Source organism: Chaetodon auriga, chromosome 9 (assembly GCF_051107435.1).
Source record: "Chaetodon auriga isolate fChaAug3 chromosome 9, fChaAug3.hap1, whole genome shotgun sequence".
Classification (NCBI taxonomy): Eukaryota; Metazoa; Chordata; class Actinopteri; order Chaetodontiformes; family Chaetodontidae; genus Chaetodon; species Chaetodon auriga.
The window spans coordinates 23,401,836-23,465,120 of NC_135082.1; the positions used below are offsets into that span (position 1 = coordinate 23,401,836).

Sequence of the window (63,285 nt, forward strand, 5' to 3'; positions counted from 1 at the left end):
TGTTTCGTGGTTGAAATAATTACAAAGCGACGCACTCACTGGTGAAGTTGAAAGCAAAGTCAGGACCTCACAAGCTATTTAAGACACTGCGGGCTATGCCTGCTCAAGCTAAACTCTCCATGAGCCAAGCACTAAGGAGCCAATAAAAACAGGCTCATTTAAGCTGCAGTTAGTTGGCACACTGTGCTTTTCGGATGAAAACAGCCTCTACGCCCTGTCAGCTTCATGTAGTGCTGTGCATGTACAGTGTGCAAGCTGGGCAAAAATCATGGTTAGACGTGAAGTGAAGTCAGTACTTGTTCTTTGAACAGTCATTAAAGAAGGCCAAGACTCCGTTTAAAGGATCTGACAACGCCAAAGTACAATTTTTACCACAATTATGAATCTATTTAACAGCTATGTCAGTGGAAAAATGAAATGTTGAGTCCTATGCTGCTAAAAAATCTATTTTTTTATTTGTCATGCCGTTACCCAGAGCTTGACGACAATGCTGATCCCGTGTTGAATGTTTTTATGGACTGCAGGATGGCTCAGCACATAGAAAATGTGGTGTTGCTACAGAAACAACCGCTTACTTTATTTGTACTTGAACAGATTGGCTGTTTGTTTTTGTGGCATTCATTAACCTCAAGCTCTTCAAACTTGTTGAATAATTGCACTGCCATTACTGACAAACTCTTTCCGCTCATGAGAACTTTACTTGTTGGGGTTACGTGACTTTTGTCAGGCGGCAGCGGGCCATCACCGATGCACAAGTCCCATCACGCTACTGTAACCTATTCAAGCCAATACCTGAGGGAGTCAGAAGGCTTTGATGCCATTTCAGACAAAGAGCGGATGGATACTTTTTCTTTTTTTATGTTCTGTATTTAATAATTCTGTAACAGTTTTATATTGGAATGTTTGATCTTATCTGAGTCACACTTCAAAGACATTTTTATTAAGAAACTTCAGCGCTTGATACAGTATAAAAAACCGTGAAGTGAAGCGCTGAATGCCAGATAGTCTCAAGAGAAAGGGAAGTGGAAAACCAGAGCAAACCTTTAGATTGAGCGGTGTGTTGTGTCATTCTGACATCAAACGTTAGTCTCTTACAACACGCTGCACATTGAAATGCTGATTGCAAATCTCCCGACAGGTCGTGACAAATGTCTTCATTGGAAAACAGAAGATCACCTGCAACATGGGATTAGCATGGGTCTGCTGAAATGATGGTCTCTACTGGATAACTGCCACCGCTCCACCACATTAAGGACAAAACATGATGCAATTGTTTCATTAGTTGCAACATGAATTGCAGCAGCTGCAGACACAGTTTTCCATTTCTTTTATATTTCAGCGTTTTAAAAAAGTTTCCAGAGAAACGTGAGATGGCAAGAAGAAATTCTTAGTTAATATTTAAAATATCTACTTTAAGCAGCTTGACCTACAGCATACATCAAATCAAATCATAGCATCTTGATCTTGAGATTGTGGTAATCAATACCAATTTAATTTAGTTTGTGTATCGCAGCCTTAATATTCACAGTATGTCCAGAGATCAGGGGAGAAATTTGGCCACAGAACTTGGTGGATTTTCAACACTCACTATCAGGGAGTGTTTGCAGACATAACAGAACATTAGCAAACACTCTCAGAAGTCTCAATTGCATTTGGTGGAAAGAGCGCTCACTTAAACAATAGCTGAGTCCCACTGCAGGGACTGGACCCGCCAAAGTGCGTTTCCAGGCTGAAGACATCATAACAGCTCGATCAGGCCTGTCCTGCATCGAGGCAGCCCTCTTCCGCCTCAGTTTGGAGCGAACAGACGTGACTGCATCGGCCCTTTAAAATCTAAAGTCATCATCAGTCACCGGTAAATGTTTTACTGGAGGGTGTAAATCAAATGGGTGTATTCTCAATTAACCTGCTTCTCTGCCAGTGGGCCTGCTGTGACTGAAAGGACGTAACTGACCACAGAATTTTATAATCATCTGTGTTTAATGTAGATAGGATGCATCATGGCCAACACCCTATTCAGCAAATAACGTCAGTTTGTGGTCAGACCACCTCTCCTTGGGCAGAGGTGCAGGTTCAGCCTGGCCTTTCAGTTTCACTTATTAGCATGCAACCGATGACATCTTCTTCATTTGCACTGACATCATTTCAGAGGGTCCACACACTGATCCTGGCATGATTTTTAAGTTTGATACGATAAATAAGGACAACTCCCAGCATGTCCTCTGCTCAGCAACAGACACAAAGGATAAACCAGTAGAAGATACCTTCTACACACATTTTCTGACATGAGATTAGTCAAAGCTCCCCAAAAGTGAATCTTTTTGCATTACAGGAACATGAATGAGGCAAATGAGTGTACACATTACTCCTCACAGCCTTCAGATAATCACAGCTGAAGTTATGCACCAACACCTGCAATATCTGCAAACTCGTCTCCCCCCTGACAACTGCTGAAGGGAACACAGCTGGTGATCAAAGTCAAGCGCCCCCCCCGAGCGCCCCAGCCGGGCATTTGTGGCTCAAAACGCTACCACAGACATAAAGTGAATAGATAAAAATGTAAGCAAGCAAGAAAAATAAAACATGCGCTGCTAGTTTTGAGTTTAAAAAAGTAAAAACCAGAAAGAGGTTAGTTTAAGAGACTGGCAGGAGAGAAAAACATTTGGCATCTACTGTTGTCTTTGGTCTCCCTTCAAAGTACATGTTGCCCACCATTATGTTTGAGAAATGGTGGTATGCTCAAACATTGTTCTTTCTTCCTTAAAAGGAGACCGGACGGTCTATGTTTACAAGGTTATGTGATGGGAGAGTTTATTTTAGCTTCACTCGGGACTTAATTTGAAATACTTGTCCACATTGTTGAGCGAGAGAGAGGAGACACAGTGAAGGCTGACTTATCCGGAGCTCGGCTTTGGTGTGAGTATTATGAAATGAAATGTAATATTTAAGGGCTGCCTTTAAGTTGTAGTTCATGCAGTGTGCTCGACTGATTTAAGCAAAGACAAACATTTGCTTCAGATTAGTGCCGTGCTGATGCTATCAGCGCTGAATGCGCTGATGCTGGGTGTACCTCGGATAATTATGAGTGATGCTGTGTTGAGATTTTCCAGAAGCTGAATGACTGGAAAGTCTGCAGGAAAGAAGACGCCCCATGTCATCAAGCAAGGCTGGTTTCCTAAATTTGTACACCTTCGCTACTTGAGCGTAAACTGACCCCGTCTGTTGTGTTTTGTTTTTTTTGTTTTTTTTTTCCCCGGCGACCACATCAGTCGAGTAGATTTTTAAGAACTGGCTCAGCAGAGCCTCGACATGAATGGCACATTTAGAGGACTGCTGACTGGGGCCTGTGTTGGGCCTCTCATGCGGTCTGTGCCCCTCATTTCAAACTGTGTCAAAAAAAAGAAAACAGGATGCGTAAACCATTTGACTCGGCCCATTTGTGCGTGTGACTAAAAGTGAGGCAATGGGGCAAGTCCAGGCTTGTAGAAAAGAAAATAATTCACTGGTCCGAGTCTCCTGTGCCTGCTGCGCCCGAGCCATGATCTGACGCTCTGCTCTTGAAATGCAAAGCAAACTTTACACCAAATGCTTCCACACAGTCCTGTGTCGTATTTCCTTAACCCCTCCAAACCAGAATCTTATTATTACAGAAACCAGACAAAGATGAACATATTCAACTAAAGATTCCAGCTTTGTTTCAACGCCACAATTTCACAAGGAGACGCTGCAATTAGAAGCAGTTCCTCTTGATGTAACTCTGAGTGTCATCCTTTTGTCTGGTAATTTTTCATGGCAAAATTTTAACTTTAGGGCATTTGTAGAGAACTTTGTAGATAACAGCAAAGATTAGTTCTACTAATCTCTTTAAGAAACTCATGCTTGGATAAAAGTAAAAAAAAATATTCTGGCATTGTGCTTATTTTGCTTGATTTTGTCTTTTTCCATCTTCATCTAAAAACTCATCCATGTCTGCATGGGAAATGCAGCTTAAGACACTCTGCATGCATCTCTGAAATAACTGGAAAAGTCGTGTAATAAGTCACCTTTTCACCCTCAGAAAGAAACATAAAGTGACACGAGAAACCTTCAGTCTCTGTCTGTGTTTGGTTAATACTCTGATGTAAAAGTTGACGTGGAGCAGCAGTGGGCTCTCTCAAAACTGCCTCAACAAAACTGGAGTCAATTTAAAAAGCAAACAACACACAAAACAGCGACGCCTGATGAGTTATTGTCATGACTTTTATGAACATTAATCTGCATTTCAGCAAAAAAACCTGCCCTCCTCATTCCCACTTCCTCCTAAAATTACCTCATTTTATGGTTGTTGGTAAATGTAAATATGTTTGTTATTAGCTCCACACACACGCACACGCACACGCACACACACACACACACACACACACACACAGAGAGACAAAAACCCCAAAACCAAACATTATTTTTTTAAATAATGGCACATTTTACCACATTTGAGCCATTTAGAGAAGGTTTGGAGAAGTCTGACACACAAACAGATGACTAGGTGCACTGCTGACTTATTGCCCTGTAAAACTTCAATTTATCAACCTGAAATTCGGTACACTAATTAAGAAAAAGTGTGGTGCCAGAAAATGTAAGATTTAAAGGGTTTCATGATTTAATTTGTAGGTTCACTGCAGCATTATAAAAACAATCTGTGTATTATTCTTTATTATGTATTTTTTTAAATGCTATTCCATTTCTTATATTATATTATGTTATACTTTCATCTAGATGAATACATTCAGTAATTCATGCTGAAACATTTAATAGTACATGTGTCTTCTTGAATTTAAGCCATTAACCATGGCTCTGTGATTTTTACATGAGAAATCATTAGGCATGAAATAGATGCATGAAAAATCCAGTGGAAATAGGTCCAAAACTGCTCCTGCAGAAAGGGTTCAACAGGGACAGTGATGCAAAAGTTAAACTAAAAGTTGATCAAAACAGCTTCAGTCATTCATCTCTAAAACCTCTGTTCCCTTTTCATTGTTTATAATAAAGCCACATAATTGGACATTACTGTTCATATTTCAGCATTATTGACACCAACGCAGAGGAACTGTGTGCTTTACCATTTGAGCCACATCAGTGTGGTTAATTTAACAGCAAAATACAATATAATCTATAACTCAAACACATATTAAATGTCCGACATGTAGAACAAAAAATATATATTACTTTTTAAATAGGATGACACGAATCAGCTCCATTTACATCCTGCAGTGTCAGGTCGAGTCTGTGTGGATGTCTGTCAGTGTCGAGTGGTGGGATCTCGTCCTCTGGCAGCCACAGGGGGCTCACAGTGAAAGATTACCCACAGAGCCCTGGGAGTTGATGTGACCTTTACCACAGGGTCATGCATGCATCACCTGTGTGCCCAAAACAGATCAGTCACCCGCTATAGCAGCTCCATCTTTATATGCACATATTTCTGGTCCAGTCTGCAGTCCCCAATTCTGAAGAAGCAATAAGTGAGGAACAGTTATCTGATATAACTTCTCTCTGTGGCCCCAGAAATCCAGGCTGTATAAAAACTGTGCATTTCAATATTTAACAAAATCAGCACAACTTTACTGGATGGCTAGGATTTAGTGGATTGCTGTTTTAGCTTGTTTTCACACAAGGCACTTTGACTCATCACACGTCCAATGATTAACCTTAATGATGCCTCCGTTCTCGGAGAATCATCTTATTAATGACACCTGTGCGTTTTCAGCTATGATGTTTCAAATGCCTGCTGTGGCTTATGCATAGTTCATCCTGACAATTCCACCTTAAGTACCATGAGTGAAAGCTTACACCTTAATTTCAGTGATTCATACTAAACCCTGATCAAACCCATTTCCATTACCTAACCTCAAAATATATTCTTTTTCTTATAATATAGCCATAAGCTAACCCTTTCATGTGGCGAACATGTACAGTGGTATATATAATTCATGCTATTGTCACGTACTTCTGAGGACTCAATGGTGTCCTTGGTGTGTCGCCTTTGTCTGAGAATTTGTGTTCATTCTAATAAATTCTGTTTGACTGTTCTGGCTTGGAGCCAAAGCATCTTTAGAAACATCTCTTTCATTCCATGAAATTCTATCTAATACTTTTATTTTTGCCCTTCAAAATATTAAAAAGGCATCGCAGAGAAAGAGCTGCCTTCCCCTTAGTTTGAATTCAACATGAGAGACTCTCAAAGTGTTCCTGCAGGGTTAGAAAAACACACTGCCAATTAACTGGATGACACAAGAATCAGTGACTTTTGACCTTGCTCCCTATTAAGGATGCATTTCCCTTCCAGCCGTGGGCAACACTGAATGTTTGTGAGAAATAGCGTCAGCTGTGAGAGGCTTGTCAGTGCACATCAGTCCCGGACCCTCGGCGTATGCCACCATGTTGTGTGTGTGTGTGTGTGTTTTGTGGGAGATTTGCTATGACACGAATGTGGCTCACACGCTATCACTGGCCCAGATGTGCTCGGGGATAAAGTAAGCCGCTCGGTCTGATTGAATTTGCTAAGTGATTTGAAAGTGACACACTGGAGGCAGTGGAGGTGACAACTTCCTGGACCCAAACACAGTTTACACCTGATGGATTTGATGTTGATGTTTGCTATAGAGTCTCAATGTTGAACTTTCTAGTAGTTTCAGTACGTTCAGGTACAGTCCTCCTCTGAGCCTGAGTGGTTTCTCAGTTTGGTAAAACTGTGGTATATACTGCATACTGAGGTATTTGATTTATGGCAGGATGTTTGATGCATAGTGTATTATAGAGTCCAGAGCAAATGTAAAAAGCTTTCATCTTGGTGTGGTAACGTGGAGCGGTTAAACATTAGGCATAATGAGGAGATGAAGGCTGAAATGGGAGACATCTGTCAAATGACTCAACCTATAGTATATTTAACGTGGAGCTCTGCTCTGCTCTGCTGTGCTGTTTTGTAAATGATTTCCTGACCCATGATTAATACTGCACTAAAGTCGAGGACCTTACATTCCCAGCAACAACAGCCGTTCCTCTGAAAACCGCCACTGCAGCACCCTATAATTATCAAAACATAACATGCACCCGTCAATTTGGCCTTTCCATCCATATACCGTGAACCAATTAGGGATGCTGGAGATGTCATCTGGATGGGGCTGCCATATTTTCCCCATCAGTCAGTGCTCAAAGACCCAGCGCGGATATAAACGACCTCAAGTTGCGATCGATTCTCAGGCTGCATGTTGAAATTTATAGTCAGTTGCCAGTTACAGGAGATGGATGGTTGCAAATGTGAGTGCACTGCAAAAGCTGTAGTGAATCTTCCAAGGCTTCCTCTTGTAGATGGTAAAATAGGACAAGACTGTAACACTCCCTTTTCTGGATCACATCTTCTTTTCTTCTGCAGCAGAGATGATGAAGTTTTAGCCTGAATATGTTTTTCTGAGTTTGTTTGCAGGATTACTTTGACATTTTCCAATGTAGTTGCTTATTTTTTCACCAGACATCTGTCACAAGTTTCTATATCTGTATCTCTATTGTTCCTAAAATGGCTTGTTGGCATCATTGTATTTTACCTTTTTTTAACCAGGGAAGGTCATTTGAAAGAGAACAACACAATGCATCTGAAAATTACAATACATATAAAACAATAACAACTAAATTACAATACTTATAGAACAATAGAGGTACACAAAAGATACAGAAAATTAGCGTTTAGCTATATCTGGTGCAATACATGTATTGTGCACATTCCCATTAGCATTATTCCATTGCACTGTCCCACTATCATTAGCATTCTACATACAGGCACAGCTAACTATGCCCTTGCAGCAAGGTGTGACCCAGGCTTTTATTGGGGGCATGCTAACAGAACTTGAAAGCCACCTCAGGGAAACCACTTGGAGAACAGATACAACAACATAAAAATGTCACAATATCCCATGATTGTTGGGTGAGCTGGAATTAAAATGTCAGTTTTCCTTCGAAGGTGAGCTGAGATTCACATATTTGAAGGTTGTGCATTGGACTTAGCAACAGTATAGTCTAGGAATAGTTTGGAGACATGGGAAAGGACAGAGATAGGGAGAAACTTGAAGACCACGGCTGATGCTGCCATCGGCTAAAGTGCTAGTGGTTGAGATTTGAGACATGGCCAGAGGCTTTGTAAACCCTTGGGAACGGATGAGTGAGGCAGATGGATTATTCTCAGTATTCTGCAAAACCAGCAGAAAGAAAGTGAGCGAGCAAGCATCCAAATTTAAATCTGAAGGGGCGATGTCCATTTGCCAGTTGTAGACAAAATGTAGACAGAATGAATGGAGGACTTACGGGAACAGCTTGAACACACATATTCATTTTCTTGCTTAGATAATAAGATTCCACTCCTCTGATGACTTCGCTCAACATAAAGACTGGAAACAGGACTCCAAGGATGACAAAACCCACCTATTATCATGCACCAATTAACATGCCATTTCTCAATCATTTAATCTGTACAAAATGTTTAAAAATGACAACTTTGTGGTTTTTATGAGAGGTTATTTTTAGGACTGTTTCTTATCCTTCCACAGTGACTTCCTGGAATCTTATTCTTATCTTCACTGTTAGGTTTCTGGAAAACCAGCAGAGACTTGAAGACGTTAATGAGTTGTTCATTAGTGAGCTTTAGAGGTGCTGGTAAGCAAATTTTGTTACCTTGGGACAGAGCTAGGCTAGCTGTTTCCTTCTGTTTTAGGCTAACTGCTGCTGTTATTCTTGTTTAAACCAGACAGATATGAGGTGGTATCGATCTTTTGATCTCACTTTCTGCAAGAAAGTGAAGAAGCTTATTCCCCAAATGTCAAAAGATTTCTTTAAAGAGCATAAGAAAGTAACAAACTTTACTGAAGATCATCAGGATCTCCCAATACTGTGTAATAAAGCAGACTGTGGGAGCAGCAGAACCCATTATCATTTGGGGCCCTGTTTGAGCACTTTTTCCTGACCTTGAAATATTCTTTACCCGTCTGTTTGGTGTTTTGGTGCTCAGCACAGAGCACACGGTGCACAGGTGGGAGGAGAGGAGCAAACACGTGGGAGGTTCGTTCAAATGAGGCAGTGCAAAACAAGATTGCTGGTATACTGGTGGAAATTTATCAAATAACTTAATACAAGTGATTCTAAAAGCACAGCTGCTTTATGCTGAATGAGAAACTGTAGATTTACACACATTGACAGTACATGCAGCCGGCCACTGTGTTTAAATCACATGCAAATGACACCGGGCCACTGCAGATTAAACACACACCTCACCACTCTGCAGTGACTTGGTATTCTGCCTGTTGAAGTATGTGGGAGATGCCGGATTACCGGGCTTCATTAATCCTGTGTGTGCAGATGTGTGGTGCCGTGCGTTCACATTGTGCTGCTCGGCACCATCCACACACGCTGAGCTGTTGCTGCCATGCCTCCACGTGATTGGCGCAGCTGTTTCAGAGCAGTGAGACCAGCGATGTGAGTGGCTGACAGCGTGTCTGTTAATCACCACACCTGATTTATATTCACCTTCAGCAAGCTCTTTTGCACTTTCCACCGCTGCACAAAAAGTACCAAAGTAGCTGGTGCATTTGGAGACACCCACACAGCCTGTGGCCTCAGGACCCACTGCTTTGCACTTTTGCTGCACCTGAATGACTGAAGTAGCGCCCCATGTCTTAATGTTGTTCACAAAGCTGTTATTCATTCCCATATACATACAGAAATGTTATATTCAGTTAAAATCGTGTATTTTATCATGACTCATGAATTCAAAAGGATTTGTATGAGACAGACGACAAAAAATGATGCAGCCTCCACACTTTCCATTGAGAGAAAAGTCAGGGACAAATCTTCCATCTGTGAGTTTGGATTCATTATTTTATCAAATTTTCTGTTTAGATGTGTAGGAGGCTCCATCTTTGCAGCTATTCGGACATGAAGAGGAAAGGTCAATGCTGTAAATTACTGAAGGTTAGTCCGGCGATTTCATTAAACGAGCCTTTGTAGGAGCGGAGTGTGTTTGTGCACGTTGTGGAGATGACTCACGTGTAGGGGAGGCAGAGAGGGACCGTCATTGTGCCTCAGCCTTTGATCAGAGCCAGTGTCAAACTCAAAAGCATGAAAAGACTTCACTGACTGAGATTCTGTGCATTTTGCTATTTGGTGACATCTGTGGTGCTTAGCAACCGCTGGAGAAGTGTCTGCACTACCTTGTGAAACGTACTTCAGAGTGAGTCTCTATTCACACGGCACTTCTCTTTGTCTGTTCAGCCCACGGTGGCTGTTCGCGGTCATGCTAATTACTCATTTTTTCCAAACAAAACATGTAAGTTGGTGCAAGGTTAAGAGTTTGTTTTTTCTCAGGGACAAAATGAACTGAAATGTTGCTTCTTAAACTGTGGTCGAGCCTCACTGAGGCTTTGGTTTCACAGCGAAGGAGGCAACGAGCAGAGGGGCATGTGGGTGAAGGGAGGCAGTGTCAAGTGCTGGATTCTTGTTACACACATCCACACGCGCACACACACTCATATGCAAACACACTAAGAGCCAGACCAGCTGCCCATGCTGTGTCGCGTCGTGTGCCAGTGCAGCGAGGTTTCCTCTGCAAAGAAACACTGCACCGACTATGGAAGGCAGTCTGCTTAATATTATAAAAACCACACTGGGAGTCGGCGGGTTTATGCAGTAGCATCTGGCGTCACCGCAGATGCCTGCTAGGGCGCACATTAGATCAGAATAATTGGCCAGGACAGCAGCGTGAGATGGACAAATGAGAACCTCCTCCTGGGTGACCTGATGGCCGAGGGGCAGAATGAACAACACTGCTCAGTGTCTGATAAGGAGCCTGTGAAATAAAGAAAAAAATAGTTAGGGCTTAAGGGAAAAGTGCTTAGTATCTACGCTTTAAGCTAATACTTGCAATATGTGGGGAAAAAAGTACAGTAACTCATGAGTACAAAATCCTAAAATCCTCATGGTTAAAAACACGACATGTGATGTTCATTCTCTATCTCACATACCTAAACTCACTATAATCTATAAACTCACTCATTCATGCACAAAGCCGACTGATAATTCAGAGCTGAGATTCAACTTCAGATTCAACATGAGCTAAGTTTAAAGGAAATCGATGATACTTTCATGTCACTTTGATTCCACTTGGATTGGTTCTATACATTTATTGTGTTAAGATCCCTTTAAGTCTTAGCAGTGGATTTTCTGTAAACTGCATTTAGAGGAGTGCTGCCAAGGGAAAATTACTAGCTGTTATGAAATCCTGTTTTGTGTTGAAAGAAAATCTAATTAATAATTTAAGGCAACTTATCACAAGCATCCCCCCACCGCCACTCGTTCATTCAAACCTAATGACTTCACTGTATTTTGCTGGTTTTGCTGAGAGAAAATACGTCATATCATTTCCAAATAAGACCATCAACCCTGCCGGTGACGTCTCTGAACACACGTCTTTGCTTTCGGATCCTGCTTACGATCGTCTTCTCTGTTGAGTTTGTTCACTGTTCACCAGTCCACATTACAGTACCTCCACTTAGAAATGGAAGAATTTATTTTTGATGTTCAGTACAATGAAATACACAAACAATTACTGCAAAAGTAGAGATAAATAACTTTGGCATACAGAAAATGAAAAACATCCAAGAGACAATGGCAAAGTACATTTACTAACAATGAAAACTGCTGGCTAATGCTACTGTACAGTGACACGTGTAGCAAAAAAAAGACGTTTTGGACCTAAATTTCCCTTTCATTAATCAAATAAATATTTAATATGAACAATCTCAAATGCATCAAGAATTTTCTTTAAGCTAGGCATTTCTGAAGAAAGCAGATTTGACATTGCTGAAATGGGTCAAATGATGAGCTGTAATGAAGAAGACACAACTGATTCCACATGTGCAACTTTTATCCTCTCCTTGAGAATCTTTGGTAGAAAAGGCTTAATAGTACAGGACATGACATATTTACACATAATACAGTCTTATTAGCAAAGCATTTCAGCGATGCTGCAGCTGTGTTTCACCACAGATTTAATCTGTGGAGGAACAGGATGGGAGGAAAGGAAAACTGCTCTTAAAAAAAGCACCTTTCTTTGCCTTGATGGTAATAATAGAGGGGCAGGGGGAGGAAGGCAGCTGGAGCCGGCTCACTTATAGACATAAAAAGTACTTGAACAAAGAAGCTCCCATTTGCAATGACAGTATCGGCCCACGCTGGCTGAACTTTAAAAAAATACCTCAAGCAGAAGAAGAAGCAAAAATGCCTCAATGTTCTTATCTCTGAGGAGCAGAAGAATATAGTCTTCAGAGCACATAGGTAATAGTCCAGATCTGCTCCAGTGTCTTTTTGTCTCTCTAAAATGCACTCAGAGCACACTATTGGTATTCCACAGCAGTCAAATCCATTCAGGAGATTTATTAGATTCCAGTCTGTTCTGCTTAATCCAATTAGCGAAAGGACAACAGGATAAAGGGAGAATCTTGTTAGCTTCCAGTGGAAGTGGATGAGATAGAGAGCGTTGCAGCGGCAGCAGAGGTTCATTTCTAACATCCTGTGTGATTCTCATTGGCAGCTGTTACACATGTTGGAGGTCAGTCCCAGTCATCTTTGCACACACAGGCACACTCCTCGTGGTGCTCCAAAAGCACATCAGTCATGGACTTCTGCAGGCCGCGGCCACCGGTCCGGTGCTTCAACAGTAGAACCTGTAAAAGAGGAGGACGCTTCAGTTAAAACTGGACATCAAACGCTTCCTGGACTGATACTCCTCACTTATGTTTTAGAATCTACTCTGGACACACGCTTCCATTTCTGGCTTTCAAATCTCCATTTCAAGACATGAAACTGGCACGAATTTCTTACAAAATATGCAACTGACAAGGAAATAAAATGACCATAGTATTTTGCACTGTAATGTCAGGACTGGGCTCTCCGTGCTTTGCTGCTGTGCTTGTCAGGGTTTAGCAGGATTCCTCCTTGCCTACCGTGCTGTGTTTGTCTCTCTCTGTTGGTGTGTATGGGTGTGTCCGTTTCATGCAGGACATGGTGACCTAGTTTCCTCCCCCTGCCTTCTCACCTGCACACCTGCTGCCAAACCACTCATCAACTACATCTGTACCCTTCAGTCTGTCTTCGCCAGATCGTCCCATGTGTCATAGTAGTGCTACGTTTGCCGACTCCTGGTTCTCTCCTCGCTGTCTTTGAACCTGCCTAATCCTGTTTTACCTCTGTTTTAGGTCCATTGTCTGCTGCCTTCCTGATTTTCCTGCTACGCCCTGATCCTCGTCGGTCTGCAGTGTTCTTCCTGCCTCTGATTCACAATACACCACCCGGCCCAGCTCCTGATTTCCACCACTAACTAATCTTACAATAAATGGCTCTTTGTTAGAAATGTTACATGGTCTCATCAAATTTAAGTATGAAGTGCAGCAAATTTTCAGTCTGTTACATGAAGCTGCAACATGAGCATTTTGGTTAAAGGGGGGCACGAGGAAAGGCCACAGGATCGCAGGATCTGCACAACACATTCAATGTTTCCTCTATACAGATTATCATCAGTATTGGTCTAAGAGTAAATATTAAATCATACAGAAAGATCAGTCAGAGTCTTTCCATATTCCTGTGATATTTTCTTAAAGTGTGATGTGATTTTACTACCTTGAGTTTCACAAGATCTGTTTCCAATGTTTAGCTAATGCTATAGTATGATGTTTCTTAATTGTGTTTTCTGCTATTGGTTTTCTCGTTGGGTTTCTGTGGTGGATCACTGTCCTTGCTGAGAGCTGGTCATGCTATAGCAATTACCACGTTTCTTATTATTCCAAAAAACAAAAAAATGCTGTTAATACTACTGCATGAATGCTTCTTCAATCAAAGTTAACATAACCTGTTCCATGTTCCTTGTATTTCAGGATCAAGCTGACATGTACCTCATGGTATTTCTTCGTGACCCTGGCGGGAACACACTGGCAGTCGTAGCAGCGGTGAGAGCAGCAGGCGCAGTTTCCACCACAGCGCTTCACCAGGAGGCAGCTGGGCCAGAAAATGGCATCCGTCCTCTTCAGCTCCTCACGCAAGGACACGGAGAAGTTGCGCGGAGTGCAGCTGTAGAGTCGAACTTCCTCTCGCAAGAGATTGAGATCAGCTCCTCCTCAAAAACACAGAGGAAACATGATCAGAATCACGTCCTGGCGAAACAAACTTTGCAAGTCTCACATTTGTATAACACAAGTAGTTTGAATTATATTCAATGACTCATATCTACTGCAACTATCTTATTGCATTCTTAACTTTTGCATTTAATGTAACTGTAATGTCCTTGTTAAAAATGTCCTACCTCTAGCTTTCTTATTGTGGATGAAGGATTTCCCCAGCACGTGCCATGTAGGTTTGTACAACTCCTCCATATCCACCTGCCATCGCTCCGGCTCCAGGTACTTCATGACCTCCTCCACGGTGCTCAGCCCCGCCACAGCCTCTGACAGCTCCTCTATACCCTGCAGGGCTGGAGGGAGAACCGCAGGGACCTCTGGTTCTGATACACTCTGCAGGAAAAGCAGCATAACGAGACAGAGAAGAAAGGTCATTAATTCAGTAAATATAGTTTCTATACAGTTACAACAGGAGAACGCATTAGAGTCCTACTTCTTGACTTTTGAAGGACGTATACACTGGAAAAGTTTTTCTCCTGTCAGAGCAGTCTAATGCTTGTGTTATGGACACATACTGCAGCTTCCACATCCAAAAGTGCCACATTGCACCAGCCGCCTCAGGACACTTACAGACCAGCCACTCTCTGTGACACTTCCAGAGCTCGTGAGCTTGCTCGAGGGTTAAGAATACTGAAACAAGAAAGTTGCACAGGAGGAACAACTTTGTCAGCAGTGACAAGATGTGTTTTATTTCTACAATGTGAGACACTGTTAAGGTACAAAAAGAAGGGGAGTCTGACTCTGCTATGGTACATTTTATGTCATAGTAAGAGACTGAGTTTAAATTGGGTTCAGGCTCATTAAATGCTACAGTGGTTTGGACTTGAGTTAAGCAGAAATGATGGTCCAGACCAGCTGGGGCCCAATTTAACTGTGTGTATTAGACCTGGTAATGTGTGGAAGAGTTGAGACTGAAGCTCCTGATGATTACAGACATTACAGACTGATATGTCACTCAGCATTTCCACACTGGCCAACGCACTAGATTAACACTTTAAAACCTGATAAGAAATTATTCACGGTGTCTTGAAAATGAAAATGTAAAAAATCCACTTAAATCTTTTAGATTTGCAACATTAAACAAAGACAATAAGAAAAAACAAATCAATCTGTGGGAAATTAATTCACATATGTTCGATCATTCATGCAGCCCTGTTCTGATCTTCCCATTGTGAGTCATGTATAATGTGCATTTTTTTCCCACTTTTCTTCCAACTGTGCTCCTGTAGTTCCAAGTTATGTGTCAGATTTTCCATTAAGAAGATCTCTTCAGCGATTATTAGACACTGTTTCTTTGTTGGTGGCGTTGCCTTTCCCCAGTTCCTCTTAAAAGCTTTTTTTTATTTGCTATTAACAGTATTTTAACTAGCTGGTGCTTCCCACTACACGTTATTCAGGGGAAAAGTACCACACAAATTGTAAGGACCTTTTTATCCTACTATCTGTTGTAGAAGCTGACATACCATTTCCCAAAAGGCAGTTATTTTCTGACATTTTGAAAAAAAAAAATGCATGAGCGATCTCCAACAAATGGTCCACACTCACTTTGGGGGGATAAAGAAACAAAACCATTTGTGTTTCCAGGAGACTTCCCTCCATGTCTGTGAACTGGTGGATGTATGATGGTCTTTTACATGTTTGGCCAATCATTATCTGAAATTTAAACATTAAGCTTCTCTTCCCAATGATTTACATTATGGGGACCTGCATTTTGTCCCAATAAGGAAGGTGAGTCCCCACAATGTGACTGTGTACACAGATTTATGTCCCCACAACCTAAGGAATACATGGCCACACACGTACAGGACCTATAGTGACGGGCTGCCACATAGTCGGAGCTCCAAGCAGTTACGGGTTCGGTGCCTTGACACCTCAGCAGTGCCCAGAAGGTGAACCAGAACCTCTCCAGCTACCAGCCACACTCCATACTGTGGTCTATGCTGGGCCTGATCCGGCCAGCCTCTGGTTCTCAGGTCAAGTCTGTGCAGACTGAGCTACCGCCGCCAGTTTTTAACTGCTGCCAACACTGTGGGAATGTTGGGTGGGTACCTGCTTCGGCTTAAGTCTGTTATCTTGCATATAAGAGCAGGACTCCACTTATAATAACTGGTTGAAAGAAACAGCAAGGTCATCATCAGAATCACCAGCAGCAGTGAGGCGCATACCGATATTCACTGTATCTGAAATCGTTCCATGGACTGAAGTTAAGAGGCAAATAAGAATGAATGGCACCATTTTTTAAGTTGTCAAATGTGATCACATCTCTGTCACCTCCCCTGCCCACTTCGCATAACAGCATTTGTCCCTTTAGCTCCTGTAGGCAGCAGTATTATTTGTTCCAAACTCCCAGCCCTTCAGGCTACAGCGTGCAGTCACAGAGAAGATTGATACCTGGGGTGTCGGTCTTCCCACGAGAGAAGAGGCTAATCTGTTAAACCTTTCAGTCCTGTGACGCTGCGTTTGTCCAACATGTCAGCTCGCCGGTCTCTCTAATCTTATGTGACTGACAGGTAGAAGGCAACATTGTGACACTTACAAAAAAAAAAAGAAAAAAAAATGCAGCTTGTGGAGCGTTGAAAACATCGGCTGCTGGCAGCTGGGTCTTTAAGCTTTTGGAGAGGCAGAAATGTTTGAAAAGAAAAAAAATGATTCCAGGAATCCTCCTTTTGATGACTTATAGGGGTGAATTAGAAAGGAATCCAGTGAGAAATGGGCGTTGGAAGAGGAAAAGTTTTCCTTTAGTCAGAGGCCATGGCACTGACATTGCTAGGATTTATGGTTTGATTCTTATTTACTGCTTGTACTAAAAATGATAGTATTCATGGTGCTGCAAAACCTCTTCGACAAAAGTTATCCATCAAGGGGCTAATATAATTTTATTTCAAAGTGGTCATTTCACACGAGTACAGATATCAACAGCCAGTAGAGCCAACAGAGATATTTAAGATGGATACAGCCATTTTTTCAGCTTGACTGCACACAAGGGAAAAGCCATTAATTAGTAAAACAGAACAGCATGTGTATGGCGTTTCACACTGAAAAATAGGTGTAACATAGGAAATACCCACAAGATTAAGTGACTGCACAAGTTGATGCAATACACTCCAAGTCCCTTTTGGTGCTTTAAAATGAGATGCCAGTGGTTTGACATGGCTGCACCACAGGCTACAAAAACACAGCTGATGCGCAGCTGTGCTCATGCCACAGATTTGACTCATTCTAATGAAGCTGCCTTCATAACCACTGAACGTATCTTTGGCTTATGTGGCACCTCCTGAGATAAACAGCCTCAAATGTAAGAGGAATATGTGTGGAGAAAGGACCGGTCATATATTGTCATAGAAATTGAAGTAAGAGTAAACTGAATAGTCCCGTATTTGCAGACAACAGAGGAAAGCTGTGAGTCTTATTAGCTGAGCCTTGGCAGTGGTGAACAGCGTGGACTGGAAGTCATTAACAGCTTGTGAATGTCGACGGTGCAACACTCCCCAATTAGCGGCGCTCTGCAAGCTCAGCGTCAGATAGCGAAGCCAAGTGATTCTTCAGAGACATCTCAAAACGGTGTGAATAAAGCCATAAGTAGCAGATGAGAGCTCGCATTTAAAGAAAATAAAATCACCAACAAATGATTTAAATGGACCACCAACTTGAAGCCGGCGTGAATTCAGAGCGGCGTCCGTGTGTCAAGTGTCACACAGAAAGACTTCATGCATGAACACATACAGCGGTTGATGTATTGGGCTCAGTAAAGTCACAAAGTCACAGTCTCTAAATGATTTTTAGCTAATAAACAGACAGAAGCTGATCATTTGTTGCCCTTTGTGTGTTAATAAGAGTTTAAAGAGCAGAGTGAGTGTAATGACATTTTAAAACAGCCTGAGAATAGACAGGATGCTGATTGGACGTCGGCCACCGAGACACCAGGTCAGCCCAGGTCCTGGTGCAGATATTTTCTTTGTGTCTCGGTGTCTGACAGGTATTTACCGAAGTCATGAGCATGTGCAACACGGCTGGTTTCCTAAAAGCTGACCCTGACAAGACAGGTACACGGTGAAAAGAATGTCCTGGATCCAACAGTCCCACAAATAAATAAGGGCTGTGACAGAACAACACGAAGCTGTGTATGATTAAAGATCCTCATTTTAGGAAAAACAGGATTCTGATGATCTCTAAACGAGTACATTTTCTGGCATAGTTCTGTGCACAAAAGGCTGAAATGAGCTGTTATGTGAGGTATTATTATACTCCTTAGTTTCCTGTTAGTTGCAGTTTATGTCCATTTTATTATGAAAAAAAAAAACACCTGAAAGCAGAAATGAGAGACTCAGTGGAGGTCATAAGCTTGACACAATGATCCAAAATATGTGCATCACCATATCAGCAGATATGTAATATGCGCAGGCAGCTGGAGGATGTTTAACAAGACTGCAATGTACAGCTGTGTTTTGAAAAGGGCATCGCGCTTTAAACGGAAAAAGGCCAAATGTGCTTTTATTTTTCTAGGTGACCTTAGACAGAATCAAAGTGCGAAAACCTGTAACGGACCCCTTATCATTGCCAAACTCTCTGAACCCCCTGCCCCTCAAGAAATAACCTTGTTTCCAAGCTGTGATTACCTCATTTCCAGCTCTCTTTGCTCTTACACAGCACAACCACACGGTCTTATTTCTGGTAACTAAAATGGCAGGTTCAGCTAACTATGTTGAGATGAAAATTCTGAAATAGCATCTTGGGAGAGCTCTGGAAAACAATATCTTCTCTTTTACATGGACTTGCAAACCACTTCCTTGCACAAGAGAGCTTTGAGTAAGCAACAAGGGCCGTTGTGCGTGAATAAAGTGCTTTTTTCTCTCACTATACGCCACACACTGCAATTGAGGTTGGTGTAAAAACAGACCTCAATTTCATCATGCCAACGGTAAAGCCTCCTGCATGGCTTTGCCCGTCATTACCATCTGCTTTAACAAGGATCCCATCTACCTCTACTCGAGTCTGAGTGTGTAAAACTCTCTTCAATCCGTTAAAATAAACAGAGCTAGTAGAAAGATCTTCACGCCTCGGGAGCGGTGAGGTTTAATTCTGGGCCGGGACCTCACAGAGACAATGATGTATGTTTTGTTTGCTCCTTTAACCCACCACTCAACACCCCTCACGCTCCATTCAACAGACTCCTTCTCCTCTATGTTTTAACAACCTCTTTCCCTCGGCCCTTTCGCTTTTCCTAAAATCTCTTCCTGTGAATTACAGACCGAGTCTTATTTTTTTCCCCCCTTCCATTCCATGGAAGTGGTGGAGAGGAATTATTGCTTGTTTAAATATAAACTAAAGTGCTGGCCCCTGCGTGGCACGAGGTTCCAGTAGCTGCTGGTTGACCACAGAGGAAACAGAGTGCTGCTGTTCTAGCGTGCTCCTCCTCTGTCAGAGGAAAAGTTCAAAGCGACGCCAGGCCAAACGTGCGGAGGCCAAAGCTTCCTTTACCCCCCCTCACGGTTTCCGCACCTTCTGCAGTTGGAATATGAAAGACAAACCCGGCCTCTTGTTCCATCACATAGTTAGTGGTAGACATCTGAACGCCACAGCGGTCACAGTACTTTCATTCTACTGCAGAATGATTAAATTTGACTTTGAAATTCCAAAACATCCACAGTTTCATGTGGTGTTTTCCTTTTCAAATCTTTCCGAAGGTGTAATGTAAAGAAAACAATTATATAACATTATATAAGCTGGAGAAACGGGATGGATATCAAACCTCCATACTTTCCAGAACGGATCGAAGTTTTGTTTATTTATTATTTGATCACATTATTTCTGATTTAGGTCCTGATTTTGTCAGTTTTCTTAAGTTTTTACAGGGCTGCTTGTTTCACATGTTTAACTTGGACGTCTTGAATTGTTTCTTAGAGAAATAAATTTATCAGAGAAGCCTTGTTTTGGTATCATTTAGCACCTGGAAGCTGGTTCCTGGATACGCATTCTTCATATATATTTTCTACTGTGCAATACTACAAAAACACTGCTTTTAGCATCCATACCTGGATAATAAAACTGACCGATCATCCTCAAGGCAATACTATTTTTATACTCTTTTTGTATATGATGTACATATATATAGTTGTTTTTATTCTTTACCCCTTTTTTTATTGTCTATTTGTTCTTTTTCTGTCTCCTTTTCATTCTTGCTGTACAAACAAAATTTCCCTGGCGTCTGATCAATAAAGTTTCATCTTATCTTATCTTATCTTTCCTTATCTTAAAAGGGTTCTTTATCGGGAAGTTTTCATTATCCTGGGTCAATGGATAGACAGTCTGTTATACTGCACAAATTATAAAGCCCTTTGAGACAAATTAGTAATTTCTGATTGTTCTGGAATAAAACTCGATCCATCCCTCGTGAAAAAGCAGATCAATGTGTAAAATGTCCACAAAACCATATCAAGGACTGTAGTACCCTTTGAACATTTTACTATAGCAGACTGCTGCTCAAATAAAGTAAAAACTAATCATTAGATGACACTTCGCTCCACTTCAGGGATTTCGGAATTGAGTCACTCCTTGTAATAGCATTTTATTGGATTAATCCATCTCCATTAGATAAAGAAAGGCCTTGCTTGTGGCTCAACATCACAAACTGCTGCAGTCTATTGATGGTAAATATACGGTATATTGCTGGAGATTGATTGAACAGCCTTCATTGCAATAACTTGCAAGAATTCAACAAAATGTATCCTGCTGATTGAACCACCAGGAGTTCGTACATCCAATGACTGACTTTTCACTTTGAACAGATCTGTATTTTGAGAAACGCTGCCTCGACACAGCATGTCAGGTGGTGCTGCTATCGATGTTGTTTTGGCTTTTAGGGGTGAAGGAAGAATGCAATAATAATGTGAACCAGGAATAAAAGAACAAAAAGCCTTTTGAAGCAGAAAAAAAACAGCTAGAGAGAGAATACAAAGCGCCATCAGTGACCTCTGTTGCCTATTTGTGCCTGAAAGAGTTCAGTGCTGCAGGCCGATAGGGATTAATGAGGAGTAGAGCTGTTTACTTAAAGCAAGTGAACAGAACTAAAACATGACAGGTTAAAACACGGCAGTTGTCTCTTCAGTTTATCTCCGGGCTTTTGTCAGTGAAGGGATCAGGGAGGAAGGGATTCTCTGTGTGTGTGTGTGGTCTTAAGGCCAGAAAAAAGCAAGTTAAAAAGAAGGAATGGGAAGAAGGAGCAGGACAAAGATGGCTACAGGTACCTGGGCACAGGCACATTAGTCTTTCTAACGTTTTTCACTATAACTATGCAGGCATTGAGAGCTGTGGCTGTTCTTGTCAGCTCATGGACAGCGAGCTGAGTTTTTCTCATCAGCAAGAGGGGGAAATGGTGGCGAGACAGCTTGGCCTATATTTGATGTCGGGACATTTTCCAGCCCTTTTTGTGGCAACAAAATCAGGTATTTTAAGACAAAATGCGATCTTTTCCTAACCCTTGTCAAGTGTTTCTTGTACCAGACCTAAACCACAGTGTTTCACAACATAAAGCTGAAAATTGAAACATGAAAAAATGTAAAATTGGAATGTAAATAATGTAAAGACATGCAACCTTTCAACATATCTGTGGTCTGCATGAATGTACAATGCCAACATTTATTCTGGTGATTGGGTTGCTGGATCACTGCCCACATTTTCAGATTGTTCAGCAATTCAACTTGGTCTTGCTCATAGATTTTTTGCCTTGGTTGTGAACACAACTGACCAATAATAGCTTTGTAAGCAGGAATAAGCATGGGGGCGTCCTACTGCTGCAGACTTAGAGCAGCTATATCACACTTAGCCACAGACTGGCCACAAATATGGCAATAAGTGTAAACTGACTTACAGAAATAACAGCTTTTGAAATGGCACACTGTATTTGTATTATTTAAAGCTAACTGCTTTTAGAAACTGCTACTGCAGATCAACTAACGATACGTCACTCACAGCTGATTGGCATCGTGGCAAAACAGCACAAAATTCCTCCAAACAAGGAAAAAAAAACAAGCTAATCTCTGACTGATGTGGGAGAGGTCATGAGACATGATGTAACAGCATGCCAAAATATTGGTGCTCTCCAACCATTAATATTTAGCTCATATCATTTGTTTTATCATACATGATAATCACACTTGTGACACAAACCTGCTGCTATGTTGCTTTAGCCTTGTGCTCTTCACTGGTCTTTAGCAAAGCTGCTGATGCACTGAATGAGTTAAAGCTTATGCTGTGCACACACTCTAAATTTTATTGGATGAAGCATCTGCCAGAAGTCTAAAAGGTGAACGGAAACAAAGATTAGCGAGGGATGGAAGTAGTGATTATAGTCTATGTTACACGCAAAGACAAGGGAAAGGGAGAAATAACAGGAAAGAGCAGAAAAAAGATTGGCTGTGTTTTGTTGCCAGAAATATATTTCAGGGCTGAGTGTGGAGTAAAATGACATGGCTTTCTCTGGGAAGTGTGGTACTGTAAAAACACATAAAAGGGGATGTTACTCTTGAACTACTGTATGTGATGATAAAACACGGGCAGAAAATGAAACAGACAGACAATTTTCCACACAAAAAGCACTTCTAGCTCTTAATTCCTACCTTCATTTCAAGGGCTTGAATGAGTCCCTGCGAGGGTCAGAGGACTTTTTGTGAATGTGAAACCACTTATTGTCTCCATCTCAGTCTCAAGCACTCAATCAGTGACACTGAGACACTTCGTCTGTCATCTGACTGGAGCTATAGATACTGTACAGGTTCAGAGGGTAGATGGTTTAATATAGAAGACTAATACAGAACATAACAGTTTGATTATTTATAAATGGAAACACCATCAGCTCCAGAAAATGAGAAAATTACAGTTTGAGACCATTTTAAGTGGATATACCTTGATTTGTTGTGTGCGGTATAACGTTATAGAACTATTCCAGGGTCCATTACAGAATCATTGAAGGTGTCGCAGTGGTTTTGCTGACTGAACCTTCGCATTGGCACCTCGGTCTGGCTCACCATTATCCCTGCAGAGCCTGTGAGCTTCTTGTTTTGTTTGTGTATAAGTGCATGGGCTGTTCTGGTTTGTGTGTATCTCCATAAGTATAATAAATGATAGTGCAGGTGCCAGATGTTCCAAAGTGCTTCAACATAATTTCTCCCCAATGATGCTTAAAACCTCGGGTACACATATAATAAATGGATGATTGCAAATTAAGCCACCATGTTATGCAACGAACAAATTATTTTAATTGTGCTTGCATGGAGAGGCATTGCTTACTGCCATGTGGACTCCCTGAAGCTGGAGAGAGAGGCAGAGAAATGCTAAGCGCTCAATGACTTCCAATGCACACTTTTCACCTCCTGACCACGATAATGTACGCACCTCAGGAAGAAGGGAGTAGCGGATGCAGAATCCCGGCTCAGAGGGGAAGTACTCATCAGAGATGAAGCGGATCCTGATCTGACTGCCTTTGGAGGTGTGACTGGCTGGTGCCGACTGTGACCCGCACCAGCGACCCAGGATGGTCTTCTCCGTGAGATCCTCTATCTCCACAAAGTCGTACCTGGAAGAGCGAGACAGGGAAAGGAAGTTTTTGAGCCGCTCCAAACTGTCTTTGTCCAAGTTCTACCACGACATATTGTAGATCCAGACTTCCACACATGCACATTAGTGCACTTCAGTTGTATTTTTGCTTGTTGAAGGCTTGTCAGCATCTTTAATGTGGTGTCATGGTGCTGTCCTCTCAGCTCTGTCTTGCCCTTCTGAAGGTGAGATTGTTAAAGCTGCCCAGGGAAATAAAGGTTTAACCTCATTAAAAAAAAAAAGAAAAAAGAAAAGAAATATCTGTAACAGCAGGTTCAGTATCTCAGCAGTGACAGGTGAGATATCTCTGTTATTTACTGCCTGAATTAAATGAATTAAAATGAACTGGATATTGCCAGTGTGTTGAGGACAAACCTCAGGCTGGTTGACACTGCAGCATAAGCAGCTGTTCTTACTATTTAGTGGTTATGGCTGCTGATGCAGCCTTTTGACATGCCCATTACAGTGACGCTACATGTTGCTATATTGAAATATGGCTTTTAATTAAACCTTGAGCTCCTTGCGCTGTACTGTAGTGTACGTTGACTGGGGCCAAGCAGCAGGCCTCTTAACTTGGACTCCAAGTTCTCAGTTGTTTGAAAAATCACTAAATTTCCGTGTCTGCTGTTTTGGGCTGTATAGGTTTGGATATCAATGTGAGCAAAAAATAAAGTATGAATAGCTCTATGAAGGTATTTTGCTAAATTATTCTGCAATGAGGCACTTTTACCTCTTAACCTTTATTATATAGCGGGTTCAGAATCGTGTTTCCTTTTCCACTGTCAGCAACTTCTCTTTGATACCCACAGAAATAACCGTGTAATTGGACTGCAACAGAGTTCAAATTACAGTGTTTCTCTGGCTATAAACATCACAATCACCGAAACCTGCAGAAGCTGTTGGTGGCTGAAAATCAAATCACTGTATCTGAAAAAAAAAAAAAAAAATCCCATCCATTTCTGGAATAATATTTGGTTTTAACATGATGGGTTTAACAGATTTCGGGGATTTGGTGTCACGACTTTTACAAAACAAAATGATGGTATAAATTTCAGTTGAGAAAAGTATAAATAAAAGCATCATTTTGCTTGTTGTGGGGATCAAACATTGCGACTCTGTAATTACATGACAGTCTCTCTCTCTGTTGGCCACCCTGCCAACCCATAATACCAGTAAACATTATGAAGTGGAGAGGCATATGGCCTTGCTCCAGACTCATTTGGTGTGCCAAGGCTAACATCAACCAACCTCAGCACTTAAGACGCGCAGTTCAGGAGTTCAGCCTTTATTATTTATACCTGAGTGTGTAACCAGTGGCTGCACTGCATTCAATACAGCCTTGTTTCACTGACTCTTCACAGTCTGGAATTAATCACTTTGCCATTTGCGTCAACAGGCACGCTAACCTTTCATTCAGTACTGCCAATTCGGATATTTGGATTTCAAGGACATTGTTTACATTTTGCACTGGCTTGACAGATTCAGTTCGAGCTGGTTTCAATAAGACAACATGGAGGGACATGAGCAAGACTAAAAATGGATTTTCTGTTAAATAAACTGAAGGGGAGGGGTTCGATAAATTTACTGACTCTGCTGCCTTTGATTTGGAAAGTCAAACAGGAAGTTTGTAATCTGCACAAACAAAAACGTATCGGGAAAGGTGGAGCTGAAACCGATCTTTTGCAAAGCCGTACGTTCACAGTTTAAATGTTAGACAGCTGCATGATCTATAAAAAATGTATTAATGTGAGTGCAAACCAGACGGGCGTGAAATGGTTCTGAAAAAGGATAAAATATCAGTTTAGCTTCTTTCTGCCTTCTCGATGGAGGTCAGTGAGGAGAGAAGCTTTCCTCTTGAAAAATCAGCCCTCAGACAGCTCCAGAGCTTTGACAGATGGCTCATCAATAATGCAGCACGCCCTGATCATTACACATCGCCATGTGTTCAGAATCACCATGTCTAACAGCGGTTTCTCAGATTTACAAATGCACTGACATACATACCGAACTGTACGTACAGTCACAGCGAACAGGATCAGAACAACAAAGGAATCCTATATACAGCGCTAACAGATAGGATTACCTTCCTGCACATGGCAAAGAAACTGTGCTTAATATTTGCAAAGCTTTCTCCTACATAGCTTTTTTGCCTTGTACATTATTAATAGATGCAGCATCTACCGCTTGAAATGATGCAGATTAGCAACAGGAACGCAGTTTTTTTTTTTTTTTTTTAGTCCTCTCCTTTCACACTACAGACAGAGAGCATAAATGCCTTTCTGAGAACAGTCCTGTCTGTGAGCTGCCAAGCACGACTCTGCTGCCATGCCAACCAGCAGCAAGACCAATCCCTCTCCAATATGCCTCTCCTCCAGTGGATTTGGTAAGAATGCTTTTCATCGTGCCACAGACAAACAGAATAGCAGATGAGCATCTCCACTGCACAGCCTCCCTCTCATCTTCGTGAAGACTTCTCGCTCCAGGCTTGCTACCAGAGCCGAACACGTCTCCCACTGTTGTTTGTTTTATCCCCTGCCATTGCTGTGAATCACCGGACAGGAGATTACATTCTTGTTTATTTGCATCACATTGTGCAGTGACACAGGGGTAAGAGTATCAATAACATTGTACATGTTCTTTTTTTTTTTTTGCTGTGCAGGAGAATGAAAGTCTAAGGGCAGATTTTGTGAATAAATTTGTGAACACACATGAGAGATAAAGTAGATTATTCAGACTAGGCCAGAGGCTTGTTAATGTGTGTGTGTGTGTGTGTTTGAGAGAAAAAGGAGAGAGGATGAGGGAAAAGACATGTAGATAGACTTGTGAATGTGTGGCTGTTGCTGCTTGTGATTGCATGCTGCATTCATCTGTCTGCCAACCCTGCCAAGTGTGTTTCTTGGGATCTGATCAAAACCTGTTGGGCCTGGGGGGCGTGGGGAGTGAAAAATGTGAGAGCTGCAGCGGTAGACGTGGCGTTGACTTGCATGACCCTGGAAAAGGATGTTGTTATTGTCTCTCGCCCCTCTCCCCGAGGACGCTGACGAGTGCGGTCTTGTAAAAGGAGAACGGCACAAAAGTTGTCAATCTGCACCCTGCCCAGCGGTGGAACTTTCCCTCATGGGGTTTCAACAGCAACACTAACCTCATTCGTCAACCTGCACCCGGCCCACCACGGAGGGCTGCTGGGGGGGGCTTGAGTTACCTGCACTCACATTCTTTCCTTTTTTGCAGCTTTTTGTCAGCCAACAACACACGATACAGGAAGTAATGTGGAACAGAGGCATGAATCCCAGATGGAAACGCATTAGCAGCTGCACACCCATCTTTAACCAGACTGCAGAAAATCTGAGACAGAGTACAAACACCTTATTGATCAGTGAAGCTGATTGTCACTGGAACAAATCATACTGATTCAAGGCAACATCTTCTTTTAATTTCCTGATCAATAATCTCTCTAAATAAATACATCAAGTGCTGCCATGTCCAACATCTAATCCTAGTCAGCTCTGTAGAGGACTGTCATTCACCTTGTCATCCATTAGGGGGCTCTCTAGGAATGACGAGCGAGGTCACCCTCCCCCAGCTTCTCTCCACCTTCCAGTGATTGGGTTCCTGCATGCTAACCAGTCACTTGTGATATATTGACAGCAGGGCACTGAGCATAATGCACACAGGGTAAATCGATCGTCAGGGCCCGGGATCCCCTTTTAAATTGAATGGCGACAGAGGCAAGTCCAGGCAGTAATTGAAAGTGGGCTCCTCAATAAAGCAGAGGATGCACTGTATGTATATGTGTGTGTGTGTTTGTGTTTATGTGTTGCCAGTCAGAGGGTGAGGCGCGTGTCTTTCAAACAATCACGTGAGCAGCTAAAAATATCGACTGCATCAAGTAAAATACAGCATCATCATGGAGTCTTGGGCGAAACAAATCACTCTCCTGCTGGGTTTTCAATATTCACGAGCTGCCACGGCAGACCAAAGGCAATTTCACAAATGGCCACACACTCAGACTCTAAATCTTTAAAGATGGACAAGAACACAGGCAGGACAGATCTTTGCCCCAATGCATATCTGGCATGCCAGCTGGGGAAGCCCCTATTTGATGAGAGCTGGTCAAGCAAGCAGAGGAAAGTCTTAATACAAAACTGTGCACTGCTACGGCTAACTGCTGAAGAAGGTTATCCTTTCCCACCAGACAATGCATACAAATAGGACTTGTTCTTATCTTTCAAAATTAAACGTATAAACCAAGAATACACTGATAATCTGAGGACACTGATAGGAAAACAATGCATGTGTCCCAGTATTTCTGGTGCATTCTAGCCCTGCAGCAAACATTACACAGGCCCTGCAAGCCAGTTGAGCTGGAGGACAGGAAGAAATAAATTAGCTTACAAAATAATCTAATACAAGATAAAAATGAAAAACACTGACAAGTCTACAGCTATTAATCAGGATGATAGCAGAGTCAGAAAGCATTGAGCAACACTGATAAGATGACCAGCAGACTAGTGTCCCCCAAAATGAAAAGTGTTCTTCCTATAAGTGTGTTCTTACTTGCATATGCCATCTTCGGGGTCCTCCAGACCAAACTTCTCATCAAAGGTGAGCTGGATCCTCATGTCACTGGTCGCCACTAGTCTCCAGACCAACTCGGTACTCCTGGGATAAGTGTGTGGGAAGTCTGGGCTCTGGACCAGTCCCTCTCCAGACACTGTTATGATCTTCTCCTGATGGGAATCCTGCACTCCTGAAATAAAAAACAGAATACCTTATGGTTTGTGATTTGCATATACTGCAGCAGTTTGATTGGTTCAGATTAAATAGGTTAGCCATGGGGGAACCTATATATATTTCACTGACGAGGGCTTGGTTTGGAGAAGACGTCAGGATATGAACATGTCAAGCACCTTGCAAAGAGGTGCGATGCTGTATGAAATATTGACCAAGTGTCCAATATAAAGGTGAGACTTAAAAGACGGGACACAAGATTGACGCTCCCTTAATGTTTTATTCACACTTGGACAGTCTGTCTGGAAAACCCTGACACATCCTGCTCAAACATGTTACCAATACCTCCCTGCTACATTAAACACATGATTACAGGGAAAATTCTCAGGTTATTAGCTACCTTTATTTATTTTACCTTTATTTTAACCTTATGGTTTGTTACTGACCTTTAGATTAGACCTTTAGACAAACTACGGGTCTTTGTTGTTACTGGTGTAATTTCAATATTTATTGATTGCATGATAGAAGTCGCTGAGGAGACAAACACAGTCTTAAACCTCATCATGGCTCATGAAAAGAAGCCCGGACCTTCAGCCGAGGACTGAAACGACAGCTTAAAGAAGGGTGACAGTCTGACAGCAATGAATCAAACTGGGTAAGGTGAACAGTGAGAATGCCTTAAAATCAGCTGAGGGCGTGGGAAATGTGTATCTTACAGAACAAACTGAACAACTCCGCAATCATAAACCTATATATTGGCACCTTATCTGTATGTATGTGGCTTTGTGTTTAAGTGTTGTCACCATAACTCAACAGATCTAAAGCACTGGCAGAAATGCAGAGCACTTGAAGGGGAACACTGCCTGATGGGTTTCACCAAGCTCCTCTCACAAAGCCATTACGGGCCACTGGGACCAGTGGCTGCAGGGTTGAATCGCAGTGACAAAGCTTGTCACTCAGTCCCCCGGGGCTCCATCAGGCTCCGTCACCTTCAGGAGAAAAACTGCCAGGATAGTTCCACCTGAGCCTCACAAGCTTTGCACTGACAACACCCTGCAGCCATGCTCATTACAGGACTGTTTGCAGTTCACCAAGTTAAAAATAATAGATCCAATGTAAGTAGGCGGATCTGACCATTTTCATGTTTTAACTAATCCAAATCAATACAAAATATCTCTTGTGATATGAAAGATCACCTTCATCACCACTGCAGCAGTCTGAAGTACTACAAAGACATATAACGCAAATACTCCTTTTCAGCACCAATGTTTATGTAGCTTAGCACAGAATGTAGGAGGAAACAGCCAGTCTTCACAACATTTACATCATTTTACTCTGTTTGGTGCCAGACTTTGGTGCCAGTTCTATTGAAGCCTATGGGAGATGAGAAGCACACTGAAACCCGGCATACCATCGCATGACCTTTGATGAGGACATGCCTCCTAAATGAAAGAACACACTGATTTTTTTCAAATGTGTACATTACTTTATTTCCTGTTGGTCTCCAAGGTTCAATATTGTTTGCAATATCTGTAACAGGGCTAATTATTGCTAATGTTATTGGAATATCACATATTAAATGGAACATTTATAAAACCTAAGGTTAGCTAACAGACCCGGGCTTCGTTTAGTCAGGGTATTATCACAGTTTGGCTAACTTACTAACATTAGTTTGACAGTAACCTCAATCATGTATGCATGAGAAGCCCCAGTTCGTTATAAATCTAGTCTATCATTTTCATCATTTGCATGAAAAAAATATTGAATTAACATACAAATCAAACAAAATGTGCCTTGAGAAGATGAAACATTAGCTAAATAACAACACACGCAACTCAGCCAGATAGATAAGCTGTGAAACTAAAACTCAGCTTGCCCCTGCTTCCAATCTTTGTGCTAAGCTAGGCTAAGTCCACCATGGAGCTTTTGATTGGATGCACGGCTGAAATTAAGGATCTCCTCATGTGAGTCATGAGACATGAAAATAAGTGTTCACAAATTGTTTTAACTACATGAAAGATCGCTGTGCTCCAAAGCAGTACGACAAGAAATGACATGAAATGCAGCACAGAGGCCGACATCTGAGGCGACAAGAGGCTGACATTGTTTATTTTATATATGATAACAGGAGGTGTTAAAATTCCTCATGTAGCACTTGTCAACACTCCCGTAGAGTTTGTTACGCATAACAACAATATACCTCAACACTGGCTCCGTATCCTGTTGTCAGTATCAACATGCAGCGCTGAAATGTTGATGACTCTTTCTCAGAGATTAGCGTGATAAATTTATCCCATCCCCAGCCTATCCTCAATTTGTTTAAGCAGTATTTATTTTTGTACGGCTGATGATCATTCAGTATTCATAAACCAATCCAATACGCCGAGCCGTCAGAGGAACCAGCAGGGGTTTAATGTGCTCAGGAGAACGAGTGTGCTGCTGGAAGTTTGTCAGTGTATTAAACGGATGAGTAACCATTTCCCCCAGTGCAACTTGTATGGACTAATTTATATTTGGAGCACATTTTGAGCTTGATTATTCTCTATTTCGCCATAAATTTGATTTAAGGATGTGATTCATACCCAGCAGGGTGATTCATTCTGAGGTTATTTGCTTGCAACAGAAACAAAAACACAGACAGGTTAAGTTTGCGCCATGCGCTCGCCCTGTTTAATGTCAAATAACAGTTCCAAAGCAACTCCGAGTTTCTCAGGATGGTTCCAAGGAAAACAGCCCTGTCTGAAGGAGTGGTCACTGAAAATAAGTGAGAGTGAAGCGAAACCAACTTCTGCAGGGTGCTGTCTGTTTTTCAGCATTTTCTGATCATTTAAAGTCACGAGCAGTTCAAAGAGAATTTACAGTTCTCCCCCCTGTGGCTACGCCTGTCAAGCTTTCCGCTCTCACAGGGCACATATGTGGTTTACACCAACGGTGGCAGATTTACCACTTGAATTTCTTAATAAGCTTTGAAACAATGTGTCCTTTTAAAATGAGAGCCCTGTAAAAGGGTCGTTGAGTTTGAGTTTGGCCGATGGTGACATGCATGATATCGTCCTGGAAGACTAAAGCTGCGTGACCCATTCAGGCACGAAGCATCCTCACCATCTGATAGTCCATGTATGCCAAAGTGCAAGAAAGAAATGTGTAGAACTAGTTTATCCTTGTATTAAAAGTATGAAAAATGAAATGTTAGACTCAGGTTTCAGGTTTCATTAGCTTAGCTTACATACGAGGTCAAGCAAGAAAGAGGTTAGACTGATGCTTTATTGTTCCTACTTGGAAACAGTATATTTCATCTCTAATGTTACAGGAGAAAAGGTTTTTAGGATGAGGACTAACCAGTGTGTTGCATAATTGAACCTGGTCTAAACTAAATGCATTTGCTAGTAGGGATGTTCTTGCTAATGCTGCTCAGTTTGTCTATAGATGAGATATCAGTTGAGCAGGTCGCTAAAACCAAATTACTGGATGTTACATGACATTACTTTCTGTCTTAGTCTGACCATAGTGATTATATTATATTATCTTTCAAGGAAATGTTCTTGAGATTCTGTCAGGATTGATGTTGTTCCCTCACTTAAAAAATAGCTAAAAAAAAGTCTTCATATTGTATGGAACAGATCTGCCAGATTGGCTCTTCACTGCTCTCTTCTGTGCTGATGTGACAGGGCTAACTGTGGAGGCTAAATTAAAATTATGTTATTCATGCAAACTGTCATGTGGCATAATACACCACACTTCCTCTTATATATACATACTGGATTTCCTCATAGATATAAGACACAACAAGTGAGCACTGGTCAACGGAGTTTCTTTCAAGGAGTCACGTCAGCAGAAATTGCTGGTGTGATCCCTGTTTTGGTACCTTTTCATTTATTTTTTGGTGCCATGTGTCTTGTTGTTGTTGTTGTTGTTGCTGTTATGGGTTACTTTTGTTTGTTGTTTTATGAGTGAGAGTTTCACTTGTTTTCTGATCTTTATTTCTTAGCTTATACTGCATTTTTTGGTTTTATTGACACAGCACGATTTTAATTTGTAGTTTTTGTTGTGTTGATGAGAACCACACGACCACGGATCCATTAAAGAATAACTAAATAAAGAAAACTGGAACCACTGACAGGTTACATTTCTCAGTAAAGCAGCAACAGTCGTGTTTTGGGGTTTTTGGAAAGGCAATGAAAAAAGACACAAGCTTCTTCACTCTCTAAGTGGCAAAGCTTGCTCTTTCTGCAGCCTCATGCACAACACTTCAACATGTGGAGAAATCCACAGATTGACAGGCTCTGGTGCTAACCTATGATTGGACAATAGATGTTCAGTAGAGGAGTTTGCTAAATGAATACAGAGTTCATTATCATCTATTTGGGATTTCCTTTTAATTTCACTTTTTGGTTGTTGGTGGAAAGGAGTCCAAGCCTTCTTTGATCCTATAAAGAACATCAAGATGTAACTTGATGACATGCAGACTTTCTCTTCTGGCATCCTGACTGATGCAGTCTGTCCAACAGAGTAAAGCAACAATGACACTTTAAGAAAAAAAACAATTACTTCAGAGTGCAGATATCACTTTGATGTTTTCATTTGGGTTTGGTGGTGGGCCAGGTGGGAACAGATTGAATGACAGTTTGCCAGATGCAAAGGAAAACAAAGCCCAGGCATGAATTCGCAGTGAACGGGCTCTTTCATAACTGTGTGAAGAGTTTGGCCTCAAGTACGAACTGTCTCACCAAAGAAGGGCTACCTTCTTCAAGCAAATCAAACTTTTTGCAGAATAATACGTGCACTCCTTGTGGACAGAAAGTAGACACTTTATCCAGCATTGGATTAAAAAAAAGCCCCTTTAAGCCTTTCAAGCCATTAATAACAGCATGATCATATTCAAATAAATCTACCTAATCTTTTTGTCCATGCAATCAATACTTCTTTGATTTCTTTGCAGAAACTACTGGAAAAAAAAGGCTGATTGCCCCTTTAATCTCTGGTGCAAGTAGTGGCAACACACTAGGTTTGATTGACTGTTTTTGTATTCATTTGCTGGCTCAGGAGGAAACAAGCCGATAGCTTTCATGCTATTAAAGCTTGGCCCTCCATCACAATGACATGTTTTTAATTACATCCCCATTACTGTGGGCCCCAACATACAGGCTCATAAAGCACATAATGAATAATGTGAAACAAAATGCGATTCTTTAATATATGAGTCCAGATGTACTGTATGTGTGATAGTAGGTATATATAAGGTATTAAAAAAAGTGGCCAAAAAACAAGAAAAATCTATTTCTATTACATCTATTTATGAATAGATGTCTGCTTTTAAGGGCTCTCTCTGCACATAATTCCTTGGGAAAATCTGTTAAATGATGACTGGAATGCCTCTTTATTAAGTCTGTAATTAAAGGGAGAATGTGAAAGGAAAATCTCAGCTTGCTTTTGCAGAGAAAGGGGGAAAGAAGGGAAAAAAGGCCTCGACATGAAAGCATTAGGTCCTGATGAAAAGGTATGCCAGAGATCTGCGTGGATGAAATAATAACTTAATCCAAAAAGTCTGCAAATATCCTGCTTAATCCTTACGTACTCATCACAGGGTAATTGCAGTAGGTGGGGGGACAATGTGTTTGCGTTCCTCTTTGGTTCGGGTCTTTGTGCATGAAGATCAAGAATGAACTGTCCGACTGATTCTTCGCTGTGGATCTTTTGTTCACTTGCATCAAAGCAGAAACTCCTTAAGAGCATTCTCCTTCAGTGTACATCAGCTGACAACCAGTATTTGATTAAAGCAAAATCCACAAGGTCACAAACCAACCTCCTTCCTTTTTTTTCCTGGAGCTTTTCTTTATCTTTTAAAAAAAAAACAATACTGTCTTTTCATGCTTCTCTCTTTTCAACCTTCCCATTGATATCCTCCCTCTCCGATTTGCCCTCCGTGTGCTGTAAAATGCAGAGACACGCTACCAGCCGGGACGAATTCTGGGTGTAACTTTGACTTGAAAATGACCTCACTCTCGGGGTTAACCAATGTCATCTAATGATCAGAGAAGCGGTCCCCTAGAGTGAATTACCTCAAACATGACTTTTCCTTGACCTACTTTTTTCCTCTGTGAGGAAAGTAGAGCCGACTATTAAGGGAGGAAGTGACTCTGAATAAATAGGGGCCTATACAGTGCAGCCATTGTGCTTTGTTCACACGTTAGTGGGTGAACCATTCATGCTGTTACACATTAACCTTTCCACTGCCAAAACAAAACTGGAGCACGCATGCAGAGAACCATGGGACATGTGCACAGTGTTGCACGAGTGTAAACAAGCTATTAATACTATGACTGCTACTACTGATGCTGATAACAAAGTTAGAATGGAATTAAAAGAGAAATATGCATATCAACACACAGAGAAGACTGCACAATAATCATACAGTACAGTGCATACAGCGCTGCACATTATCAGCCTCCACCCCCTCATACACAAATCGCATGTACACACATGAAACACACAGACATGCACGCATGCATACCTAGATACATGAACAAACGTTAGATGCCTTCAAGCAAAGATTAACTAATGAGAGCAGCCCCTTTGTCCAGACTGCTGCATGTTTCTTATTAAAAAAAAGGAGCAGGAGGAATGAAAACCATTCATTCTGGCTTCTGTTAGACTCACTAAATTCATCTTTCTACACATGATGTCATTACAGTGTCTCCCTACATCAGCCCTTCGCTTTGGAGTTTATCTGGTGGTCACGCTGCATGATATAGCAGACATAACTGTTCCCCTGGAAAACTGCAAACATTTAGGCCACACCACTGTTCAGCTCTGAGAAAGCAATAAATATTTCTGCCTGCCTCAAATGTGAGGTCAGACAAGATACTTTAAAGGGGAACAGCCATTACTATTTCAACTGGTCCCGACCAAAATCAAACAAAACATCCCATTCCACCAGGGACAAATGACATTAGTATGGATTACACTGCCGTGGAGGTTGTGTTTGCTCTGTATGTTGGTTAAATTGTCATTTTCACACATTATGGGCATTACCGTTGCAGTGCTACACTGCGTTCCCCCAGCAGCCTCATGCATCATGGATAACCATTCACGACAGCTATTTCCTGTCTGGTAATCGACAGCCGAGTTGGTGTGACACTAAATCCAAATTGTTTTTAATTTCAGCCCTGTTACCTGCTGATCCAAATGAATGTGAGGCCCTGAGCAACCATTGAAGCAGCTTTGGTCAGATGATGAAACTGTACCTAACAAAGAATTCCCTTTTTTCAATGCATGAATTTCAAGCTCGATGAAATCACTCCCACATCTGTTGCTTATTAAGACGGTGCAGTGGTTACTACAGGTGCAGTAAATTCCCGACCCTGCTTAGGATATTTATTGCTTTTGGGTTTACAGTCAGCCGGACAAAAAAGGGGCTGAAACACACCATGGGAATCATTCATACCATTAAACAACAATTTGGCTGCGTGGGACCCTTGTGTAGTGATTTAATCTGCCAGGCATATGCTCCTGTGTGTTGGGCTGAAGAGGAAGCAGCTTTGACAGGTTTGACACCCAAATTGTCTGCAGAGGTTGCCGAAATAAGCATGAAAAGATAGCAGGAGCTAGTGACTCAACAACTTAATGATTGTTGAATGCATGTATGTTGAAGTGCATTAAGTATGTTACTCTGCACTCTGTGTGAAGGATCATTCACTCCGTGGAGGTATTTAGTGTGATCCAACATGGGCCATCTTTGCAAATACTTATTATTGCAATTAAAGATTTTTTTTTTAATCGAGTACAGTTTGAGTGACAGCAAGAGCAAAGCTGCATAGTCTTCCTTATCTCCACACATGACGGCCAAGTGAGACCTTGTCTTGACAGAAATTTCACAGATAATATTGATTACTGTGTCCATCAACAACTTTGAATCTTCCTCAACAACAATTAAGCAAAAAAAAAAAAAAAAACTACCCGGCACACTTAAGTCCCACTGGAAAAGAAAATTGTCCATTTTCTCCCCACTAATGAAATAAAGAACGATGCTAATGGTGATGGCGAATAATCAGCAGTCATGATTGGCTGGCTTGGAGAGAAGCCCCATCACTGTCATCAGTGTGTTTCAGTGCATCCATTCTTGCCAAGCGAATATCCAAGACTCCAAGACCTAAACTCAGAATAGGTTTTTTTTAAAGGTTCCACTCATCTGTTGTTTAAATTATATTCTGTGTTTGGTATTACGCGAGATGCGTCATGAAATCTGCAGCAACGCAACTGTGCAAATGCAGTTGGGCCATAAACCTGTAGGGGGCTCACCAATACTAAGTGTCCGATCACCCACAACTGCACCAAAACCACAAAGCCTCCATGATTCAAAATGCAGTCATAGTATAAATACCATCCATTTGATTTATTTTACTTCTGGTTTTTAATAATAAACCTACATTAGAGGGAGGTTTCCAAACCCTTTTCAGCGTTCAATGTGTGCAGCACAAAACAGCCTTCTCCTGTCTACTTCACTTTCTAAACCTCTTAAACCTCAGGCCATGTCTTCAACAGGTGGACAATTATGACCCATGAAAGCCCTTTAAGTCAAAGGGTCAAAGGTCACGAGAAATGTAATCAGTCCCAGCACTGAAAGGACTGAACCCCTTGGTTTTGCTGCGTCGTAACATAATAATGTGATACTTTATTGATCCCTGCTATGCAGCGCTCCATTTTCACACCCTTCTATCTACAGAGAGGGCAGACCAGCGACCCTGGACGGGTGGTAACGACCCGCGCAGGAACACCGCGGCAGATCATTTCCAGCAGGGGTGCTGCACTCAGAGTTCCCTGACAGAAGGGTGGTCTCTCTCTAGCCAAGGGGTCAACCTGGCCAAGTGGGCAGGAGGGACATCTGTTGACACCTGCTGCAGAGGCAAAGCAAAACATCTGTAGATCGTATCAGATGGCTCAACCTGATACCACTACTCACGTGCATGTGTATGTAATACTGTATCTACCACTTTTGGGCACATGTTTAGATTTGTCTAAAGCAACAAAGTAATGGGGAATTAAGGAATCTCAAACTCCAGCTCCACGAACAAACAAAAGTATTTAGTTTGGTTGATGTCTATCAGCACATGCCTTGAAGAATCTAATTTTCTATTGATAAAAATGGTAAAATAAATTAATAACTTGTATAGTAATTGCTAAAACAATATGATCTATAATGGGATATAGTGGGAATGAGAGAAAATCTGTCAAAAAACAAAAATATAATATAACAAGCCTTAGACTAAGCTCACAACAATTAAAACACAAGCCAACATCCAGGTAATTCTTCCATTATCATGAAGTCTTTAGCTTCCATAACTGCTATATGCAACACACCCTTAATGCAATGCAAATGTTATCTGAGAAATGATTACAAATTGTGATAAGGTTTTATAAAGCCACAGCTGCAGGCTGTTAATGATAGTGAACGCACAGTAGTGTGCAAGCACATGATGCTGTGTGAAAAGCAGACACACCAAAGCTAAACCGAAGTCTTTCAGCCCCTCAGGCTTTGGCCGTCCAGCAGAGCGACTGAAACTCGCCACCACACAACGGCCTCTCCTCAGGTTACAATGGCTCCCCGCCCCTGAATGATTTCTCAGAGCCTCTAATTAGTGCCCACACTTGTCTTTGGCATCCAGAAAAAGGAAGATTGAGTGTCAGTCTATTCACTACAGCCGTCTATCAGTTGACACTCTGGTATTCTGTGTCTGAGCCCCTGAGCCCGGATTTAGATATGATATCAGCACCAAAATAAGCCATAAAATGAAGAAGAAACCCATCCAAGTTCAGTATTTGTCCTTTTAATTTATAAAAGCACATCATCAGTTTCTATCAAATGCACTCTTTCTTATTTGATTTTAAAAATCTCTTAAAAAGATGACTTTCTTTAATGAATACATGCTTTGTTGCTGTCAAATGCGTCATTTAGGAGGCAAAATTTCAGGTCGACACCGATCTGTTTTGAGTGATACAAAGAAATAAATGGACAGGTGGCAAAAGGGAGATAGCTCCCACAGAAAAAGAGAAGACGTCATAAAACCACTGACAATGATTAACAAATGATCTCCAGGAGAAACAGTGCAAAAACAAAGCAACAACCAAGGGAACAAGACAAGTGCCAAGCAGAGAACCAAAACAGTTGCTAAAGCCTTCAATAAAGAGCAGGAATCTTATATGCACAAATATATTTCATCTTTCTTTGACTGTATGCCCACACAACAAGTTACAACAGTGCACAGGCCTGAAAGTCTCTCTGTTTCTCTTTCCAAATTACGATCAAGGCCTGCGCCCTCGTTAATGCAGGGTGCCCCAAATCAACCTCAATTTCCTTGACAGTTGTCAAACTCAGAATCAAGATCAATGTTAATCATTGTTAAGTAGATGGACTGATACATTAGCACAAAAAAAGAAAGTTAGAAGGCTGTGAGATGTTTCTCACAAACACTGGGAGACGGGCTTAACCTCCTCTTCTGGCTGGAAACCAGGCGTTGACAGATGAACCACGTCTTTTTTAGACTTCTTTCCACAGCTGTGGACGGCAGCTCCAGGCTGCTTTGTAGTCACATCTGTGAGCTGGGCAGCTGGATGTTTGGAGAAAATTACAGTTTGATCTGTGGCGAGCCAGATTGGAAGACAGCTTTGCCGGAGCAGATACAGACACTGCGATTAAGACTGATCAAAGGTGCAATTTTTGCAATGCATGTAGCTGCGAGGATTGATAGCTGATCACAATCCACTTTGTAGCTCCCTGGCTCCGGGATAGAGGCACTCAAATCTGCAATGAACAGCTTGAGAGGGGTCAGTAATGTTTTCAAGTAATGATTTCTAAATTGATCTGGGACCACACATATCTGCGCTGGAATCTCAGTAAAGCTTAGGCTGCAACTTGGACTGCAGCCAAATTCACACGCTGAGTCAGTTTGTCTTCACACATCTTCCTCCCCTTGTCCTATTACTTTAATCTTATCTTAAATCACGAAAATCCAAGTAACATGGACCTCCCAAAGCTCACTGTAGAAAGTCCTTGCTCTTAAGAACTTGGAGCATCGTCGCCAAGTAATGGCAATTTAAACACAACAGCTGTCCCGAATTCCCAAAAAATCACACAATTTACATAACAAACATAACCCCTGAACAACCCTTTAAGAAGCTACGAGCAATGCAAGCAAATCTGGGTGAAGCCTTAAAATGTGTGATGAGATTTTCAGCTGCGGCAAATTGAATGATTTAATCCGAAGCAGCAGACAATGAGACAAGTGAAAGAACATTTTAATTGTGGCAGTTTAAGAATAAAAATCTCTGCTCTGTGGCTCTGCTTTCAGATACAGATTGATTTCTTTAAGCGGGTTGCCCTGGATCTCTAATTACCGCCATCCCACCAAGCCTTCATAACCTTTTGGCCCAGCTGTCTAGAGAAGAAGAGCTGCAGTGCACTACCCAGGGTAATGAAAGTATACTCCTTTCAACCTCTATTTACCAAGGGAGCGTTTGCTGAGCACAACTGCTCTTTTCCTGTAACATCCTGCTCTCGCTCACACAGATACGGGCCTGTTGCTACCCTCTACAGCCACAGTTACTTGCTTTGGTCAAAAACACTGTGACGGCAGTTGCTGAAAGAGGTGAGGAGTGTATCTAATTCACTGGCCAAGGATTCCCACAGGATTCAAGATGACGACCTCCTGGCCAGAAGTTTGCTTTGCTAATAATTCTCTTTCCAATGCCAAAACCAAACGCCGTCCAAACTTCAGGGAACAACGTCTCCGCATACATCCCAGCATAACAACTTGCCAAAGGGCTGGCTTTAGTAGCAAGTTTGTACCTGGATCTTCAGAATTGACATGAGTAGCAATTTGAGGATTAGAAATGGGAAAATTGATGTTTCTGAGGGGAAACGTCTGTAGGCGAGGGCAGTGACTTAGTGTCTGCAGGTTAATTCCCTTAAGAGGGGAATACAATTATTGTATAATTGCAATCCGGCTCACAGAGCAGCTCTCTGTGGATCTATTCATCCAAGGGTTTCCAAAGGATTTGTTTTTCAATCACTATAGCAGCACTGTTTAAAGAAATACACTGGAGTGTATACACGTTTTGGGAAGCAATGTCACAAGCAGCAAAACTGTGAAACTTCAAATCTTTTGATGAAATGCCTCATCTCGCTTCCCGCTCTGATTCAGTATATGAATATAAAATCTTAGTGCTATGGCTTTGACCCCTGCAAGTCTTATAGTTGGTCAGTTGCTACAGGAGCTTGAACTCATTGCACCTGTTGACTTGATAAAAGCCACAGAGCAATAAAATGTGCAAAGCTTCAAATGAGATACCACTGAGGGGGAAAAAAAAGCAAACAGGACCTCAAAAATAGTTTAGCAAAACATTCTTGATTTTAAAAAAAAATGTCATGTCGGCAACTCCTGGCTCCAGAACAGAGTGCTGATCAGATCTGCGATTTATTTTGGTCTGTGCTGATGGATGTTTTCCCCTGAAACAACTTAGCAATCAGTTAGAGAAACAAGTGAGGGATTAATCCTCCATCCTCCATCCTAGATCCTACATAGCTCATTAGCTATCGAGCCAGTCTGTCCTCACCAAAAAAACAGGTACATGGGCCATCCGTGCAAGCAGGTTAGTACGCAGATATTTCCATTTATTATTATGTTATCTCCAGAGAAATTATGCAAGGAGCAAAAGAGGAAGTCAGGTGATGTACGGCAGGTGGGTGAACTTTCATCCAGCAGACCTCTGTTTGTGTCCAAGCATCTTTCCTCAGTGTGGAAAACGTTACGTTAACTGCTCATTGAAACCTCTACGGCACCTTTCCTGGTGACTGAAATTACGTCGACATGATGTGATTTGTTGCTCCCTACTGATTGGTCAGGGAAAAACATTAGCTGGACTACCGATCCAATCAGTGGCTGTCTGTGGAGACCAGCTCTGTGCAACTTATTAAGGCAAACAACAGTAATTCTCATCTGAGACAAGCCTGCTCCATATAAACACCTCCAGCCACTAAATTAAAAACCTGCAGCTGTAATTGAAAAAGGGAAGTGATTATGATTTACTCACATCCAGTAAACCCAGAGGTATGTTAGTTAATCAGCTGCTGTCCACATTAGATGTAATTGTAACTCATCAAATCATCAATCTCTTTCCGCACAATAACCTCTTGTTTGACCTTCAATTACCTTTGCATCCGAACACACACACTCGTCACCATGACTGACACCTGCTGAGGGCCGCTGTGATGCCACCAAACTCAGTGGGTCTCAATTTAATGTGTGTTTGAGAAATGACAAATAAATGGTGATGCTAAGCACTTAGCACCCAGTTTTAATAGTCTGCACAGGTCATTAAGCCTCTGACTGTCCATGGTTTGACAAAAGGCCCCCAGCATTCCTCCCTGACTCTCTCTGACTGCTCGTAGAAAAGCATTTCAATCATCTGTGTCCATTTGCCTGTAAACATAACCCCGCTGTTTGATGCAGTCCTTATCAGAAAAACACAAACAAGTAATGGACGTACACAGCCAGCGACTAAAAGCTTTACTTTATCTTTGGAAAACAATGAATATTCATGAAGCTGCATTTAAAGAACAACAGCCGTGTAATTACCTCATGAGATAAATGGTTATAAAACAGATGCCTTTCTTTCCTGTGCTTGTAGAGAGTGGATATGTAGCTACATCGAGGAAAATACATCTTAAACCTCACAAATTATTTCCTGGACGAGGCAAACATGAGCTGCGGCCTGAGCAGCAACCATTAATTAGCATGAGAGGGACTGCAGAGCGGGTTTAATAAGTCACAAATATAGGCTATTAGTGAGTTGTTGGGTGAATGATCAGGAAAGGTGTTAGCTCAAAGCTTGAGGTGAGGGGAGATGGCGATGGAATATCCCCGAAGATGTCTGCGTGCATGATGTCACGTCTTTTTAGCTGCGAGCTTAACACAGGTAAGGCCACATTCAGGAATCACCTGTTTTTTGCACTGACTTTGGCAGACAACAGACGTTGTCATAGCAGGAAAGGTAGCAATTAATGATGTCTCTGTCCCACTCAGCCATGACAGTGAGTCAGCATGAACAATACCAGGACCCTGAAACTAGCTCCACCCCCTGCGTCTCCTGCTATGACAAGCAGACTGTGAAAAAGGTCTACTGACAATTAGCTGATCGTTATTTTGTCCATTATTAATGCTTCTTTGTTTACAGTGCTCATCTGTCAGTGCTTTAATTATCACTCCTGATTTAACAGGACAAGACGTGATTCTCAGTGCAGTATTTAGCAATAAGTGACCTGACATGAACTGATCAGTCATCTAATCACTGCAAAAGAGTTTTTATATATTACTTAATATTAATATTACTCCTCCTATAACAGCACTCACACTCAGGTAATAATAATGCACCAATATTTGGTGATGAATGAGGACAATCCCTTTTTTCATGTCCACTAAAAGCAACTATCTCCTACAAATGATGTTTATCACATTGTGGTCTTCAGCGAATCATCATTTGTTTGATTTTTTTCACTATCACTCATATTTGAGGTCATTCAGTTATCTCCCTTTTTAATGACCACGTTTTAATAATCCACATTATTGTGAGCTCAATTTGTGGAACGGTCTCATTATTATAATTTGCATTTTCGGAAAATACAGTTGGTCCCAAAATGCTCGTGTTTTGGGATGTTCTAATGTGCTTCGGCGCTGTCTTTGAAGTGTAATGACATGTAAACATACGTCTGATTTGTAGCTACAGAACTAATGTGAGGCTCGACTGTTCTCATCTGTATCTGGAGACAAAAAAACACTTTCGAAGAGCAGAGTGTCAAATTCACTCCATTGAACATACAGAAACACTGGCAGCAGCAGAGTGGTGAAAAATGCTTCACGTCGACAGCATGCATGCAAACATGTCGATGATCTGCCTGAGAAAATCCGTCACCGCAAGCATCCGATGCTGCAAACCACGCCAAAAACACGCCAACTCAGTGACCCGCTTTAAATCTCAGTTAAGGCCTGTCAACAGGTGTGAAGGCAGACAAAGTGTTGAACAAACGTTGGCTGTCAAGGCAGAAAATGAGAGATAGATTCTGACAAACGGAGTTGTGCATGAAAGATCTGCCTTGTCAATGGCGTCTCATTAGTTGGCGTGGTTCCGGGGCCATTTTAATGCTGCTGTCTGTAAAAGCCCTAATTAGAGACAGCTGAACAGATGTTGATGTGATACGGAGGGAAAAGGAGGAGGAGGAGGAGGAAGAGGGGGCTTAACACCTCTTCTACTAACTGCTTGGTAACCTGTCATACTCTCCATGCAGAGTCTGTCTTTCTCTCGGCATTACTCATTCAGAAGGTGTCCTTTCAAACTGTTATCACACAATCTTCCCTGTGAAGAAGAAAATGGAGTGAGAAAAGTCTTGTAGAAATATGAGGAGAGACGATCATCTGTTTAACATTCTGCTCAGTCCATTTCAAGGTGGTACTCTTTAGAGGAGCCTACATATCTCTATATATTATTCATTTAATCTGAGCATGTCGCTTCAAGTTTCGATGCAAATCTTACAGATTAACTGTTCAGCAAACACTGCACGATGAGGTCTTTTCCCTTAATTTAAGACGACACTCAACAAGGTTTCTGTGCACAACTGGAAAAATCAACAGCAGTTGTTTACTGTGTACACTGATGCATTATTACAGCCAAATGTTTAGCCTGTGATTTAGGCTCAACTAAGGCAGATAAATCTGAAAATAACTTGCTTCTACAAAACAATGCAAGACCATCAATTTTAGACTTATCCACTGCGGAGAGCATTTTCAAAAAGCATCACTCTAAGATGTGAAAAAAATCAAAAATGACATATCTGCTGTGTACACGGCTGTGCTTCATAATTGTGATTTAAGACCGAACTGCTGACAGAGCAGGTAAGACAGCAGCTGTAGGTGTAACGTACACACACTGGGATACAGCAAGAGGCTGAGGGTCATGAACTTACACAACATAATTTCTTGACATTTTAAGACTGTTTTTCAAAACACTCACATTGCACATTGTGTCAACAACAACGCTAAACAGACCTTTCTCGCATTTGACATTTTTACCTGTCAATCACAGGAACTAAACTAAAAACACCAATAAACTCAGTGCTGCACGTAGCTGTGACAGTTCTCGGATCCCTTTGTTTTGCATTCGGGCCCATTGGCACAGCTCGCTGGCACACCTAAATGGAGTAAAGCCATAATTAAGGTTATTAGTTACACCTGTGCTTTTCCTGCCACGACAAGTCAGATTGTGAGATATTCCTAATAACTAACCAAACCCTTTACGAGTAAGATCCTCCATTCATTTTGTTTCAGTATAATCAAAATGCATCCTGCTAGTAGTAAATCACAGTATGCCCGATACTTCCTACAACACTTCCTGCTTTGGTGCAGCCATGGAAAAAACAATTGGAATATATCACATTACTTCCAGTTCTAAGATTATTTGGCATCCTCTGATTACAGCATCTCGTCCCAGTTTGCAGTTCCTTTTAAAACTTGCCTGCATTTTCACCACTTGACTGAGTTTGCTATATGCTGTACGCCTCAACTGGTACTGAGCCACGTAACATGCTGGCATTGAGAACTCTGCTCTTTACACCTCTGCAAGAAGTGCCTAACCACAACCAGAATCAGATTATTTCTAAAGTACAATACATTCAGCAGCATGTGCAGAGACAAATGAGCCACTCATGGTACGCACTGGCCCGCAGGGATTGTAGAAAAAGTGGCGCAACTTCAGTGATCAAATAGATGTCCAAGTAACAAGAGAACCAAATGTAAAAAATAACTGGGCATCTCTGTCTGACTTACTGGAAGTCTGTGTGTTTCATCACAGGGCTGTTGAATGAATAAAGTTTACCCTTCCAGTAAATGTGTAAGTGTTGCCAACTTGCTTCTTACATTGTACAAGGACAGCAGCTTCTCACGCTGCGACACAGGTACAGATTGCACATTGTATCCTATTCACCAGAGCAGTTTCCTCAATGAACAAGTGGGAGTCGAATGGAAAAGGCAAAGCCAAGCGTCAGGATATTAAATTAAATACACCCCTGCTCTTAAAAAATACATTCGAAAAATCAGCGAATGGGTATTAAAGTTTATCATCTGTCCTTTTTTAGTGAGTGTTACAGTCGAGTACAATTCCAGAAGCTACCAGAGTGATGGGCTGTAGCTCCAAGACAAAACACTTTCCAGTACCACAGACAATCCGGTATTACAGAGGAGCTGGCTCAAGTAAGAGGTAATTTCGCTCTTATTTTATTAAATGGAGGTTGCTGCAGATCCTGTTCAGTGCGCAGACAGCTACACACAAACACGCACACACACACAGTTGGCAAAATCATTCCAGTCAGTCATAAGACCTAACAGCTAATGTGCATTTTCATTCCATTTGGGCCGTAGAAATGGATACCCTCCCATGAGGATCCAAGTGTAAGCATGCCGTGGCAGCGCGTATCCAGTCTGCACCGAAAACCATTTGTGCTTTGGGAAAAGCCATACATTCTCAAAATAGTATGTGTGATTGGGTTACCGTCTCTGTATGCCAGTGGCATAGTGTCGTATATCACATCTCACCATGTGCTAGGTGACATAATCCAGCCAGCATGGGACGGCGCTGTGCCGATGATTACTGGGACAGGTGTGTTTTTTATTTCCCCCCCTAAATGCATTAGAGCTGGGATATTTCACATCTCCATTTAATAGCTTCTGGTTCTTTTCTCACTCTCCTCTGATGGCGCATAAAGAAGACACAGTGGTGGTTTGATTTCAGCCGGCATGCATGACCTATGAGTTAGTATTGTATGTATTTTCGGTAATGTGAAGAGAAAGCAAGAAAAATGTCTTCATTTATGAACTTTGGCAGGATGTGGGACGCACAGCGTGCTACACGAGCAATACATGGAGAAAAAAGGCGATTCTGCTCAGATTTACATTTACTCCAGTCGGTCAAACAAGCGCAGCGTCCCAGTATTTCAAACCTGAAATAAATGAGGCCACGCTGCAGAAAATACACAACAATTAACATTTAGTGTATAATCAAGATCTAATTGGTTGGAGGTTAATATAAATACAATGTACAGTAACTGCAAGGTTATCAGCTGGAAAGATCGCTCTGCTGCTGAGCTTACAAGTTACTATTATTGACATTTAGTGGCAATTTATTCTACAGCAACCTGTCGTGTAATAACTATTGAATCACATTTGAGGTGTGCAATATTCTGCAATACGTGTAGAATGTTGTTGAGATCTGATAAAACGAGCAGTAGTATCAGTCTTCACTATTTTTGTAATTATCATTTGTCAGATGTGACTGACTCTGACATCCCTCTTTGGGTAAAAGTGTCAAACACAAATATCTTTTGGCTTTCATTTTGTTACTGTTTAAGGTAATTATCTGGGCTTAACTGAGTCCATTTTGTCTACCCTAGTACAACTATGGGTGCAGCACACACTTTTTATTTGTGCAATAATGTTTTGAAGTCAGTAAAATGCTGTAATTACACATCCATCTTCATTTTATTGTCCTTCAAACTGCTCAAGCCAGACATTCATATCATCTCTGCACTGAGGTGCTCGATGTGTATTCTAAACTGTACGAGGCTTCTCACACATCAGCGGCTCTCATTGCTGCTTTCTAAAATTAGCATCATTAATGACGGTGCTTGATAACCATGAAACGGCTCTGCTGCAGCTGATGGATGTAGTAGCTCGGTTTCACGTGTGTGGAAGCTTTCATATCGGGGGAAAGGAGGCACACGGTGGTAAAGTGAAATCATTCGAGTTTGTTTCTGCCACAGTGATGGGTGATGGGTTCGCATACTGTGACCTCTGAGAAAGTGTTGCAATCAAGCGATGTGGCTACATTGTCTAGTGTTTCTGTGGAATTCTTGGATGAAAATCCAGAGAAATGCAACATAAATACATTTTTTCATTTGAAAATAGTTCCTGCCAGGAACTGACTAAAATGAGTTTGGGTCATATAATGGTCACGGTCATTTCATAATAGCCTATTGGCTCTTAATTAGTCATTATAAAGCACTTATTTATGCCTTATTCTGCATGACCACAACTGCTAGCCCATTAATTAAGAGTTTTTTCTCAATAATTTCCTAATTTCCTCTTATTAGTAGAAAGTAAGGAATTGGGATTTTAATAACTCTAGCCTTTTATAACCCCAACCCCCAGAATAAGGGATTAGTAAGTACTTTATAATAACTAAAAAAGAGCCAATATGCTGCTATGCTAATTAGCAACTAGTTAATGGTGAATATGTGTACCTTAATATACAGTGTGATTATTGGAGGTGTCATTCATGACCAAATAGTGTATCACAAGTCAAAAGACAGCTGTTTTTCCACAAATGGGATGGCAATTGATTTAGCTTCATTTGCCACCTGATATGGAGCTAATCAGGGATGATTTATTTAGAGAGTGGCCAGTAACTAGATCATTAGACGCTGGTCATTAACATAGTATCAAGCAGTCCAAGTTATTCAGGAACTCATTGCTATTTATAAATCAGAATTTATTTCCTGTCTGGTTTCTTGTCTGTTTCTTGGGGGACTTCTCTGCATTTTATACAGACAGATAAAATTATGAATGCCTTAATTTATAAAGCACTTTTTTTGTACAAATTGCCTCATCCCACACACACCATCAGGAAAAATTGGGGTTGAGTGTCTTGTCCATGGACATAGAAGGAGCTGGGGATGGAACCTTTTTATCGACCGTATTGTTAAGTGTTACCAAAAAACTTTTATTCTCATAGCAGACACAGCTGTGGGATTGTTCAGCACTTGATCTGGGTCAAGCTCCCTGTCAGTCAGCTGCAAGGTGATGCCCATGAAGCCCAGTGGATTGAAGAGTAGAGTCATTACAGGATACTTTGAAATACCTCTCTGATAGGAGGCGATGACATCTGCCAAGCTATGCAGACATGCCCTCGGGAGACGGTATCCAAGGTCAACTCATCAAGCAAGATGTTTAGTCCAGTGGAATTCCAGTTGACATAAGACAACCAATACTCACAGGCCGACTGAGGTCTGTACAAACACAGTGCCATGCTGGCAAAGTTTCACACCTTCACAGCTTCAAGTTGATCCAAACGGTTTAAAAGCTTCAGTTTTAGAGGGAATCCGCTCTGCAGCAGCAAGAATGGTGATAACTCTTGCCAGAATTGACAGCAGATCAAACAACTTTTTTAATACTGCCATAGTTTTTATACTACATAGCTTGGGAGATAAGTACATCCGCTTGCCTTAACATGCTTGGTGTTCAATGCAAAACGCACATAAATTATGACTTTCAGTTCTCCAAACTCTGATGCCTCCCCTCATGAAGGTTAAGCTTCTGAAGTATATAAAACCACTAAAAATGTGATGTGTTGTTTAGGTTATGTTTTTGAGGGAAGCACTGGTGAAGTTAAGGTGACTGTACTGCATAAGTTTTCACTTTCTGAAGGGAAATAGCACATCTGAGTAAAGTTTCATGACCTTTAAGTCCTTCAGAGCTGCTCAAAAAGTAAGCACACCTTCTTTTGTGGATGTGTTGTTGACCCTCAACAGCAATATGACAGTGAGAGCAGTAAAACACAGGTCAGGACAACAATCCGGCCGGTAAAAAAACAAAGGGGCTGAGGAAACGATGCTAACTCACACTGAATGACGGGTATTTGCTCTGACAAGTAATCTTGACTTAAGGCAGACATACTCCACCCTTCATGTTTAGACTGCAGCAGGCAGACACTTCCTTCTGCCCGTCATAATCAATGTTAGCATTGGGACTATTTCCAGTACCGTGTTTGGAAGTCTGCATTTATTTACTGTACATTTTTCTGCTCTGGGAGTCTCAGAGGCATGCAGTCGACTCACAATTACTCTCTTTCTTTTTGCTTTCTTCTATTCAGTCTGCTTCATGTGGTGCTGCTTTGCTCTGTGCCAGCTGGTCAGACTGCAGCTACTTGACTCATTTGTGCACAAACAGCTGATAATATTCAGCAAGCCCTTCCGCTAGATAAGGAAAAAACACGATAAAAAGGATAAACAACATGATAGAAATGATATCTGTATTTGTTTTGCTTGTGAGGGAAAGTGATTATATAAAATCTTTTCAACTGCAAATGTAGTGGCGGCTTTCAGAACAAGCATTGTGACTGAAAAACAGACAAAGCCAGACGTTTGAAATGATATTGCCGAGCTGATGGTGGAACCCTTATCTGCACACTGCGAACATTTCAGAGAGAGAGGCTTCTTATTGGAGGGCAGGACAATGAAACCACTACAGAAGCTGCAGGAACTGAAGGAAGAGAAACAAAGTACAACATGTAATATATATAGAGAGAGAATTTTTTAAGACATTATTTATCAAGGCAATGTTTGCATTTTCTCACCAACACCCTGACCCAGTTCCAGACACACCTGGGAGCTGCAAGTACACAAACTAAACTTCTGATACTGGCCGTTCACAAATATCCATGGTACTTTATTATTGCAGCTGTTTTGTGGTTGTAGATTTGTGATTTGTTGGTCTAGTTTTTAGCGATCAGTTTTCTGCTAAACAAGGTACTAGCTATCTGAGGCTAACATGCTGCTAATACAACATTCTTTGTGACGGCTGAAGGCTGATGCTACTTCCTGTGGGGACTTAATGTGGATATTTCACTCTTGGCTGGTGGAGCCCAAAACAGAGGTGAAAGTGAATGAGGGACTTCTTTGACAGTGTGCACTTTTGTTAATCCAGATTTCTTGCAGTACTCATAATCAGCTTTTTCTGATTTATAATCACTGTTATTGAGTATGCCATCTTTTTCTGATTTGAGATGCTCAAAAACATGACTCGAAATAAATGTAAGCGTTACTGCTCGATGTGTAAACTTTTTGCTAACACATTTGCTAACACATCACCTTTTTAAGGCTGTGTTTATAGCTTGTTGCGCTGCTCCCCAAGTGCTCATCCACTTTTTGGCGACCAAGGTGTTACTGATTTTGACTCCAGTGGACCATCACTGGCCAAAGCACTGACTGCAAGCAAATACAGCTTCACTAACATTGATTTAGCAGGGCACAGACAGACGTGGTGTCGGTGGAGAACATTTCTTCTCCAGTAGAGCTTAAACATGTGACCCAGATCCCTTGAAAACTCCCTTGGCTGCTTGAGGAGGTGGGGGAGACGGCGCTCTCGCTGCCTGAAATGACAAACAGCAGGCAGGCGGTGGCATGCTTTCCTTGCCAAATACAGCACTTCACGTTCAAATAGTGCTGACAGGGAAAACATAGACACTGTTATCCAGGGTCCCCGACTCCAGAGTGAGATGTTGAGGGGAAAAACTCCTCCCGCCAGTAGACATAGACATGCCTGTATTCACTGGTCGAGGGTTGCTTCTGCTGCTATTGTGGAAAAATCACATAACTGCAGATTTGGGGATTTTCTTGTTCTTACTTACACTGATTTTTACATGGGAACGGATGTGCTTAGAGAGGGCCTGAGAAAGCGGCTAAAAACCCATTGTTCAAAATATAAACCGAAGGCTTCATTGAGAAAATAAGAAATCATGCTAACCACCCTGACAAACCTCTTTTTCTAAGTGTGGTTTTCATCTGACAATAGTGATATACTCGGTGTGGTGGTTGCCCTCTCTGCTTCCTGCTGAGTTCATTGAACATTCGAGCCGTCCATTTTCTTTGATGGTTTTAATTCAGCCAAGCATACCGGCTGCTATTGCACTGCCCACTACAATGATTAACTGCAGAGTGCTGCATTCATTCATTCAAGCAAATCCATCAAAGTTCAGCCTCTCCTAACTGGAAACAAGCTTTCCCAGGGAAGCAGGCTCAGGAAACATCTGACCTGTATTAAAGAATGAATGGAGATTCCAAGACCGGCTAGTTTTGTTTCACTGGTTTAAGAGGCGTATCGTAATTTCAAATTAAAACACAGAGTTAAGCACTATGGAAACCACTTAAAATAACATAGTGGAAACTTGAATGCCAGCTGGCCACACTTGTAGCTGCCAGCAGAAGAGGCTTACACCTACAGTGTATAAATCACTATGTTTGGTCTAGTCAGAACAGATTTGGTAACAACTGGCAGAGAAGGAGAAACACAATGATGCCTGACTTTGTCTGTAAGAAGATGTTTGTTTCAAACAGCTTTAGAGCTAAAAGTGTCAGACTATCCAAGTGGAACCCACTTTATTTTTAATCCCTGTACGTCCTCATAAACATCTCCTGAGTAATTTAGTATAAGACATACAGCAGGTTTATGTTACAGCCATCACAATTTGAATTCTTTCAACTTTTCTTTGAAGTCTTTCTTTAATGTGATTTGGTATGGATGATGGCTTTAGATAGCCTGCAGAGATACCCTTCAGCTGCCCTTTCTAAGGGGAAGACGCAAGCTCTGTCATTGCAACAGTTACCGAATTCATTTAAAATTGACCCCAAATACGAACGTGAGTTAATTTAAACTTCTGAATGCGATAATATGTTTCTGTGAAGGAGAATGTCTTTTTGTTATCTTGCCATTAGTGGCGAGTTTTTATGTTTTTATGTACAGGGTTGTACCTTTGGCTTTTTATAAAAGAACCAAACATTTTCTGATGCATTAGCTAATCTTCAATCGTTCAAACTGAGGAGTTTTTGTGCCTTTACAAGCCTTAGAAGTGCTTCAACTGCCAGTCAACTAACATTGCCTGTCTAAGAAATGAATGGGACTTTTACTTGCTGAACCCTGAATGACCAAAATAACTCCTCCCACTTCACTACCTTTTAAGTGTGCCATTAACAACTGCTCTCAGCCATCTATGAATGAATGGATGACGTACGCTTCACATTACACCTGAAACAGTCATGGTTCCAAACAGGGCCACCCACTCTCTTTCCTGCTTTTTAAGTCCCCGCTCTAAACTGCTTATTTGTCTGCATCATAATCTAATGAATGCACAATGCACCTCTGTATCTTCAACCCTCCATGTATGCATGCATACGTGAAAAACCGCACATGTTCCACATGGACCTGTGACCCTTATAACCCCAGTCCTCCCCCTAATCTCGTAATCTTTAGCGGAACAGCAGCCTCTGTGATCATTGGCAGGTCTAGCGCGTTGCATACCTTCCTCCAGTGGTGCTCTAGAGGGATATGTGGGAATATCTGCAGGTAATCCACATCTCCTACTAATATTTGCAGCCATTCTTTTCTAATAAGGCCTGGGCCTGTGCTTACGGGTGGGCTAGGTGGGGGTGAAAACACAGCCATCTATGGGAAAGCAAAGCCGGACCACTTAACTAAGAGAAGTGTTATGATGAGGCGCCCCCCGAGATGACCTGTGTGATTGAGAAGCTGAGGTGCATCTTCAGCTGGATGTGCACACAACTGGCAGCTCTGCCAGCAAATCACAGCCTAATAGAGAAAGCCATTGTAAACACCGTAGCATGAACAAAGGCCATCTCCATGTAATGAAACAAGCTTATAGAGGCCATTAGGTAGTGTGCTTGAAGACAAGGTGCAGCTATAGCTCAGTGGTGATATACTTGAATGTATTTGCTTAAGGGGGGAAAGGCCACTCTATTAAATCTGGAAACTATAAATTCTGCAGTTTTATGACAAATCATCTATGCCTCTTAAGAAATACATTTATGTGCTACTGATTAGTTTTTCTAAATGCCTTTTGGAAGAAACAATACCGTCTGAGATTCATGCATCATATGTTGTTAAGTGTAGGCAACTAAAACACTTCAGAAGAAAGGTTTTAGGTTTGGTTAAATATTGAAAAATCCACTTCAGGTCGTCATTGACAATTACAGTATTTAACCAGACAAAAGCAAGTGCTTTGAGCTGCTTAACATAATCATAAAACGGTTAATCAGCTTTGGATTTCAGTAGCAAAAGTAGACTTTTACAAAACAGTGCAATCCTGTTAATAACCATCATGAAAAATGAGCCTGAGATCCTAAAACGCAAATAACATGCTTGGTAAAATCATTCTGAAAGATTTAATTCTCACAAGAAAACAAACATTTGTAGACAAAAGCAGAGGTTGAGCTGGTGGTCGGGCTGGATGGCCGCACGCATCTGCTTTCAGGCCTATTTCATGACTAAAACCATACAAATAATTTTATGGTGCAACTACACTCGTCATTTTTAGCAATGGTTTTTCCTAATAACCATGAAACCTTATAGCCATGTGGCGAACACATGAAAATGGCATGTGCTATAAATGTTATTGTAACATAACCCTCAGTAGTAGAGGAAGGAAATGTTCATATTATTTATGACCACAACGCATAAAAATTACATTTCAGAGTTCATGCCCATTCTGTTCACCTTTTTGAGACTTTTGTCCATTTATTGTGACAGATGGTTACTCCACACAGCACTGGCCTCAATGGGAGACAGCCCCCTCTGATATCGTACGGAGTCATCAGCAGCTGCTTGCCAAGTTTAATACGACTGTTGACCATAACTCTCCGGGCAACTACTACTAAACATGCCAGACAGGTCTGGCTCTTTCCCCTCCCTCAGATCGATATCAAATTGTCTCACAGAGCATCAGCAATCAAGCACGCCAGAACAGTGAGCACTCAGACGCTCCAGTCAAAGGTTACAGACAGCCTGGCCAGCTTCGCGCTCAGCCAATGTGTGACCGCTGTTTTAAAGAGTTCTTTGACAGTTTAACATCTCTCCACCCCACAGTTCCCCCTCCTCCTCACCCACCTCCTTCATCCCTTTCCCTCCCTTCTCTCCTCCCTGTTGTTTTCCTTTCTCAGCCGTCCTGATTAAACCTGGACATCCCCACGGGAGGGTCTGATTTCCCAGCCTTGACTGTTACTGTAGTGAAGTCAGCGCGGCATGTCCTCACACAAGGCCAGTCAAACCCACTGGCTCTACACGACTGAGTAATGAATGAAGTTTGACCAGGGCAACATCTGCAGGATGCAGGCATGTTGTTACTTTGAACTGTCCTCTGTGAGGTCCTCCTGCGTCTTAATGTTGTGTAAATCTCGTTCAACATGTCAGTCCAATGCAAATCTTTGACTATTTATTGCATTTTACTAGTTGTTAAGAAATGATTACTTAGAGCTGTGTAGATCAGGTGCACGCCATTATGAGGAAGAACATTTTTGTTTTGGAGTTTTACAAAATCCTCCTCATGCACAACACTTGCTTCACCATTTTAATTAGCTCAGGAAGATCCATCTGACGCACTTATCCTCTAAAGAAGGGTTGCAGGACTTGATTTTACTGCTCCTGCTTATAGGCTTGTACAGCATGTACAGGACTGTGCAAAAGCCAGTTAAAGATGGACTATGGCAAAACTGTCATTGTAGCCTATAATTCTACTGCCAGTATATCCTGGCTTGGTAATATAGTTCTTAACTGCCCTTTTGCATACATATCATGTCATGCAGCCTATGAAAACATGAGTTGAAGTATAACAATGTAAGTCAAGTGTTTTGTGGGGAAAAGTAAAGAATCTGAGGATTAACAGAATTCCAAGAGGATGAAAAGACCAAGTAAGTCGTGCATGAAGTGCATCACTGGAAAGCGAAAATCAGTTGTTTTGGAGGTTCGAGAGATGGACAGACGCTCCCCATTGCACGCTCGCGCCCACACGCGCGCGCCCACACACTCTAAAAACAAAGAACTTGATTGCCAAATTGCCCATGATGGCAAGAAATCATTGGAGGGCAATTACGTCCTTAATCCATCTCAGTGTAGATACACCATCAACTTCAGCCTAACGTGGACGCAATATTAAACACTGAGAAAGCTTTTTTTGAATTTGATAGTGCAGCTCAGCGCATTTCAGAGGGTAAGCAAATTACATCGCCCGGAGCCACTACTGCTGCATGAATGGAGCCTTTTTTATGATCACAGGGAGAACTTTTCCCGGGGGACCTGGAATTTCAGAGGGTTTTCCCCCTTAAACATACACGGGTACACTTTAAAGGTAAAAGGTAATTTTGCACTTCCTATCCTGGATAATGCTGTTTGAACTGAATGAAACGCTCATTCATTGCTGTTTAAACCGAAGCAAGATGTGCATTTTAAAAGAATGGCTGCAAGCCCAGTTAGAATAAACATTTGGTTGAGTGTGCGCGATACTCATGTTCTATTTCGTAACTTTTCTACATGTTACAAACTGCAATGAAAACTCACCGTTTTGCTCCTTTACACCTGGAGGGTGAAACTTGCTGACATGACTTGATTCAGCTTCCGAGCCATATTGTTGCAGAAGCGATGCAAGAAGGAAGAATAATGGTAGGATCATTTGGATGAGTGGTGGTTGGCGATCTCAAAGCGCTGTTGACGGGATGGTTTGTATCACCACACACATGCGTCGTTTACAGGACAGCAGTGCTGTTTTGGACACATTTGGAGAGGATAAACGCAGAGTAGAATCCACATAATCTTAATCATCAGTCCTTCTGGAAAAAAGTGAAATTTATATCTCCCTAAATCAAGTCAAATCCTCCTCCAAAGCCTCCAGACCAGCCGCTTCTGCGCAACGCAAGTGCGCACCTGTTGGTTCTGTGGAAAGTTTGATACTGAGTGGACAAAGTTTGGCTTTAAGTAATTATAATCCTGGAATTAGTTGTAAAAGCGTCCTTTTGCAGGCATATCATTTATGGTACGAGATCGTTAGAAAGGCGCAGATGCATTTTGGCTAAAGCGCGCGTCCACGGTGCGTTCTTGACTCTGAATAAATCCCCGCAGATCTTTACGCATTACAGCAAAAGCTCTCACAGAGGGACAGCGAGAGAGTCCAGCAACCTGATACAGTCTGTACCCCGAAACCATTCGCAACACCGAGACGAGTTCTGTTGTCTGGCGAGGTCTTGAGTCATAACTTGGTGGAGACTGAGATAAAATATCGCTGCGCGGCGAGGGTTGGGTTTTTGGAGACTGCCAACTGACAGCACAACAGGTGCTATACATAAAGTACAACTTCCCAGCCGAGGAAACTCCCTGGCATGTTAACTATTCCGCTGCTGCCTGGTCCAGTGAGGTGTTTCACCCATTTTAGTCTCAAATTGGCAAATACAGTCCCACTTGTTGCAAACAGTTTCACACGTTTCCAGCAGTTTTCAGGAAATGTGTCTTCACATAACTAAGAGTAAAGCGGCTCAGCAGAGGCAGTTATGATGAGAAGAGTGTCCATACGAGGCAATTCTCAAGATAACAGCATTCCTCAACAATAGAAAAATAACGTCGAACAGTTAAAGACTAAAGGTTAAATGATCACGAATGGACATTTTTTGGAGCTCAGTTCAAAAACCTGAACATTTTAAAAGTCTGATGCTTGGGAGTTATTTGTCTTGTTCCGCTTTGTTTCCACAACTGCTGAATCCGGTAAAATTAGACAGAAAATGAAGGATTCTGTCACACTCAATAAATAAATAAATAAAAGCAGAGATAAGACGATTTTCTCTTTCTCTGCGCATCATCTCACTTAATACAAGTCACATTTTTACAAAATTAAAATAATTTCTATATATTTTTGCTAATCATGATGCATTTTACAGAACTGACTAGTTTTTCTGGGTAGTTTTGGCCAACGTCAGTGAAAAAGAAAGCTCTGTTGTAACAATTTGGCCAATTCTGGGAAAGAAAATCAAATATGACAAAAATCACTTGCTACTGTGTGAGTCTCATTTGCTCCCTCTGTGTTAGTGCTCATAATTTTCCTTTTCTTCCTACTTTTTTCTGTTGGGCTTCATCCTCGTGGCCTCACTTGCATTTTTTGCCCCGTGCATCATGGTCCATCAAATTTATAACATATACACGGTTAAACAATGAAGTCCACAGTGCACATCACATGAGCTGCTTCATTATTCAAGAGGAAACTTTCCATAAGAAAATATGCCTAACTAAGCTCATTGTAACCATGGAGTGATTGTTTAAAGCCTCGATTCATTTTCCCCACAGAGAGATGAAAGATAAATGTGTACCCACACAAGACTTTTCAACACACTGTTGTGCATTCTGCCTAAATGTTTCTGTGCAAGGAAATGTTTAAGGGCTTCTCAATTTGTCATATCAAAGCAGAGACACCGCTTGGAACAATACTCCCTCCTGTTCCCAATTTCCTTTCTCCCCGGCACACTGTTGTACCTCATCAACTGCTTTTCATGTGGTTCCTCCCATTCTATTGTTGGCAAAATCCACCAGTGTATCCCCCCACTGTATGGTGAGTATGCTGCAGCACAGACACAACAATCAAAGCAGAGCTCGAGACATATTGAACCCATTGGGCCAGACACATGATGCAATGCTGAAGCAATTTACCCCCAGTCTCACATAGCTTGGAAACTACCACCTCAAAGAAAGTGCAGAGCAGCCATCTCTCCCGCACCAAGGTATGAAGGAAGGTTTTGTGGTTTTAATCAAAGTTAATGGCTGGGAAAGGAAGGCATGGGGCATTGATACAGTCATTTCATACGTGTGTTGCCCCCGTGGAGAGGGGCATATAGAGGTCTTCTTGTGCCTGCTGCAAGGGCCAAGGCCCTTTGTGTAAAGGAGAGTATCACATTCCAGCCCTGCAAGGGCCTGCAGCAGATGTCAGCACTTCAACATTGTGGAATCCCTCTCTCTGTTGCACACACACACACACACACACACACACACACACACACACACACGCACACGCACACTCATTCACCCCTTGAGGTTTTGTCTGTAAAAGCTGGGTATTTTGTCTCGTTGTTCACATTTGATTGCCGCTTCCACGGTGGTCTTGTGAAACGTGGAGGCTTTGATACAAAGAAATATAATAAACAGAGGAAATTAGAAACAAGGCAGAGCTTTTGGGTCATGGCTAACATACAGAGACATGCCAGCAAGGAGGGCTTTGTGTCCACCCGGCAGGCTGGACATGGAAATGTATACAAGAGAGAATTCACAGTCGGCGGCTCGCAGCTAAATCCCATTAGACTTGCTTGCCTTTTCGGGACACATTCTGTCAAACAAACAAATGCCCTCTCCCAATCAGTCCGTATTACACAACGCATCTGTCACACTGTCTGCGGAACACCAGTTTTGTTCCAGGTGAAATGAAGTGAAACACAAGGGAGCGGACATGTTTGCTAAATCCAGATCGTGGCTCATTATTGCACCTTGAAGGCAAAAGGCCTTTGAGATGACTTCATTTATATGGTAAAACCTCCCGTAGCAGCTGCAGGAGCTTTTGCTGTGTGGTCCTGCGAGGACTCATCTGTGGTCTTCACTGGAAGTGGGAAATATGCCAGCAGGATGAATTTAGAAAGAAATGACTCACATTTTCTCAGAATTTCTAACAAATTGACGTCTTTATGATGCGGTCTTATCATTGAAAACACAGATACCAGGTTGTACTAATGTTTGCTCTAAGGGTGCTCTGTCTTTCAATATATGGACACACTTTCATATAATAGTGAGATCCTTAACTTGTGTGGATACTAAAGTCTGCTTAAGTTTGAGATGTGAAAAACGTGGTGTCAGGGTGATTAATTGCCCCTGCAGGCTGCACTTGGCTTTGAAACCAGAGCCCCCTGGTGGTGCCCCTTAGGGCTACAGTCAGGTCTTTGCCCCTTGAACACTGCCGGTATTGTGAATCATTTCTCAGGTCTGGACGGAACAACACTTGTTTTGACCTCATGAGAATCAGATAAATCTAAGAGAAACACATTAACATTCTGTGTTCTAATGGAATCATCCATCCATGCATTTTCTAATCTGCTTATCCCGTTCAGGATCGCTGGGGGGCCAGAGCCTTCATTTTCACACATATTTGATTTCCACGTAAAAACACCAATCATTAATACGGAAAAGAAGGTTAAACCAGTGCCTGGTTTGTAGTTTCCTTTCGTAGGAAAACACTGGATGACTCAGAAACCCCAGACGATCATCACGATGAGAACCTGCTGCTTCTCAAATGGGGCTGAGACCAAGGGCTTCATCTGGATTAAGAAGATCATCTTCAAATGTTTCTTATTGGCCGGAAATTCAGATTAATTCTGCCGTGGCACTCCTGCACTCGACTGTAAGTTGCTCTATTTCGCAGGAAAACCCTCCAGTCGTCATTTGTAGTCATATTCACATTATCATTTCCCGGGTGTGGTCACAGTAACGTACAACATGATGTAATCAAACAGTTTCACTAACAACAGCCTTGAAGATTTTAATGGACCTACTTCAGCTCTTCTCTGCTCAGGTGGACCAAGGATTTGTGCATATTGTCACCATTAAAAGTATAGACTCTTTATGTAAGCAGATTTTTAATGTTTTAGCCGCTTGAGTTGGAGCCAATTGCAAGTACCTCATACGCTGCTGGGCTATTTAATCAAGGGTATTGAATCATATTTTCTCAGCTGATCATGTGTTTTGCGTGTAAAAACATTACCTGCAGAGTAAATAAAGCTGTCAAATGAACATAGTGGAACGAAATGTTCAGTATTTCTCTTAAAATGCGGTGGAATAGAAGTATAAAGTGGTATGAAATGTAAAGTTGTGTGCCCACGCCCTGCTCAATAGAGGTGATAAAGGTGGTTAATTAAACAGTCACTTTGAGTCTTGAGTCACTTATATAAAAGATATAATACATGTGATAAAGTCTGTCAGCAAAAGCACTTTGGGCACTTTGCTGTTAACAAAGCTCGGGTGCTGTGAAACAGTTCGTTATCTGGCCCCAGATCAGCTTCTTAGTGTTGTGTCTACCCATTACTATAATTCCACCAAACACTGATATTCTTGTCCGATACTTTTACCCATTTCATCTGTCTGCAGCCAGTGTTTCACAGCAGAACCTGAACTGAATTCAATTTAAATTCACTTGTTCCTTTTGTGACGCCGGCTGTCTGATTGTGTTTGTTTTTGCTCCTGGATGCTCTGAAAATAAAACGGTGTGCAGTGTGATGGTACAAGCAGGCGTGAGAACAAGAGACCTCTTTTGGATTTATGAGCTTTTCTGTGTTATTGAAATAATATAAATACCGAAGAAAGAAAAAACTTAATCTCAAGTGGTGTTCACTTCTCAGGAATCTATCTGATTACATAAACAGAGGGGCTGTTATGTTGCAAGCAAACCACTGTTAGTTTACTATAACTTTCAAAGAAAACCTGTGATGTTTTCAGAGGAACATTTCACAAATGTTGGATATCTCATTTTGGAAAAAACCCCTTCTTCCTTGAGGAATTCCCTCTTTACCCCTGAGTAGAGAGTCACGTCCTGAACAGCTTCCTGGCTCTGTGCCTCCGTCATAATCTTCGTTAGTGTTGCACTCACTAAATGTCTGCTGACGGGGACGACTCAGTTTCCATTACGGCAATCTGCTTATTTGATCATCCAGGGGTCAAACCCACTGCGCTGCCACACTTCATCAATACAGTGTTGTACTGGAGCCCAGCATTGTGCAGTGATGAATTATATGACGTTGAGCATCTGCAAACCTGCAACTCTGTGCATATTTCTGCTTTTCTTGTGCAATTTGGATCGTATGTACGGGTCAGTGTTGTTGAAAGATCTGATCGTTAACACAAAATCAAATCTGTCTTGTGTTAAAGTCCCTCAGTTCTAGCATGTAATGGTTCATACATGTTTTGTTTACAGGTCATATCGAGGAAGCATCATGCAGAGGACAGAGGCTTTGATCAATAACTGAGGAGAACTCAGCAAATAGGAAGATGCCAATACCTGAACATGTCAATGTTCTGTAAACCCTGTTTACTGTGCTGCTGTATATATAAATATATATAAAGTATATGATGCAGAAAATAAAGCACTTGTCTTTATTTTATTTGCACATTTTGAAATATAAAAAAAGATAAGAATCACCGCAATATTTCTTAACAAGCTGTGCCCAAATATCAGCTGGGAGAGGGGTTCGTCCCCATATTTTGGACGTCATCTAGTTGAATCCTCACTCAACTCTGAGAAATTATACATAATATAAAAGTGCAAACTGTTCTTATTTTGAGTGAAAACAAAGCAGAAATGTAAACAGAAAAGATTTCTTTAAATAGGCAACTGGCAGTTTATTCCTCCATCACTTATTTTAATTTTGCTGTAGCTGCAGTGAATGTGAAAGAGACCAGGATCAGGACAATAGCAGAAAAGTTGGAGAACAGTAACCATTTTATTTTGGGTATGTCATTTTCAGACATGCACAAAAAGAGGTGCTTGTTAAGAGATTAACAGAAAAAAAAAAAAATCTGTAATTATCGTAATAGATGTGCTGGCAAGGAAAAGAAGTTTATTGTGTAACTACTCTTGAAGAGTGAATCCCATGAACAGTATTTACAGTACGACTCACAAATAACAATCAGACATCCCCACACCCCCGTCATTTAGTTTTTCATTTGTAGTTCTTTACCCACAACAATGCATAATGCTACCATTCACTGTCTTGGCCAGGGCTGCCATCAAAGAGAGATTTTGTGATCTCAAGGGGACTTCCCGGGTTAAATAAAGGTTTGCTAAAACAAGAAAAAAGTGGCCGAAATTACTTTAAAAGCAAGTTGAAAAAATCCAAATCCAATCAGTCCTGCTGGCCTTTGTTTTATCCTCGCTCTTCATGATTTTCATTTGAGTCTCATTCACTGTGACAGCTCATGTAACACGCGCCTCTTCCTCTTCCAAGCTACTTATCTTGTCAATGAGCTAAAGTTACGTCCATGAAGCTTCTCTGGGTTTAGTTAAAGAACTCGCCATCACTTCTGAGTGGAAAACAAACATGTAACTTAGCAGCACATCGTGAAAAAAATGCTTAGTAGCGACGAGTTTCCCTTCAAAACCTCTCACTTCACCAAGGCTGTGACAGCAGATTTAACTCGTCTGTGCTAGTAGTGGTAGAAGTGTGGCCTGCATGCCAGGTATAACCACAATTCATTGGCTCAGTCCAGCCTGACGGAGTTCTGGAGTGGCACATGGTTGTCTGTCAGGCGCATGGCTCGTAGCCAGCCAGAGAACATTTCTGTGGAACACACAAAAGGATCCTTGTGCTCGATTGCATGCCTCTTGATTGTAACACCAGAACCATGCCCAGTGACATAAATCATTAATCTCTATGCATATGGTGCTGATTAATTTGTGTATGTAAATGGAATGCCTTGTCAGTCAAAATTATACCACGGGGATCGATGTGGGAAGGCCTCCCAAGTTGTTTGACATGAGGTGATGAATGAGATATGGATCAAAATGGTGGGAAAAACTCAGCCCGGTGGCGTCCTGCGATGGGTTTTATTTTCCCTGCAAGAACAAAAGATCGGGCTTCCCGCTCAGCTCTTTTAATGTGTCTCAATTTAGCTCGAGATGCGAATGAAAAATGACACAAACAGCTCTGACGTTTTTTAGAAAAGTCGAAACCGCAACCAAATCCAGGCGAGTGTGGTGGTTTTGTTGTAATGGATGCCAAATCTGTTGAGGGAATTCACCACGGGACAATAAAAGTAATTTCTATCATCACTGAGATGATCAATTCTATTCGGGACCAATGCTGAAAGACTGACTCACATTTTATTGAGCCATTTGGTTCATGTTAAAATTGAAAAGCTAAGGTTCAAGTAATAAAAAGACTGATAGTAAGTAGCTGATAGCTGCTCTATCCTCATAACAGTCTTTTCATTGTTTTCAGTACTTCTGCTTTATAATTTGATTCCCCTAAATTTTATTATATCGTGTTACA

At 41.6% G+C, this 63,285-nt stretch overlaps 1 protein-coding gene across 2 annotated transcripts; it reads right to left on the minus strand.

Moving 5' to 3' along the window:
* Positions 1–11,561: 11,561 nt before the first annotated feature.
* pdgfc (platelet derived growth factor c) lies at positions 11,562–56,532 on the minus strand. Of its 2 annotated transcripts, none has more exons than XM_076739252.1 (6): positions 55,784–56,532; positions 28,392–28,584; positions 23,634–23,814; positions 14,369–14,576; positions 13,962–14,182; positions 11,562–12,737 (listed from the first exon to the last, which is right to left on the minus strand). In XM_076739252.1, exons 1-6 carry the CDS (start codon positions 55,893–55,895, stop codon positions 12,624–12,626), a joined length of 1,029 nt encoding a protein of 342 aa, XP_076595367.1. In that variant the 5' UTR covers positions 55,896–56,532; the 3' UTR covers positions 11,562–12,623. The 2 variants fall into 2 exon arrangements, with proteins under 2 accessions (XP_076595367.1, XP_076595368.1); XM_076739253.1 differs by having other exon boundaries at positions 13,962–14,179; positions 55,784–56,469.
* Positions 56,533–63,285: the final 6,753 nt, after the last annotated feature.

Excerpts from the sequence above, each read along its gene's own strand:
- pdgfc (XM_076739252.1), bottom strand. The coding sequence starts at position 55,895 with ATGATCCTACCATTATTCTTCCTTCTTGCATCGCTTCTGCAACAATAT. Across the intron at positions 28,585-55,783 it reads AGGTGTAAAGGAGCAAAACG|GAGTGCAGGATTCCCATCAG; the intron begins GTGAGTTTTCAT and ends TTTTTATTTCAG. Across the intron at positions 12,738-13,961 it reads TCACGAAGAAATACCATGAG|GTTCTACTGTTGAAGCACCG; the intron begins GTACATGTCAGC and ends CCTCTTTTACAG.